Here is a 72,089-nt window from a genome sequence, read left to right on the forward strand (position 1 = left end):
CTCCATCAAAGAACAAGGTAAAAGCATTAGGAATACTTTTTGGTGGTGGCAATGGTAGGGTCTTTACTTCAGGCACCTTAATCTCCTTTTCATGCACCCCATAAGTGAGAATCCCTGCCAATTGTGCACGCACACTATCTTCTACCTTGAAAGAGTATTGAAACTCTTTCAACTCCATAATCCACTTTGAGATCCTAGTACTAAGATTCATTTGATATGACACCCAAGGGAACAAACTCTCTGCGGTGAGGATTACAAAAGGTTTTGGGAGCAAGTAGGATCTAAACTTCCTTATCGCAAACATGAGAGAAAGCATCATGAGTTCTGCCTCCGTGTAGCCTCTCTCTAAAGCATTCATGACTCTACTAGCAAAGTAGATGGGCCGCATCCTGGTACTATGGGGATCTTGTTGTAGCAACACAGCACCAATTGTTTCCCTTCCAACACTAGAGCTAACAAAGAATGTGTACTCCCAACAAGGAGGCATGAGTGTTGGTAGCTCTGACAAAATGACTTTAATTTTACAAAAATACTCTTCAAGCTCATTAGACCATGCAAATTCTACTTGTTGTGTCAACTTTTGCAAAGGATGAAGCAACTCTGAAGCTAAGTGAATAAAGCGTGACATATACTTCACTTTTTGAATGAATGATATGACCTCTTTGAGATTCTTGGGTGAGGGGAGCTCAATAAGAGCCTTTTCCTTTGAAGGATCCACCTCAATGCCTTTATAGGAAACCTTGTGACCAAGCAAGATCACTTCATCCTCAGCTATGTGACACTTGTCGGGGTTGAGTTGACCTCCCATGTCATAGAGCTTCTTTAAACCTTCTTCTACCCTTTGTAGATGCAATGATTTTGAGCTATAAATGCAAAAATCATCAATAAAAACCCTAATGGACTTTCCAAAGAATGCTTGAAACACCATGTTCATGAAGCGTTGGAAAGTTGCAGGAGCATTTGTCAGGCCAAATGGCATGAATCTAAAAGCATAACAACCCCAAGGAGTGATAAAGGTTGTTTTCAATTGATCCTCCAATGCGATACCTATTTGAAAGTAACCCAAGTAGCCATCACACACAGTGTACTTCTCATGACCAGCTACTTCATTTAGTATCTCATCCTGAAATGGGAGGGGAAAGTGATCTCTTTTTGTTGCCTCATTAAGTGGACGATAATCCACACACACACTCCACTTGCCGTTTTTCTTAGGAGTGACAACAACGGGAGAGACCCACTCTGAATTCTCCACTGGATAAATGAAACCTGCTGCTAGAAGCTTTCTTACCTCCTTGAGTAGAGCCTGCTCCTTAATGACTCCTAGCCTTTGTAGCTTTTGAGCCTTAGGTGTGGCCTCTGGCTTCAACTCAATCTTGTGTTGAACAACATCTACTCCACGCACATCGGTGTAGTCTTTAGCAAAAAGCCTCGAAAATTTCCTTAGCACACATTTGAACTCCTCTCTTTCATCCTTTGTAAGTGTTGTAGACAACATACCTTCTAACATTCCTTCATCTTCCACCTTTTGGTTCTCTTGGGAACCTACCTCTTCCAAACCTCGAGAAGAGGTCTCCTGGTTGTTTGGCTTAAACCTTACCCCCATGACTTCAATGGAGGACTCCTCTTCAGTAATGCTACCGCTACTTTCTTCTTCTGAAGTGTTTTCAGTCCAATCTTCTTCCGTCTCACTTCGAGATGATTCTTCATGGAGCTCCTCTTGGTGTTGCTCCTTCATGTCAAAGACAACCTTCTTGTGATTGTCATTCCTGCAAATTAGCTTTCCACTCTCCCAATCCTGCAAAGCTCGCATTTTCATTAGCCATGGTCTTCCTAGGATAAATGGGTAACCATTTCCCTTGGTAGACATGACATAGAAATCCACTGCCTTCTTAATGCCAAAGGCCTCCACAAAAACATTTTTACAAATGCCTACGCACCTAGCCTTGCTATTGTTTGCCATTTTCACTTTGATTTCAGGTGTCTCATGGATGTGCATGCCTAGTCTTTGCATGAGCCCTTCTGTCATGATGCAAATTTGTGCACCCCCATCCACTAGACCTTTCCTAACCAATCTTCCTTTTATGTAACAATCTAGCACAGGTGTAATATCCTCGTTCATTTCAGCATGTGCAATTTTTACAACAGGAAAACTCTCTTTTACCTTTCTCCTAGTGCTAGCTGCCTTTGTTAAATCCCTCCTAACTTGTGGGCATAATGCAAGAAACTGAGGCCATGAGATATCAGGACCCTTACCTCGCATGTCTTCCAACAGGTTGTATGGAGCCATACCATGTCCAAGAGGGAAGTCTTGGAGATTGATACGACGTCGAGTCCTCTTAGCTTCCTTGGTCTCCTTTGCCTTCTTGCCTTGTCCATGGTCACTCTGTGATGGGACACCCTCTTTCTCTTTACCTTTTCCTCGGCCACGCTTAATGCCATTGGCTTCCATGTCAACCTCATTTGAATTTGTCACCTCTACCACATGCACATTTGGATCTGGCAAAGGTGGAACTCCTTCTACCCCTTGTGGAGGTGGTCTTGGTCCATTTGGCCTTTGTAGAAGCCTTGGTTGTTGACCAGCTCCTTCTCCTGCATTCATCACTGGGTAATTCATGTTAGGTCTCCCTGGCTCTCCACGGGGCCAAGGACAATTATACATCCCATGTCCAGACTCTCCGCAATTCCAACATTGCAAGACTCTCCTAGGTCGTGGATCTCGCTCTTCAGACTTCTTTGCTTGTCCCTTTGGACCTACAGCTTGTGCAAGGTGAATTGACAGGCTGCTTAAAGATTCGTTTAACTTCTCAATTACTTCCCCCGTTACCTCAGGAAGATCTATCGATGTTGATGCTTGTGACTTACCTTCGGGTCTAAGACCTTCTATTGGAACCTCTCCCCTTAAGCACTTGAATTTCCTATATTTCTCAGCAGCCCTAGTTTCAGCTGCATCAAAGGTAGCAGGTGCACCCGCCTCAACTTTTACCTTAAGGTTAGGAAAGAGTCCGGCTATGAACCTCTCCTTCTTTAGAAATTCTGCACCATCACCAGGGTTAGCAACATTTCGTATCCATAGAGCCCAACGACGTAGAAACTCTTGCTTGTACAAGTAGTATTCATCTAAGTCTTTTTGCTTATGAGAAACAATGTCTTGCCATAATTTTTGAGTGTTTTGGGGATCAAAGAAGTATTTCTTGAAACGATTCAAAAATTCTGTGTAATTCCCCTTAACTTCCTCAGGCAAAGAGTCAAACCAAGTGCTAGAATCTTTCCTAAGGACCACCTCAAACATTTCTACACGTTCTTGATCAGTTATTATCCTCTTGATACGGCAAGACATCTTGAAATTCGCTAAAAATAATTCTGCATCCTCTCCAGGCTCTCCAAAGAAAAGAGGATACCCAGACATTTGGCGTTGGCTTTCCATTGAATTGATTTCAAAGTGACACCCGTTTTTGTTTTTCTTTCTTAAAAAGATTTACACAATAATGTATCTAGCTTGCAATCTATTCTACAACAAAATAAAGATATTCACATCAAATGACCTATGATAATCAATAAGAGGTAGGATGACAGGGTTTGGTGATGGGAGAATTTCTCCTACTCTTTGGGCACCAAACATGAACACCATACGTTGTTGAAAATGGATTTTCCTACTAATTGCAATGTTTACTCTAGTGTGTGGAGTGAAATGAAAGGGAAAAACCTGTACTCCTGGGCCATTATCCATGGCCTATGCATGTCCTAATGCTTAAAATAACACAAAAATATAGACGTCCAAGCTAATATCGTACCTAATGAGAGGCAAAATAAAAGGATTTACCGAAGTGTTTATCTCGGCTAACCTAAGAGGACCTAAAATCCTACGAATTACTCGCTAAAATTGCAACTTAGTACTAACAATTATGTGTACCTTTTGCCTTGCAATGGGAATGAAGGGATCATACAAATTCTCGTGATTCATGCAAGCTACTTGATTATGCTAAAGGTTGAGCCTTCACAAAACATACACAAGCCGGTCCTCAGTGGGGGCACCAATTTGAGGCGGTCCGGGGCGGGCAACAAGAAGAGCAACTTCTAGACACCCTTCAAGGCTCCCGTGCTGCTCAATGGGGCTGGGGCACAACACAACACAACCCAAAACAACAAACCCCCAGCCAAATCCCAACTACACAAGGGGCACCACCTAGTTTAAGAGCGAACTAGGACGCAAAAGAGGAGAATCGTTAAAGCAACCCACAAACAAGCAAGGAATTTACACTAACCCTAACACCAATGGAACACTCTCACACACTAAAACACGAGAGAGAGAGAGAGAGAGAGAGAGAGAGAGAGAGAGAGAGAGAGAGAGAGAGAGAGAGATATGAGAGAGAGATGGTGCTCGGGCTGCTTTGAAGTGTATCGTTAATGATCAAGCAAACATAAATATATATATGTAAGAAAGGGAGAGAAAGGGGGAGGGGTGCTTGTTGCATTAATACCTTCTTACAAATCTGTCATGACAAATCAAAGTGAGATTAGTATTTGTTCAACATAGCTTGCGTAAATTTCACCACAACACATCACAAGAAAAGCCACCCCAATCACTGTCTTAAGGCCAGGGGAGTCCTCTCCACCCTGTCGCCCTCTTACAGTATGTGGGATTTATGGCTAGATTGATGACAACACCAGAGACAAGCTATCAAGAACTTAACAAAAAACACCAAGATACTTACGCATCATTGTTGCCCATTACTTCACGTTGGAAGGGAGACAAAGTATCCAAGCTTAGTCCAAATCCACCCTCCTTGATTCAGCAAATGTTGGGCTTACACTAGTAGGAGAAATGATAGATTTCCTACTCTCAATTGAATGATCACTCTCTCTCTTACAATGGCATAGAGTTCCCTTGCTAATCCCCTATTACAACACATGCACATGCATAAGACAATGAGCTTCCACTCAAGAGCTCCTTCTAGAGAGGTTGAAGCTATAGCATAGTGCTCTTGCTTATCCCCTTTTGTGCTAGCTACACCCTCCTTTTATAGCAATTTTGAAGGATAGGGTTACTCCTCTACCCATGGTTGGGTTATATTTTCAGCAATTTATCTAATTTCTTTTGCTTGGAATTATCAAGAAGTTGGTGGGGAAAGAGAGAGGAGAGAAATGGAGGTGATAGGACTTTTCATAGTGGGTTAGTGTTAGTAGAGTTAGTATTAATTTACAAATGGAATTGGATATTTACAATGGGAGTATCCATGTAGGATACAAATAAGGAAGAAAAACTCTTAAGAGGTAAGAAAAGGTGGATTTCTTACAAGGTTGATGCTCCAAGTGTCTCGAGTAGGGCCAATTTTGACGCTTTTTGACGGTCCACTAGCTTTGATGGTACATTTTTTCTCCACTCTTGACCTTCCTTGAGAGACAAGGTAATTGAAGCTGAGTAATCAACCACCATGATGCTGTCTTTTAAGAGAAGAGGCTGAATTTTGTGGTTTTTTTGATAGATATGGGTAATTTGGAGGAGGAAAAATGAGACTAGGTGGTCAATTTTGAAATGGAATTGTGTGTGGGAGGTATGAGTTCACCATGGTTTCTCTTATTCTTCAAGGTTGAGGAGAAGGTGAGTAGGGTGCAGAGAGGAGTGGTGAGAGAGGTGGGGATGATGAGTGGAGAAGTGTGTGTGAAAGAGGAAAATGATAAAGTGGAAGAGAGAGTGTGGCTGCATAGCATGGGAAAACTGGGGTTCCACTAATAAAATCATAGCTCACAGCTCGTAGCTCAAAAAAATATGAAAACATTTGAGGCAAAAGTTCAGCCCACGAGCTACAACTTTTGTTTGTATCACCTTTTCAAATTCGAAGAGCAAGTGAACTTTAAAAATTCAGCAAAACCGACCGTTGTTTTCCACTGCACAAGGTCCTTGTGGGGTCCTTCTTTGGATGATTCTTTTGAATACCTCCAAGAGTGAGCCCTCCATAGTGCATGTATGCATGCCACCTACCCTTGACCTTATTTGGTAGGTCTATAATTGAAGATATTGTTGAGATTGCGATATAAGTGAATAGTACAACTAAGAAAATCAAATATTGAGGGGTCTAAAAAATATGTACATGTCAAATATAAATAATATAAGTGGAAAAAATATAAAGGGGTCAAAAGAAATCTCTCTCATTATGAGGCTACCATAAAAAGATAAATATTTTTGGTGTTCTAATTTTTTAGAAAAAAAACAAAATAGATGTAGGAAGGGAAAAATCACAATAGTGAAAAAATATACACATAAATAAAACTAGTTTTTTTGGATTTTTGTTGGGGTGGAGTTACACCAATTATAAGAGAAGCTTACATGAAAATATTTCTATATGGAATAAAGAGTATGAAAAATGGTAAGAAAAAATTGTGGTAATGGTGAGGCAATGTACAGAGCATAATTAACACACACCTAGGTAGAAATATTTAAATAAATACCAAAATAATTATGAAAAAATCTTTTATTTAGGCCCTATATACAAAGAAATATTTACATACGCATGCGCCATAATATACTTATATTTTTTATTATTTTTTATTTTTTTGGCTCAACTAGCCCAATGACTAGCTAATTGAGGGTTTTTTAAGAAGATATGGGAAAAGTCCCGTGACTCACGCACGCCTATGTACAGTGAAATGGTAGGGATAGCCACAGTGTTTGGGTGATTTTGGTAGGGTGAGGTAACTCACTGTGGCAATTACAAAGAGCCGAAAAACGGCTATCACTATCTGATAAGGCCCTACATATCTCAACTTGAGTTTCCATGGTCTTGGCCCCAACTTACTGTTATATACCATGACCCAATCTCCTTTTTTAAAAAATTTGAACTTAATGTGTCGAGACACCCATGCTTTCCTTCTGTTCTGCACTGCTTCTGCCAAATAAGCACTCAGAATCCTATCCTCCTCCAATTTCAACAAGGATTCCTCCCTGAAAGGTATAGACTCTTCTGGAGACAGTCTATGCTCAGCTGCAATTCTCAGACTAGGAACTACAAATTCCATTGGTACTACTGCTTCTAGTCCATATCCTAGCCTGAAAGGTGTCTGACCTGTTGTCACCTTGAAAGCTGTCCTGAAAGCCTGCAAAGCAGAATCAGGCTTTGTATCCCAATCCTTCGTATTGTCCTCCACAATCTTCTTCAAAATTCTGATCAGGATCTTATTAGTACTCTCTGCCTGTCCATTTGCTTGTGGATAATACACTGTAGACTTCTTGTGTATTATCAGGTGTGACTCAGTCAACTTCTTGATCACTTTGTTGAGGAAATGTACTCCTTGATCTGAAACCAATTCCACACGACACCCAAATCTGGTCATCTCAAGTAATACCTTACTACATTGGAGAGGAGGATAAAAGAAGGATAAAAGAGATACATTGGAGAGATACCTTACTATTGCCTCAGGGACTTCCTGAGTTTCCCTTCTTTTATCCTCCTGTCGCTTGTTCACTTTATTTATCTCCTTCAATACTCCCATTCTAATTTGGTCCTGAACCTTCCAGTCGATTGGTTGTTGTTCTTCTTTTTTCTGAACCTTATCCCCCTTTACCTTTCCTGACGACCTGGTTACCACCATAGCTCCAGGAACATTATCCCCCTCTTTAACTCCTTCAATCAAGACACACTCTGTACAATCACATTGGAACAGGTTGCTTGATTCCCCTCTTCCACAGCAGCGCTCATTAGGCATCCGGGCCCTATCAGGCTCCACTTTGGCATTCATCAGGAACTCTTCAGATTCCTGTTCTTCTTCTTCCAACATGACCACATTTAACTGTGCAGGAGGCCTTTGTTGAGGCTGGCCGCCTTTATTATTATATTGTACTATAGGGATCCCCCTCTCACTCCTGTGTTTGCACCACAGGGTGCATTCAGGTCCCTGTCTGTGCCCTTGTGTTCCACAATAGGTACACGGTAAATTTCCTCACATTCTGTCGTGATTCCTTTGATTACCCCACCCTTCTTGGGCTTGAAGTCTCTGAATAGGACCTGAATTTCCCCAGTTTCTAAAATTCTGTGGCCTTCCCTGAGGCCCTCCTGCAATCATGACATTCGCTGCAGGTGGATTCATTCTTTGCTGCACCCTTTCTGGAATGCGTCCCCGATAATTTGGATTGTACCAACATCTTTCATCACTATGGCCAAACACTTGACATGTTTGACAATAAGGCCTCCCTGGCATACCCAGTTTTGTAAGACCCAAATTCTTCAATTGACTGACAATCATCTGACTGATGTCTTCTTTTCCAGGAACTGTCTGCTCCCTGCTTTTACCCTTTTTCTCTTTGTCCTTCTCCTGCCTGGAGGATTTCTTCTTTTTCTTCTTACTTTTCTTCTTCTTTTTCTTTTTCTCTGACCAATCATCATCTTCCTCATCAGAATCCTTTTCAGACTCTGAGTCTTCCTCATCTGAGGAGTCATCTGTTTCTTCATCATCTTCTTCATCCTCTGAATCTGATTCTTCCCTTTTGGAAGATTTCTTTCTCTTCTCAAGGCTTCCATACCTTCTTTCTGCCCTTGTGGCTGCTTCCACCAACTCATTGAAATCTGCTTCATTGTTGATCACTCCTCTTCCTGCTACTGAACTTCGCAGCTCCAGATTCAATCCTCTACAAAAATAATCGCCCAACTGTTCAAATGATGGCCTCTGTGCTACCAACAATCTGTTATTGAGGTTTCTAATTTCTGAGCATAGTCTTCCACTAGCAATTTTCTTTGCTTCATCTTTCTCATTTTGATCAAGATATCCTCAGGGGTCTTTTCCTCCCTGAATCTTGCCAAAAATCTGTTTCTTAATGCTTCATATGTTGGAAAAGCTGCAATACCATACTGCATAAACCAAGCCATTGCCTTCCCCTGCAATGTGGCAGCAAAATGCTCCTTCTTGGTAGCATCATTATGGATCACATTGTATCCACTTGCCATCCACCTGGTCTCAAACTGCCCCACATGACTGTCAGCATCCTCCTTGGATTTCCCGCTGAACTTAGCCACCCCCACTTTCGGGTTGGGTACTGGTTGAGCCATCACTACAGGTTGTGGTTGGAGTTGATTCACTGGTACTGGTACCGGTACTTGTCCTTGATTTATTTGTCTCAAAGGGTCAAATGGTAATGGTGGTGTGTGTGTTTGAAACTGCAGCCTTCTTGGTCTAAAAACCTGATTGACTGCTAATGCTCCCACAAACCTTTGCAGGTTCAGATTAGAAATCTCCTCATTCTGTTGCTGAAAATCTTAGGTATTGCCAGAAGAAGTACTACTTTGCCTTTCAGGAGTTGACGGTTGACTGCCTTCCTCCTCTTCTTCTATTGCTGCGGATGAACCTACTCCTTGCCTGCTACGAAAACGTGTCCAATAAGGATGTTGTGCAGACTGGCGACCATCCTCCTCTTCACTCATACATTAAGTCGGCTTGCCAATTGCTTGTCGCCTGAGAGCGTACTTCCTCCGAAGTTCCAAGTATCTCCTGAGTTGCCGGATGTTCACAAACGACCAACTTACAGGGAGATCATATATGCTAACCGGATGAATGCACCGGAAGAGGATCACCACTTTGATTCTAATACACTTCTGCACATCCCTAGGCAATTGTGGAAAGTACTCCACAGAAAAATTCTGTCGTACTCCTGCTTTTCTTCTTCCTCTGTTACCCAATTGCGAAATCTGATTAGCAAATCATTTCCTTCTTCCTCTTCTGACTCCCAATGTCGAAATTCATATAGCAGGTCTGTAACATCCTCCTCTGTCATCAGAAACACTTCAATCCTCTACGCCACAGGTAAGGAACAGATCCGAAACATTTTGCAGGATCGCCAAAGTGTAATGGGGTTGATCAGGAAAGGCTTAGACAGATTCTGCATATTCTCTGATAATTGCCTAACACTTAACCAACCACCAATACATGACTACACAGTATGTATGCACTTCAAACCTTCAGATACTTCATCGACAAGATCAAAGGGAATACATATATCTCATATTTATACTCAGGATTTCATCAGTTATTCATCAGACATAGATCAGAATCAGAACAGACAATAGACAGATAGATATAACTGCCGCCTTCCATTTCCCATCATCATCACGGCCAAGACCCGTAGTGGATGCCAGCTCAAGGTGTAGAGCTCGACATCTCAACACGCCGCTTCCCCCCCCCTTCCCCACATTATTCCAGTATGCGTATGCATGCCGCAGCTCTTGGCCTTGCCATTGATAACTGCAAGCACGAAGTAGGAAAACCCCTGCAGCCAGCCCCGCACGCGCGCGCGCAAGAGAGAGAGAGAGAGAGAGAGAGAGAGAGAGAGAGAGAGAGAGAGAGAGAGAGAGAGAGAGAGAGAGAGAGAGAGAGAGAGAGAGAGAGAGAGAGAGAGAGAGAGAGAGAGAGAGAGAGAGAGAGAGAGAGAGAGAGAGAGAGAGAGAGAGAGAGAGAGAGAGAGAGAGAGAGAGAGAGAGAGAGAGAGAGAGAGAGAGAGAGATTCGTTGCTTCTCAGCCGCCGTCATGTGCTATGGCCCTGCCTTCCTCTCCCTCGATATTGCCTATGGCCGGCATCTTCCTCCCTTGCCCAGCCTCACGTACCTGCAACCGCGGCCCTGTCTTCCCCTCCCTCAACATCGTCTCTGCACTCCCTTTCCCAGCCTCGCATAGAGGCAATGGGGGCGACCCCAGGGCATTGAAAGAGACAACATGATGCCCCTTGATTTTAGTCAAACATTGAGTAGCCTAGGTGCACACAAAATATCCCCAACCCACAAAACGAGAGAGAAATCACATAAGCGCGTCCACCCCGCCTCTCTCTCTCTCCTCCACGTGACACTTGCGCCTTTTTCCCCTCCAAGCTGTTTAAAAATCTTAGTAGAGACCCTCTAATTTGACATGCTTGCAAAATTAGAGTCACATACTTGGCTTAATGTCATCATCATCACTTTCCATAAGTCTCCTCTTATATTTTTTGAGTCTTTGATAGAGGATTCAAATGTCTTCCATGGGTGTCTCCATAGGTTCTTTTGATGTCTTGGATTTGTAAAGAACCTAGGATGATATGTTAATTAGCAGCCTCACAAACTATATATTGTTCACCATGGTAAGTCCCACAATTACAAAATGTGGAGATTGTTGCCCTCTAGGTAAGAGAGAGAGAGAGAGAGAGAGAGAGAGAGAGAGAGAGAGAGAGAGAGAGAGAGAGAGAGAGAGAGAGAGAGAGAGAGAGAGACTATGATTACTCGTCAGGTGAACAAAAGGAAAGAGAGAGATCGTGCGATTACAATTGGTGGAGGTCCCCACTCATTTGGTGAAGACAGAAAAAGAATGTGGTTACGACGGTCACCAAATGTTGCTTGTATTGTAGCTCTCTCTCTCTCTCTCTCTCTCTCTCTCCATATATATATATATATATATATATATATATATATATATACACACACACACACAAACACACACAAGAAAGAATTTACCTCAAATTAGATTTTCTAAGACTCTCTAAGAGATATTACCATTATCTTATTCCTCTTTAACCAACCTACTAATATTTCTATCTTGCAAATTTCTTCACCCTCTCGGTTTAGAATGTTTCAGAGCGCATTTGTTGTAGACCTTTTATTTTATAGCAGCACTTCTCCAGAAAGCTACCAGGTTGCATATGTCTTAGACCTTGGGTTTGTTGCTTGTCGTACCATCCGTGGGCTCGTCCATCATATACCTTCCGTGCACGGGTTTGTCCATCATGTAACTATCATTGCCTTTGAATGTAACTATCATGGCTTGCAAAGTTGCAAGAACGCTTGTCAAATAACCAGCACTAGAACGGGTCCATGCTGGAATTTTAGTGTTTTGGCATGTGTGTGTGTGTGTGAGCGAGAGAGAGAGAGAGAGAGAGAGGAGAGAGAGAGAGATGATGTTCAGCTCCCGCATGTGTGCGACTGTGTGTGTGTGTGTGTGAAGGGGGGGGGGAGAGAATATGTTTAGCCCTTGACAATTTCGGCTTCCACTCCACCTCCAACACTCGCTTGTAGGTAACGGCACGTGGGGATCCTAAATTCGCTCTCACATTTATAGGATCTACAGATGTCGCACATAATTACGAAAGATCCAACTAAAGATAACATGAATGCATCGACGAAATGAATGCCTTTATCCCTTCTTCTGTAAGGCCCCTTTTAAAAGCGGCCAAAAAGAGCTCAAGTTGTTTGAATTGTGGCAAGAAGGTGGTGAAAGAATGTACAGAAATGCGCGTGGGATTTCTTCAGTGGGAATAACTCTCAATCGCGATTGGAGTTTGTTTTTGAAGTCAAAATGTCCCCACTAGGCGAAGTTTTCACTACAAGTCAAGCCTATGAGCACGACCTTACCCAGAGCAACTTTTTTGACGAGTTTTCACACAAAGTCTCGTGACTCCCGTAAAAGTAAAAGGAAATGTAGCATACCTTTTTCCATAAAAGACTATGCTACCAAATTTTAAAATACTAGACATTCTTGATTGTGTGCTTAGATACTAGACATTCTAAAATACTTGATTGTGTGCTTGTGTATCTAGAAAGCAAATCGCCATGTGTTGTTAAACAAATACATGCCTTGCAGCAAGGCAACGACAGACAACAACTTTGTTGCATATGTGAAAATGTATAAACCTTGACATGTGTTTTCAATACTTCCTTCTTTAACAAGTGTTATTTTAAGTCGTATGATAACAGTTACTTTGGAATAAAGTTGAGCAATCTATACTATTAATAAAAGGGGAAGGGATTTCGGCTCCCTTCCCCGGCCACATGGTGACACCTACTTGCTCCGGTGAGTGCACTCTGCAGTCGATCACACATACACCCACCCACACACACACACACACACACACACACACACACACACACACACACACACACACACACACACACACACACACACACACACAGAGGTGCTCCTGAGTTGGTGAGTCCAGCTACTAGTACCACCTTCGCACAGTCACACACTCTCTTCACCTATCACAAATTACAATGCTTTCATTGCACCGTGCATAGCTGGTGTTCCTGGTTCCTTAGCCGTTGTCAGTCTTTCAATGCTCCTAGGTTGCGGCTCTTCCTCCTCTTTGTGGCCGCCTCCCAGACTGCAGTGCTTCTCTCTCCGTGTTGAGCTGGCCATTGGCCATATGGGACTTCATCCTCACCACCTCTCCCCACCCTGCCAACCCTCTTGGCCACCGTATGATGCTTCCCCCCTGGCAACATAGTTGCAGCTACTTCACGGGTCCTTTGAAACTCTCTGCACTCCCCAGCTCTACAACACGCTCCTAACCAACTCATGAAGTGTTGCTGCAACGGATATGTGCAGGAGGCAGGTCCCCACTCACCTTGCTTTCCTCTGCCTAAGGCGGCCTTCCCCTCATATTATACCCCTTCTTCTGGTCTTTGGTGGGGGCTACTCGACATCAATATCCAGCACCTAATAACTAGTCTAGGTTGTTCATACACAGGCTTATAATTCACCCCGCAACGTCCATGCACCTATGTTTGCAATGTGAGGTGGAGGGGGCGGTAGTGTGGACAGGTTCTTGACAAGGCCGACAGTGGTGAGTGAGGCGCGCAGGAAAGACATCAGGTGGGGGGTGTGTGTGTGTGTGTGTGGGGGGGGGGGGGGGGGGGGGGGGGGGGACGGTCACATAAGGCAATGGCTCGGGCAGTAGCGAGAAGGAAGTGTACAAAGACTGGGGGATGCCTCCATCAGGGCTAGATGAGACGAGTAGTGTGCCTCGATTGCAGGCCGCGAAAGTGCAGTTTTGCAACGCAAGGCACATGCGCTCGGAGGGGGCCAGGAAGCGCCTCTTCTGTGGACTATGTAGCATGCTCAAACAAGCATCTAGTAGCAGTTCTCTGGACACGTTCTAGAGGTGAGGTGGCACATGTAAGGCATCAAGTGTAAAACCATGGGACTGCCTAGCCTTGATCCTTCGCCCAACCTCCCTTTATAGGCCTTGCCCCTAGGATCCCATCTCCTTTAGCAGCCGGCCCCTTGGCCTCTAGGGTGGCCCTTGGCCTGACATTACTCCCCCCTTGGAGAAGAAGAGTTTTCATCCTCGAAAACAAGAGTGATGATACACTAATGTTTTCCACAGTGGCCTCCTTCATGGATCCAGCTGTTTGCTTAACCGACCACGGTTCAGTAGGAGGTTCAATGAAACCAAGAGTAACATCTTGATTTTCCACATTGTTGTCCATTTGCAACCATCTGATTGTATCAGTTCCTATCTAATCATAGTGTGTAGACTCCATATATAACGCACATGAGCATGCTAAACGAGTTATTACAACAAACATGTATCCAAAAGAGTACCTTTTTCCATGAAAAGTAGCTTGCCGACTTAACTCATCAACCATGTTTAAGTCCTTGACTTGTTCTCAAATTTCATCAGTAAACAACCCCACCATAACTAGTGTTCAAGGTTGAGAACCAAACTTAAACATGAAGGGACTAATCTGAGTCACAAACATGCTTTATGTTATTGTAAGCAAAACCAACTAGAGCGATACATTCTTGCTAATTGGATTGCTTGGTGATAACATATGCGCTTTGCATATCCTTCAGCAGAAGAGTACACTTGTAAGTTGTAATCTGCCTATCCTCTTTGGATTCCTAGTATTGAGATGTGTTTTCCCCCACGGTTTACAAATAGTCATCACAGAGGACTAGTAAACGGGGATCACAATATTGTACAACATTGCTGAGGAATCAGCAATGTCTTGTGTAACCATCGTAGTTAACTAGAAAGACCCACAAACACCCAAACCAAGACATGACCTCTATTGGTGATTACTAGATCACAAAATAAGCTCATAGAGATTCTGCCTACATAGCATGCGAAATGCTTCATAAGCAACAACTTGATGAATACACATGTCGTTCCAAATCAGCCTTTGCTAAACACTAGGGCCCATAACACCTAGTGTGCATGCATTTAGCAAAAATCAGATCCGAACCTGTATATCCATAATCGTTCTTGCCAATACTTATGGCAAATATGATGCTCCTAGCACTCATTGAAGAAGAGTGTAAATGGTTGATGACAGAAACTAAATACTTTCTATTGCGATCGTTTGCAAGCCTTGCTGAAACGTTTGAACCGTAATAGAAGGTGAAACCGTAATCACTTCTAGGTACAAACAATGAAACCTGTTCATTAATAACTCATAGCCTTGCTATATGCATAAACAACCATCTGTAATGTTGTTTAGCTGCACTTGTACCATAACAAGTCATTCTAAGTATCCAACAATTTCTAACCACTGTCAGTGCTCCTGATACGTCATGATGAAAATGGTCTATAAAACAGATTTGATCAGCACCTAGGGACATTGTCGTGACACATACTTGAAATAGTGGGCGCCAGTGTCAGTCCCAGAGGCTCATATTCACCACATGTGGAATATGTCTCAACTAAGGATGTCTGAAAAAAGAATATCCTACAAGTACAAAATGTACTTGTGTGTGGAGGTAACTGCAAACACTCTACGACAGGAGTGAGAGGGACCCTCATTAGCCTTGCTCCACACTCACTAAACTGAACTCCTTGAGTCCCTAGACCATGTTGTATCCCATGTGAGAACATGTGCCAAATAAACCCTACAAGTGGGTCTATAACTGCATAATGCAGAAACTTATTTTGGACACTATAGGCCAAATGTCTTTGGCTCTTACATGACCTTGTCATTTCTGTGAAGAGAAAAAATGGATACGCATCCTACGTAGAAAAAGAAAACCAAACATATGCGTACCTGTAGCGGAGTAAAAAGCACCTACCCAAATTTCCCGCCGGCAAGGCCTAGGAACACCTATTTGAAAATCAGTAAAATGCAAGTAATATTGCACATGTAACCTTGGGTGTTGCCATTGCAATCCAAACCCCTCGGTCATTGCCAAACCGCTTGGTTAGACTTTTGTATAAAACCTGCTCAACTAGCAGTCAACAACATCTTAATTCAATTTTGGAAGTTGAAAGTATCCACGGACCCTTGGCAACTTATGGACTTCTTTCCTTGAAAGTGCAAGTGTGAACATTCCAAGAATTGACCATCACACGTAATAAGGAATTTAGTAATCATTAGTTGGGTCTTATCCCCAAAACTGGACACATATAGACACTCTTAGTGCTATAGATAAAATAGGAGATCCACTGAATTTGGAATCGTATTCACAAAGAGCTTTTTAGACCCAAAAATCCATAAGCTTGGATGTTTATGAACAACCGTGCTGTCTCAAATACTGGCTTCAGCTATACACCTTGGTAGACATAAGCCCTGATGAGTTTAAAACGTTCAAAAACTCAACTTGATTTTCACACTCAAAGTGTGTAGAATAAAATAAAATAAAATAAAACCACTAATGGCAAGACTCTTGCTTGTCCATTAGAATTGAGTGCTACTCAAATATAATTGTTCGATCTTGAAATCAATCACTAATGGATTACAAACAGATGCCTCGTAGCCATTTCAAAATAGGTGGCTCTTAGCCCTTCAAAAACAGATGGCTCTTAGCCCTGCCTGTTGCTGTATCGACATAGAAAGATTTTAGAAAAATCATGCCTAATTTCACCTTTCCCGCATAGAAGTTGGAGAGAGAGAGAGAGAGAGAGAGAGAGAGAGAGAGAGAGAGAGAGAGAGAGAGAGAGAGAGAGAGAGAGAGAGAGAGAGAGAGAGAGAGAGAGAGAGAGAGAGAGAGAGAGAGAGAGAGAGAATGCTAGGCTGATGAAATCCCTTGAGGTGATTGTTGTGTGCCCCGTGCAGACCATGGTTGTGTCATAGCTTATCGTATAAGCGTACAGCTACACTCTCTTGTTGAGAGATTCATAGCGTATCCTATAAGCGTACACCTGTACTTGTACCACGCCCTCATAGAGAGAGGTACTGTAGTTATCTTGACATAGTAGTTAGTGTTATAGCGGAAGCGTATGCAATGATGATGTTGTGTGACCATCATACTAGTATGCCATGCATACAAAGCAAAAAATATAATAACAAACCCTTGGATTCAATGACAGTCTCAACCATGTGAGCTTTTGTTATACGGGCCTTGCACGATTACACTGGTATGGATACATCACAATTGAACGTTGCGTAAAGTGTGAGCTTATATCCATGTAGTGCTAAAGATGTGTGCCATTATCATGGATCTGAAGTCAATCAATAATACCTTTGCACAATAAAGAAGCCTTGTTGTGTATGAAATTTGGCAAAGCACTTTGCTTTGTACAACGGCTTTGTATGGAGGCTGCCCAAGCACTTTGCTTTGCGGAGTAGAGAGATCTTTTGCAAACCGTATTGAAAAACAACCATAACGTGACATTTACTAAACTTGTCGCCCACTTGTGGCCCGGTTTGTGATAATGCACTCAAATCTGGCTCATAGCCATATGTACTGTTCGAGTGAGTTAGCGAATGTATCATATACACCCGCATGGAATGTAAAAATTTGCAAACATCTTGGCATACAAACTTGGGAAATCGTGATGCCAAAATGGCGAAAGGATAATCTTGTTGCACGTAAGGTTGCATGGAGTGCTGGTGCTCATAGCGAATGCATACTCTTGCCAATGTACATGTCATAACCAAAGAAAGTTGTTGAGCATTTATTGATAAGCGACCTTGTTGAATTGTAGGTAATGATTGTTCTTACTGAGGTACGTGTGCCTCCTTCACCTAAGCTAGCAATAGGATGTGCCAATCTCCATGAGATTCTTAAACACTACCATGCCCTGACACTTTCCATGTAGGAAATAAGCCAAAGAAGCCTTGCTTGTAAACGAGATCATGTCTCAGCAAGCCTTGCTTGATTGTGAATGGTTGTTGCAAACCATGTGTGCAAAAACAAAAATGTCATGCTTTTGATAATGTTGACAAGCCGTGCTATAGCTTTAACACAAGCCATGCGTGGCTGATATGATGTTGCAACAACAGATCATATATGCATAAGTCATTTGTTTGTGCAATTCTAGAAATGAACAATCAAGCATGCGTGCCAATCCATGCAGAGAAACGGAATTGACCAGGCTAGTAACAATCTTGTCGGAATGGTAGTCAAGCCATGCTTGACAATTTCCAACCAACCCCTTGGGCGACAACTAGTGCCTGAGTTGTAATTTGATTGCCCAATGTACGAATAATTCAAATGCACCAAAGATAGCGACATTGAATTTAATTGAGGTTACTGAGGAGCCAACACAAAGTACACCTATGGTACCAGTAAATGTACTCACACGATCGATGCTCCAAAACCAAAATTATATTCTTGAAGAAAGAGACACAACATCAATTGCCCAATCTCAGAAGAAGAAAACACGAAGTAAGAGATCGCAAAAAGCAACGAAGGCAGACCCCAATTCAAAGACCAACATAGGGACTAGTGACGACCCCGTATATATGAACGATGATGACGAGGATTTTGATTCAGGTAAAACCATGGAGATTAAAACGACCACTAGGAAAGATAAAAAACAAGGAAGGTTGTCATGAGCCACAATGGCCAGGGCCCAAGAAGAAGATAGGAACTTACCCAAACCCTATAGAGGAGATCGAGCGAGTCAAGTAATTAATGGGTTTGGTAGAAGAGACCCAAAGGGATCAAGAGTCAGCACCTAGGCAGATCCAGATTACAGACACAATGTTCCCTATGAAAAAGCAACCTCACAAAGTCCATAGACCACTAGCCATACCAAGTGTTATCCAAGAAGAAAGTGACTTTAAGTCATGGGAAAGTGGGCATAATCCCTTCTTGTTGGAGAGAATGTTTATAGAGGGACTACCCGATCCTACCGAATACATGGAGATCCCATCTTCCCCATGTAAAGGGACTGAAGCCCAAAAGGTGCCGTTAAATATTGCCAAATTAATGGATTTCATGGATTCAGAAGTAAGAACCACCATCATGTCCAAACTATATGGAGACCCTGAGCTATTCTTAGCTCTTTGAGCTTTCCTCAATGGAGAAGTGAAAGTCGGGCTACCTCAATTTGCACAGATGGATGGAGCTATGGAGGTGCCAATAGAGGAGGAACAATTAGAACTACAACCCAACCTAGATGAGGACTTTGTTGTTGAAATACATGTTAACAAGTTGGGACAATACTTTGAAGGCGATGAATCCAATGTGACCATACCAATCAATACTAAGGGGTTAACTGTGAAGGAAATACTTTGATGGTGGCATTGGGGTTGGCATTGTACTAAAAATTGATGAGAAACTATGGGAAGACCTCACCTTGGGACTACAAACATAGTAGTAAAGATGGCCAATGGGACTATTGTTAAACCTATTAGGATGCTAGAAGATCTCAAGCTCAAGATCTTTGGACACAAAATAAGGAATACCTTCATTGTTACGGATTTTTCCAAGCACACTATGTCATCCGAGATGATCTTAGGACGTCCTTCCATGAGGGAAGCAAAAATGGTGTATGACTGTCTAAAAACCATGTCTATGTGCAATTCCAAGATTCTGTCATTCGAGTTGATCTTGTAACTGTTTGGGCTCATCCTCTAGGAGACATATTTATAATTGATCATAGATCTGACACCACAGTTCACTATTCCCCATTGCAGTATTGTTACACATGTAAAATGGACATTGATGTTGGGAAAGATTCTCCTTATATGGATGTTCTACCTGGGATGATTGAGTCTGACAATGTGGATTGGGTCCACCTAGCAGCAGTCATACACACTTGAGGCAATAGGGGGACGGCTTGGGTAACACCTCAGGGGGATGAAATGCCACCAATCGTACCTTTAAATATGATGGAATAAATGCATATAGCTTCTGATGACCTACAAGATGAAGGCTTGATTGACATTGGAACCAATAGCATCTCAAAAGACTCTAGCCCACACAATTCAGAGTCAAAATCACTAACTGAAATTGACTCCGAGGACAAAGAATTTGAGTTAAATCTTGGTGAAAATGTGGGGAAAAACCATTCAGAGCACAGTGCTACCCAAGATGACAATCTATTCGAAAGAGAAGAAGACACGAGTAGTGATTCATCTAGTGACTCTTCACTAGAAATCGGCCGTAATTTTGAAAATTATAAAAAACGATTAAGAGATATCAGAGGCAACGATATTGAGCAAAAGTGCATTCTAGAATAAATGAAAAGAAATGTACAGTAGAATGGATTAATTATATAGGGGCATTTGTGCTCATCGAAAGTTGGTAGATAATTGGGGTGAATACCTTCAAAGCGTTATGTGATACAGTCCACAAACCATTGATATTGCATAGCTAGCGGCTACAGAGGAGCCAAAGTTGAGCCATAGCGTAAGGAGACAACAAAATTGAGAGTTAGCTCAACAATAAAAGAAAGGGGAAGAGAAATCACAGTCCACAAAGCAACAAGACCCCACAAAGTCACACTCTGCACCTGATCATTTCAAATCCTACACCACAAAGGAACATAACGTTGTGTATACAAAAGCATGGAGAACACCTATCGATGGAATGAATGGAGTCTATGATGGACAACGATAGTTAAGGAAATAGATTTAGCAGACCCAGGTGAGGAGTCCAAACCTGTTTTCATTGCCCGATAGAGACTGGGAAGTATGTACTTAAAGAACTTCTCAAGGAATTCAAGGATATATTTGCTTGGATATATCATGATATGAAAGGTGTTCCACCTTTTGTGGTGACAAAATTTTCATGAATAGAATGGCTAAACCAATCTAGCAACGACTCTACCCAATGAATCCGAAGTATGCAAATATTGTTCAAGAAGAGATTAAAGAGCTTGTCAAGTGTAGATTTATACAGCCTATTGAGCACTCAAAATGGGTGTCTCCAATAGTTATTGTGCCAAAAAAGAATAGAAAACTCAGAGTGTGTGTGGATATCAAGAAGGTCAATGCTGCCCCTAGGAGGGACCATTACCCCTTGCCATATTCAGAACGTGTGCTTGAAAGAGTCGCAGAGGGAAGGAAGATTATAGCTTTTTAGATGGGTACTCTGGATACAATCAAATCACAAATTGCACTAGAGGACCAACCGAAACTGATTTTATAATGGAATTTGGAGTGTTCACATTTCATTTTATGGCTTTTGGCTTAACCAATGCCCCTGCTAGCTTCCAAAGATTAATAAACACTACTTTTAGGGAATATTTGAGGGAGTTTTACGAAGCTTTCTTAGATGACCTTTGTGTTTATTCCTCTTGGAAAGAACATCTATTATGTTTACAAAAAGTGTTTGAGACGTGCAGATTGTATCATATCTCCTTAAACCCTTTCAAATGCCAATTTTGGGTTAAACATGGAGTCATTTTAGGGCATATAGTGTCCAAAAATGGGATTTCCATAGATGAGAGAAAAATTCAACCCATTTCCAATTTGCCAACACCTACAAACTATAAAGAAGTTCAAAGGTTCATGGGTCATGTCGATCATTACAGGCGGTTTATTTTAAACTTTACCAAGATAGCTCGCCCTTTGTACAAGCTTCTTGTTGAGTACCACTGGACCACAGAGTGTGACCATGCTTATGAGTCATTTAAAAAGACCTTGACAAGTGCTCCCATTCTATGAGTGCCCGATTGGAATGTAATTTTTCATGTGTATATTGATGCATCGAACTTTGCTATTGGGTGTGTTCTAGCTCAACCAGGAGAACCTAAATTGGACTACCTCATTAGCTTTTCAAGTCGTCAATTAAATGATTCTAAGAGGAACTACACCACTACAGAGCGGGAAGGTTTAGCTATGATTTATGCAGTGAAGAAATTTTGCTACTACCTTCTTGCTAACAAGTTTGTTTTCTATGTTGATCATCAAGCATTGTTGTATCTAGTAAATAAACCTTGTTCTACGAGAAGAATTACACGATGGTTGCTAATTCTTCTTGAATTTCATTTACCATTGTGGTGAGACCCGATAAAAGACATGTCATGGCAGATAATTTGTCTTGCATACCCAACAGTGAATTTAAAGTTCATGGTATCCATAACACCCCTCTCCTCTCTAAAAACACCTTCAAAAAACACACTTTACACTAGTAGACCACCGTCTACTCTTTTTTAAATGCTTTCACACTCCACAAGTCCACCACAAAATGTACACCTACTGCCATGATCGATCTCCGCCCTTACACATGCACACGGCCGCTCAATCTCACTCTCTCACACAAAATACCGTCGGTCTATGTTAACCCTCGTGGCTCACGGACACCCTATCGCCTACGACGGACACCGTAATCGTATTATTTATTTAAGTAGAGTCAGGCACCGGGCTTGTCGGTCCAATAGGGAAAGGTAGAGTGATCGCCGATGAGAGGCGCACTCTAACACGAACATGCTAGGGTTAGTTGGCTAAGCATGGGCGCCCAAGTGTGAATGGGGTGAGCTCACATAAAAGCGAATTAAACCTAAAATTGAGTCATTCTCTCATTGTGCAATAGAAGCTGCTCTTACTCCATCTCCACCTTCTCCTTCACCATCTCCTTGTGTGTGTGCGTGAGAGAGAGAGAGAGAGAGAGAGAGAGAGAGAGAGAGAGAGAGAGAGAGAGAGAGAGAGAGAGAGAGAGAGAGAGAGAGAGTGAGAGTGTGTGTGCGATCGAGCGTTGCGGCGGCACGACGGCGGCGAGGCGCTTGAGCGCGGCGTAGCGGCGTCTCCCTCTTCTTCGCGGCGCGGGAATCCTTCATTCGCAACTACGCAGGAAGGTGAGTGACACACCGTTCTTCCTTGTGAGCTTGTCTGTTGTATGACTGTGTGCTAGGAGCCTTTGTGGCTCGCACACGGCGCGTAGCAAGTCCCTAGCCTTGACATTTTTGGTGCCGCTCCAATGGCGACCTGTAAATTGTATTGAAGCTATTTTTTATGTAGGAAAGGCGCGGCTTAAGTTTGATTATTGTTGTCATGCAAAAACAGTAGAGAAAGACAGAATGTTGTTGACTGCATTCAAGTTTTCTGTGTTCTGTTAAGCTCTGTTTTGCTAGTTCTATTAAGCTCAGATTTCAGCTTACACAGTTAGCATTTCTTGCGTTTTCTGCATTTTCTGGTTTGCACTGCACAGTTCTGTCAAGTTTCAATTTCTGCATTTTCTGTGTTTTCTATGTTTTCTGGTTTGTGCATAGTTAAGCGCACAGTTAGTTAATTAAGCAGGTTAGTAATTAGGTGAACCACTGATTAGCAGGTCAGTAGGTAGGTGGGACAGTAAATAGTTAGGTGAGGTCAACGCGCACCAAAACGCGTACCAAATAATATCCCAAAAAAGAAAAAAAAAATTGAAAAAAAAAAGAAGATTTTTTTTCGAAAAAAAAAATCAAAAAATAAAAACGTGAGTGAGGGGGAGGTTAGATTTTCGAAAATAAAAAACGTGAGTTATAAAAACGGACGGGTTGGTCTGTATAAAAGTTAGATCGGGATCATTTCCCCAAGCCCAAGCCCAAGCCCAGGCCTCAATCCTCAGTCTTATGATATATACTAGACTCACTCTTATATATATACCCTACCACTCAAGAGGGAATGAGAGCATGTGGGACAAGTCCTCCACTCTCCTCCCTTCTCTTCCCACTTGCACCCTTAGACTTGCTATTTGGAGCCTAGTTCCCCAGCTAGGAAAAGACTGTTTCGGGCTTTTCTGGAGCAAAATAGAACCAAACGGTGGGCTGTAAAGCACAGCGCATCCCTCCTAGCGATACGCTCATTTCGAGCTATCACACGGACCATTCCACGACACGCTCTAAAAAATCTAGCAAAAAAACAAACAAAAAACACGCAAAAAACTAGTCACAAGGCCTCCTAGAGCATCTTTTTGACACCTTAGGGTATCAAAAGCACATGCACTTACGCTCTGGGAGGGTGCTAGAACACAAGCATATTGAGGGTGCCTCTGTTCATACGGACACCCATTACCCATCCACGATAGGCTCTAGACCCTCAGCGGGGAAACAAGGTAGCACCACCCAAGACCCTAAAATAGCCGCTAGTGATTCCTCCTCCGACTCAGAAATCATGGAAGCATACCCTACCCAAAACACTGAGAGAGAAGGCCATGCACCTCCTGAAGCTCCACAGCCTAGTACTAGGATGTTTAGCCGTTTCATGGAAACATTAGGTAGAGCTACTCGCTCGGAACCTGATGCAAATGAAGCACACGAAGGGGGTGGGGAAGTGGACTCTCCTTTCACATTGCACGTGGACCCCACACCCCCAAAGAGTGTCCATGTGGATATCCTGCCAACTTCTTACCAAGAAGGCCCTGTTGAGCTGCCTCCTTCAGAAGTCCCTCTAGAGTACCGTTGGTGACAAGTAAAACCACGGGGAGCAACATTGCTTCTACCTCACAAGAAACCGTTAACACGTCGACTCTAGAAGGATTGTTCATTAATGATCATTGGACATACGACCTCCACACTGAGGTGTTGACGGATCTACACTCTGGCCACGCCTACCATGTAGGATGGATAGAGATTGTACAATCCACCTCTAGTGCCACGAGCATCGAAGATCAACAGAAAATGATCTGTAATGTTATCCATGGAATTATTCAATCAGAAAGGCAAAACCGAGGGTTAAATATACTCTCAACTGGCCCCATGAGATTTTTGGATACGAGCAAGGCTCAACAGCCTACTCTATCACAAATGGAGACTCCTCTAATGAGCCCCATGGACCCATCTTACGTCATTTCACCTGGGGTCTCTATGCAATCTGAGCCTCCGAGCGAAAACTTTAGCTTCCCTAACTTGGCTCAACCCTCTATTGAGGAAAACACAATGCTCACTCCAGGGATAGGCCTGACAGAGAATGTACCGATGACATCTACGGTTAGCGCAGTGCCACTACCTAGTGTCGTAGTACCTAACATGGGGCCTCGACCGTATGTTCCTCTAGCCCCTTATGCACACATGCCCCCACACCTCCAATTGTACCACTTGCTTATGCTCCTCGAGTGCCGCTCCCTAGCCCTTATCCGAGTGGACCTATGCCCGGTTATGTTCCATATCCTGCATCATCCACACATATGCCAAGACCGGTACCCGTCCTCTCCCACATATGATTCCAAGAGTACCTCCACCGGCCCTGCCTCCTCACATAGGTGACTTGGCAGCGTTTGCTCAAACCATAGGTCGATCTATCGTGGAAAATATGCGTCATGCATCTGATAGAGAGCCTAGAAGTAAGGCAGTACAAATTGCCAAACTCACGCAAAGATTCAATGGGGACGAAGATGCTAGAAAACACATTGAAGTGTTTGAACAAGTATGTGATTCCTTAGGGGAACGCAACGAACTACATAAGTGCAATGCCTTAAGCTTGACATTAAGTGGGAAGGCTGGAGATTGGTATAGAACCCTAAGGGTGGACGAGAAAACAATCTACCCTTCCCTTCGAAGGTTGTTTCTAAAGGAGTACATACGAGAAGGTGTGCTTTGGGGTGTAGCATCTCAGCTACAGAAGGCCGAACGTAAGGAAGGAGAGTCAATAAGGGACTTCATTAGTCGTCTAAAGCACTTAAACTCTCGCTGCCCTGTAAATGAGCGCTTCAACAATAACCAACTGCTTGATCGATTTATCCGAGGGTTGAGGAATGAAGGAATCTATAATGGACTAGTGATTAGAGGTATCACAACCTGGGAAGATGTCACTGCCAATGCAATCCAATTAGAGGACAACTTGATGATAGCAGGCATGAGGGTGTCTACTGACACGAGATCCACTAGCTCACAAGCCATTGAGTATGAACCCATGACTGCAAAGCCCATTGCCAATGAGCCAAAGGTATTTGAGACCTTCTTGACAGACCTCACCAAGGCAATCCAAGAGTCTCTTAAGGATAATCGACCCCCTCAAAATAGTCACATGTATCCAAGAAGGGAGCAACAATGGTGTTCCATTTGCTTGGGTCCACATAGCACTAGTGAGTGCCCTACGTTTAGAGTAAAATTTAATGGAACTTGCAACGCATGTGGTAGGTATGGTCACCAAGATAAGGATTGTTTAATGATCGAACGTATGATGGCAAATAGACCACCTGTAGCCTGGACGGATGCGCCTCGAGCTCCTATATTGATGCCTACTCCACCTGTTGAGAAACTACCGCAACACATGGTCCCTAGATCTCAAAATGTTGTACAAGCTACACCGCTACCACCTCCTGTGCTAGGACCGCAGCCCCCGCATCCAAGAGTCGCCCCTATGAACCAAGTGGGTTGCGAGCCATCAAATGCTTATGCAGATGGCTGTGAGGAGGAAATAGACACTAGTATTGCCTACGAACTTGATACATTGGAAGAGTGCCCTATATACTACATGGAAGATTGTTGGGGGCAAGTCAAGCCGGTTTATCAAGCTGCTGCTCTCGCATCCAGAGGTCAAAATATCAACACCCAGGCTAGGAGGCCACCTCTTCAATGCTACGAGTGTGGTGGACCACATCGGGCAGCGGAGTGCCCTATTAGGCTGCAAAAGAATGCTGCACAGATGCAAATGAATCAAGGGAGCACGTCTGCAATGCCAATACTCACATGTAATCGTTGTGGCATAGATCACTTGATTGCCCAATGCCCCTATAACCCAAATGCGCCTAAAATCACACCCCTAAATTTGGTCAAAATTGCTAGTGTGACGTCGCCAATACCACCCGTCGCACCCGCTTATGCGATTACACGGTCCATGCTTCAAGGGCCAGGCCATATCCTCGAAGAGAGAGATACCGCGTCAGTTATCCAAGCAAAGAAAAAGAAGACACGAAGGAAGAGGTCGCAGAATACGGGAAATTCAAAGCCAAGTTCCAAAACAAACATAGGAACATGAGATGACCCCGTGTATATGAATGACCTCGAGGATGATTCAGATTCAATCGAGAAAATGGAGACTAGAACCAATACCACAAAGGGAAAGACCGACAAAGAAAACCGTAACATGGAACCAAATGAAAACCGAATAAGAGAAAACCATAAAGAGCGTCTGAAAACACCACAAGTTTCTCCAAATCCAATCCAAGACCCCCAAGATAAACCGCAGGGGCAAAAAGGGAAGAATCGTAACAAGAAGATTGGGATGTACCCAAACCCAGTAGACGAGATTGAGCAGGTGAAACATCTAAGAGGTTTAGTGGAGGAGACTCAAAGGAAACTAGAACCAGAACCCATGCATGTCAAAATTCATGACACAATGTTTCCCACGCAAGTTCATCCACCCCACATGAACCATAGACCGTTAGCCATATCTAGTATCATCCAAGAAGGGAGTGAGGACGGGACATCAGAAAGTGAGCATACACCCTTCTTGTTGAAAAGGATGTTTAACGAAGGAATACCTGACCCCATTGAGGAATATGAGATTCCATCCTCACCAGTTCCTAGTCAAGGACCTACACCCTGAAAAATGCCAATGAATGTTGCCAAACTAGTGGACTTCATGTCTTCTGAGGTCCGAACCACGATCATAGCAAAGTTGTATGGAGATCCTGAGTTATTCCTTGCACTTCGAGCATTCCTTAACGGAGAGCTACGAACGGGATTACCGTAGTTTGCGCAACCAAATAGGCTTGACTCGATTGATTGATGAGGAAAATCATGTGCAATCACTTGACTTAGATGGACACGAGTCTGTGATCGAGGTACCCATTAACGAATTAGGGCAGTATTTTGAAGGCGACGAGTCTAATGCGACCCTACCCATCACTACCAAGGAATTAACTATAAAGGGAATTCTTGATGGTGGTGCAGGAGTTAGCATCGTTACAAAAGATTGTTGGGAATCCATGGGAAAACCCCGCCTCAGTGTTACTAACATTGTGGTAAAGATGGAAAATGGTACCATAGCCAAACCTATGGGGATGCTCAAGGATCTTAAGATCAAAGTTCTAGGACACAAGGTACGACATATGTTCATTGTAATGGATTTCTCTAAACACCTTATTTCATATGAAATGATTTTAGGACGACCATTCATGAGGGAAGCACAAATGGTTCATGATTGGTCTAAAAATCATGTCTATTTGCAATTCCAAGACTCTGTCCTTAGAGTGGATTTGGTGACTGGTAAGGTACACCCCTTAGGGAGTAAAACCATTATTGATCATTGCTCTGACACCACAGTTCACTCGGCCCCACTACAATATTGTTACACTTGTAAGAAGGATACAGAAATTGGCCAAGATTCTTCTTACATGGATGTGTTACCGGGTATGACGGAATCAGACAACGTAGACTGGGTACACCTAGCTGCAACCATAGATACCTGGGGAAATAGAGGAACCACTTGGGTCACACCAGAGGGGGAAGAGGTACCACAAATTTCACCTCTGAACATGATAAGTGCCATACATGCATCTTCTAAGGGCAAGGCAATTGTGGACCAATCTGACAGTGACACCGATAGCTCAATAGAAGACTTTAACCAACACGACTCAGACACTGACTTCCAGAGTGAAACGGATTCTGAATCTCATGAATTAAAGAGTGGAGCAAGTTCAGAGTCAAAACATTCGGAAGGACCGAGCACATCAACCCATGATAGCTCCTCCGAGAGTGAAGAGGACACCAAAGAGGACTCCTTTAGTGAACCAGATCTAAATGCAAATCAAAAGAAGGTCTCAAATAAGAAAAAGAAAAACTTTAAGAGGCGTCGATATCGAGCCAATGTACGTGCTAGGATAAAAAAGAAGAGATCCTCAGCAGAATGGCTCAGTTATATAGGAGCATGTGATGCTCATCAAAAATTGGTAGACGATTGGGGTGAATATCTCCAAAATGTTATGTGGTGTAGACCACGACCCCATGACATAGCCCAATTAGAGATCATAGACAAGCCAAAGTTGAGCCGCACTGCAAGGAGGCGTCAAAACCAAGAGTTAGCTCGACCACACAAGAAAGCAGAAATAGAAGCACAGACCAAAGCACAACCAGAATCCACAGACTTGCATCCTGCACCAGAAAATTTCAAATCTTACACCACAGGGGAAGCAAAGGTTGTGTACACAAAAGCCCAAAGAATACCTATCGATGGGAATAATGGAATCTATGATGGTCCGGCAATAGTTAAAGAAATAGAATTAGCCGACCTCGGTGAAGAATCAAAACCTGTTTTTATTGCCCAAGACCTCACAGAAGTTGAAGAGGCGGTCCTCAAAGAGCTTCTCAAGGAATTCAAGGACATATTCGCTCGGACATACCATGATATGAAAGGTGTTCCACCTTCTGTGGTCCAACATACAATCCCTATGATTAGCACTACGAAGCTCGTACAACAAAGACCCTACCCGATGAATCCTAAGTATGCAAAGATCATTCAAGAAGAACTAGAAAAGCTTATCAAATGTGGGTTCATATATCCTATTGAACACTCTGAATGGGTGTCTCCAATAGTTATCGTGCGAAAAAAGAATGGGAAACTCAGGGTGTGCGTGGACCTCAAAAAAGTTAATGCAGCTACTAGAAGAGACCATTACCCCCTACCATATTCCGAACATGTACTCGAAAGAGTTGCAGGCAAGGAAGCTTATAGCTTTCTAGATGGGTACTCAGGCTACAACCAAATCACGATAGCGCTAGAGGACCAAGCTAAAACTGCCTTCATCACGGAATTTGGCGTGTTTGCATTTCGTGTGATGGCTTTTGGCTTAACAAATGCCCCTGCTACATTCCAACGATTAATAAACACTGCTTTTAAAGAATATTTGAGAGAGTTTTGTGAAGCTTTCTTAGACGACCTTTGTGTTTACTCTTCTTGGAAAGAACATCTATCATGTTTGCGGAAGGTGTTTGAAAAGTGTAGGTTATATCGTATCTCATTGAACCAGTTCAAATGCCAATTTTGGGTCAAGCATGGAGTTATTTTAGGGCATATAGTATCTAAGAATGGTATCTCAACCGATGAGAGCAAAATTAAAGTGATTCTAGAGTTACCACCACCAACCAATTACAAGGGAGTTCAAAGGTTCATGGGACACGTGGGTTATTATCGACGGTTTATTTTATTTTTCGCTGAGATAGCATGTCCTTTGTACAAGCTTCTCATTGAATTTAAATGGACTGAAGAGTGTGACCAGGCCTATGAACAATTGAAGAAAACACTAGCAAGTGCTCTGATTTTAAGGACACCTAACTGGGATGTCATTTTCCATGTGCATATTGATGCATCAAACTTTGCTATTGGGTGTGTTCTCACTCAACCAGGAGAACATAAATTGTACTATCCCATTAGCTTTGCAATCCATCAATTGAACGATGCTGAAAGGAACTACACCACTACAGAGCGAGAAGGTTTGGAAATGGTTTATGCAGCAAAGAAATTTCGCTACTACCTTCTGGCAAACATGTTTGTATTTTATGTGGATCATCAAGCATTGCTGTATCTGGTAAACAAGCCATGCTCCATAGGACGAATCACACGATGGTTGTTAATTCTTCTGGAGTTTGATTTCACGATTGTAGTGAGACCCGGTAAAAGGCACGTCATGGCTGATCATTTGTCTCGCATACCCAATGGTGAAGCCCCTACAGGAGTTGATGATGAATTACCCGATACTTCCCTATTCATAGTTGAGACTATGCCTGAATGGAGTGAGAACATTGTTAACTTTTTAGTTAATGGTTTTCCACCCAAGGAACTTCGTAAGGATATCGCTCGAAGGCTAGTAAAAGAATGTGAACCCTATTGTTTGATTGCCGGAACTCTGTATAGACTAGGCAAGGACGATATTCTTAGGCGTTGTGCCCGCGAGGATGAATATTTGTATATCTTGCAAGAAGCACATATGGGCATAGCAGGAGGACATTTTTTAGGAGACCTGACTGCTAGAAAGGTGCTGCAATCAGGCATTGGTGGCCAACTTTATTTAAGGATGCATCACTTTTTACAAAAGGGTGTGATGAGTGCCAACGTTACAAGATTACACAGTGCAAAGACAGAATGCCCTTACATCCTATTAAAGTAACCCAACCATTTGAAAAATGGGGCTTAGACTTTGTAGGTCCAATTAGTCTCGCAGCTCGAAACACTCAATCTCGATATATTCTAGTTGCTACGGACTATGTAACAAAGTGGTCTGAAGCTAAGGCTTCACAAAAAGCTGACGCGAGGACAACAACTAAGTTTCTTTTTGAGAACATTATCACAAGATTTGGTTGCCCTTTTGAAATTGTTAGTGATAATGGTACCCATTTCATAAATGAGGTAATAAGAGAGCTTACCACGACCTTTATGATATCCCACCATAAGTCTACACCTTATTACCCGCAAGCTAATGGACAAGCCGAGAGCACCAACAAGACTCTAATCTCTATTTGAACCAAGACGGTAGAAGCTCATCGCACTGATTGGGATTTGAAGTTGAAATCTGCTCTATGGGCTTATCGTACTGCTTATAAAGTGGCTATTAATTGTACGCCATTCAAAATGGTATACGGCCAAGAAGCGGTTATGCCTTGGGAGTTTGTCATTCCTAGTCTTAGGGTAGCTTCGCAAGAAGGATGGAATGGTAACCCCTTAACCGAGCGTTTGTATATCTTAGAAAAACTAGACGACGAGAGACAGTTGGCTGTGCAAAATGCTCTTGTGGAAAAGGATAGGAGAAAGAAGTGGTTTGATCGCCATGTGAAGGATAAGGACATCAAAGTTGGTGATAAAGTCCTTATGTATGGAGTACGTAAAGAGAAGAAAAAGTTGAAATATGCTGGTAAAGGACCATATAGAGTATGTGAAATTACCCCACAAGGTACCCTTCGTGTGGACTCTCTTGATGGAGTTGAAACCATTGGATTCCTCAATGGGAGTAAATTCAAAAGATATTATGATCCTTTAAGCCAAGAAGAACTACGGGCCATTCATCAAAAGAAGGCCTCCAAAGCACAAACCGAGTTAAACAAGATACAAGCTCAAGCTGAGGCTAAGGAGCGACAACAACGTATAAGACAAAAACGAGAGGCTAACCTTAGAGTCACAAATGCATTCCACGTGGAAATCGAAGAGGATGGGTTGGACTCTGACACACCTCTACGATACCCTATTGAGTTAAATAGTGCCTATGGAAAAGTGCTATATAACGCCTTATTGGACACGGGTGCTAAATATAATCTGCTATCCTATGGGGTGTGGTGTCAGTTAGGGAAACCACCTCTATCTGAGAGTATTATCCAAGTCAAGGGTGTCAACAAGAAAAAAACTACGGTTTTTGGAATCTAGCACACTTCTGTCAGTTATGACAACGGAATTGTAGCTCAAGACTTTTTGGTCATGCCTATTGGAACTATGGAGGGTAATATAAACCTAGGCCGCACGTGGATGACAGCCACCAAATGCACTATTGATTGGGGGACTGGGGGTGTTACAACGCAAAAATGCAACTCTTAGCCCTACCACTCAAGCCATAGTCCCTGAGATATTGCCTAAGGAAATAAAACCCAAGACATTGCATGTCCAGGAGGTTGAACCATACGTCCCCATAGCCCAACTCTCTAGAGCTTCAACTGATGTAGTTGAAAGAAAGCTTGAGACACACAAGAACCATCCTAATATAACAGAGAAAACAAACAAGTGGGTCCCTAAAGCTTCTGTAGTGAGCATGGTTGATGCAAAAAAACGGAAACCTCGTAAGAACCGTCCCACTCACTCCAAGAAATGTAAAGAAACGTTGCGTTGGATTCCTAAACGACTATTGGAAGCCCAAGGATACTATGAAGGAAATGATCAAATCTGGGTGCCCAAACGTAAAGTGTACTCTTACCTGTCACCTGGCCCATGTAAACCCAATCCTGTGGCTCCAAAACAAATTGAAAATCGCGGAAAGGAAAAAATCATGGAATGTTACACACCCGCTCTAGAGCTAGTTTGGGTACCAAAGAAAGAACGATTTGTTCCACCTAGCTCAGGAATAGGGAAATGAAATGAAGCTTCTTGCTCTTCATGTAGTTCCTATACGCAAATAGAAGCTTCGACACAACCTCCACCTACCAATGTACATATCCATACAAGCACGAATCGAAAGAGTTTGCACCTCCCGGGGTAAGTTCACCACCTACAACAATGTTGCAAATAAAATCATGGGAGAGTACCTTACCACCCTTGCAACTAGATGAAACGCATAATGTGGTCGAAAACTATTGGTTAAAGCCTTCACCAATAACAACTTGGAACAATTGGTTTCAAAAGGTGACGACCTCATTCCAAAAGGTATGATCTACCCAAGGAAGGGGGGAGTGTTTGCTAACATCAATCATTCACTCACTCCCCTCTCAACCTTCCTCCCTGACCTCTCAATTCCAATCTTAGGGAATGTATATATATAGTCTTATACTCACAAAAAACAAAAATAGTAAAGAGCAAGAGCGACTAGCAACGAGAGAGCACCCTATCAGATCTTACATATAAGTCCAAATTCACCGTGTCAATTCAAGCAACACACAAAAACAACTCTTATGTTTTAAAGGCCTAACCAAATCTATCTGTCTTGTCAAAAATGGCTACTTTACCAGAGGCATGCACTTCTATTTTTGATGAAAGGTACCCTTTGTCTTTTCCTCAAGTGTTCTACATATGCTACCCTATACTTTCTTGCGAATGGGATTTGATAGAGAGCCTTGCATGTGAGAGAAATTTTGAGGAGTTAGAATGGCTGATACGTCTATGGCTAACTAGTGATCCCTACCCAGTAGCGAATGTGTCTCCAGTGGCACATGCTTATTCTTTTGCATAAGATGAGTATCCACGCATCGCGAGGTTCTTGATTAGCATTCTTGCACAAGAGGATGATGAAGAGGAACTAATAGAGACCGAGGAAGACTATGGCCTCACGGACAACGATTTTATTTATCTAGATGATGAGGATAGAGGCCTAGCCTTAGGGTGGCCACCAGGTTTATATAATATCCTCTTTCATTGATTCTAAAAGGGGTGACAGATAAGTAGGTTAGGGGTCTAGATTGTGTTTTGAGTTTGTTTTTTAGGATTTTTAATTTTTCACACTGACATGCCTCCTAGAGGTATAGTGCCTGTTTTTGGATGTGTTAGGTAGGACTTATATGGATCTCCATCCACATGGCTGAGGACATCTGCTTCAACGAAATGAGCCACTCCATACCTCCAGGTGTACTACTTTCCATGATTCATGTTGGTGGATATGTGTAATTGCTAATAATGATTTTTCATGCTTTGTTTGAGTGCAATAGTTATGATTGTTATCTGCCATTATAGATGTATAAATTTATCTTTGCTTAAGTTGATTGAACTCCAGTTTAATCTTATGGATGAGCTTAGAGATTAGGAGACCGTGACTTTAGGTTAACTCATTTACTTGACCACTAGGCCTAGCTAATAAAATTATCCGAGTATTTGAGACCTTAGGAATGTTTTAGGCAGAGAAAGGCTTGCTCACTTAAACAACAAAAAACACTAGTGCGAATACCAAGGAAATGGAAGCAAAAAAAAACATAAGTGCCACAAATGAAAAATCTTACGCTGGAAGAGAAATCCTGGCTTGAATTGGTACTTCACTCACATGTATTGTCTATGGTACTAGAGCCCTAGAGGTTCCCACTGTGGGCGCTTTTCCTTGAGAAGCAAAAAACCCCGGACCTACAAAATAAGCACACACGTCACATGATTGTGACCCAAAGTAAAAAAGTATTAAAAATATATATATATAAAATAAAGAAAAATTAAAAGACTTCCATTGAGCTTACAGTTAACATTTCAAGCTTTTGTTTGCAGTTGTGAGAGTGAGTTGGCTAATCAAAGCTGAAAAGCATAATTAGGGAATCTTGCATTTAGATAATCTTCTTAGCTTAGCTAGTACTAGAGTAGTTGTTTTAACCTTAGTCGTAGCTAACTTATTGATAGACTCACCCATAAGCTCAAAACTCTTGATTAATTAATTTACTCAAAGTGCAATTTATTTGTCCTTAATGGCAGTCTAACATTTCATAAATCTTGCATTTACTCATTTCCACATGTACTTTACATTCCCCTCATGATTTATGGCAATATAATTCCGCTTGCTAAAACAATGACTTTGCCTTGCAAATTCAAATCTAGATGCTCTACAACATGGACATACCAAGCTTCAACTCAATAGCTTTCGAGGACGGAATCTACATCAGGAAGGGGGGCAATGTTAACCCTCGTGGCTCACGGACACCCTATCGCCTACAACGGACACCGTAACCGTATTATTTATTTAAGTAGAGTCAGGCACCGGGCTGGTCGGTCCAATAGGGAAAGGTAGAGTGATCGCCGATGAGAGGCGCACTCTAACACGAACATGCTAGGGTTAGTTGGCTAAGCATGGGCGCCCAAGTGTGAATGGGGTGAGCTCACATAAAAGCCAATTAAACCTAAAATTGAGTCATTCTCTCATTGTGCAATAGAAGCTGCTCTTGCTCCATCTCCACCTTCTCCTTCACCATCTCCTTGTGTGTGTGTGAGAGAGAGTGTGAGAGTGTGTGTGCGATCGAGCGTTGCGGCGGCACGACGCCGGCGAGGCGGTTGAGCGCAGCGTAGCGGCGTCTCCCTCTTCTTCGTGGCGCGGGAATCCTTCTTTCGCAACTACGCAGGAAGGTGAGTGACACACTGTTCTTCCTTGTGAGCTTGTCTGTTGTAGGACTATGTGCTAGGAGCCTTTGTGGCTCACACACGACGCGTAGCAAGTCCCTAGCCTTGATAGTCTAGGGGGGTGGATACATCCACATTGCCGGCACCGCGGGGAAACATGAGAGCAGGAGAAAGAGAAGGGGGGGAAGGGGAAACAACATCAAAATTGGGCAATAGTGTCTTGATTATGCTTCAAAAGGCATGTGCAGATCTTGCAATGCCATCACAATGGACATCTTCAAGAAAAATTACGAAGGGATTTAACAGGCACACTCCTTTGTCCAAAAAATCCACTCTGCAGACTTCAAACGACACAAAAAAGCCGTCATTTCATTAAAAAACTGGCTTTTATAGTGGGGGGTCTTCAACTTTGGAATTTTTTTTCTAATTGGCCCATCTGGCATCTTAATTTCCCATCTTTTGGAAGGGGTAGCCTCTTTTCATCTATCTGCTCTCTTTGGCTTGTGCTCTTGAAGGGAGGGTGCACTAGCCATGTCGCTAGTGCACTCACCCTTGGTCTTCAAAATAAGGGCTCCAAAGGGGCCGTGGGAACGGCCACTACCTTGGCCTTGCCACGTCATCAACCGACAGCTCAAGCTGCCCACGGGCGCCATTGGATTACCACTAGCTGGCTCCACCACCGCCAAAACCCATTGCACGTCGCCCTGTGCGCTACCTAGCACCACCAACGCAGCACCCTATCTTCTTGAACTTTGGCGAGATCTAGAAATGCTAGATGGCACTTTTTCCCATGCATCTAGACTCGGCCCATAACAACTAGCCCCCGAAAAAACTTCAACTAGCCATAACTTGCTATCCAGAACTCCAATCTGCAATAAAAAAAGGCAGGCATGCTCTATAACGTGAGTACTACACATGCATCCACTGACATCAGCCTGAGCCACCGTCCCCAGTTGCCTATCGATCGAGGATCTGCAACACCTTCTAGCTTTGAACTTCAGTATCTTCCACATTGGGGCTCAGTTCGATGAGCCATCTAGATCGTCTTCTAGAGAACATTGAACCCACATTCTAGAGTACAAACATGGTACTTTTGAAACCTTTACCTGCTATCCCAATTGAGCCACTTTTGAGCTTTTTTGGCCTAAAAATCCGCATTAAGCATACATTCCCACTGGCACCAGTCTACCAAGGGCCTTGGTACCTGCTCTAGCCTTTTGCACTGCACCTGTCTGCAACCTTAGCCCAACATAGCCCGACATAGACCACTTTCCAGCTTTGACCAACTTTGGCTACACCATCATTGCCCAGCCCCCTTGTGGCACATTTATGTTTGACGAAAAGCATATTTACAAAACTTTAGAAACTTGCATACCAAATTGACAATTGAAAGCACTTGTAAAACCACAACCCTATGTACAGGCTATGTACAAAAAAATCATCTTCTCTCGCACGCCACATGCTTTAGGTGGGTTTCCCACCCCCCTTGGCTACAATCTGATGCACCTCACGCACTAGACTTCTCTCAAAATACAACTTGAACCGCACACCGTTCACCCTGTTCCTAAGAAGCTTACCATTTGCCCCTTACCAGCTGATAGGTCCCATTTGGGAAGGCCTTTTGCACTTCATATGGACTTGTCCACTTCTTTTTGAACTTCTTCTCGAATGTGAAATCTAGGTAGCTCTCGTACTTCATGACTAGATCTCCCTCTTCTATCTTTTTGTCTGGCAAGTTTTGATTGAACTTGGAAACCCACTTGTCTCTTTGCTTCACATAGTAATCTATTGTTGCCTCTCTGTCCATCTGCAAAGCCTCCAGACTAGCTATTCAATCCTATAGAATTCCTTGTGGAGTGGTATTGACACGCCAAATACCCTTGAAAGCACCTAACTATGCATGCACGGGCAATACAGCCTCCTTACCATAGACTAGCTTGAATGAGTGAAATTTGTAGCCACTTTATAGGACGTCCTATATGCCCAAAGACACTTCTCTAGATTTGTTTCCCACTCAGTCTCCTGCTTATAAACATACTTTGTCAACATTATGACGATTTGCCCATTAGCACTCTTGACTAGACCATTGCATTGGGGGTGATAGGGTGAGGAAAACCGATGCTGAATCTTTAGCTTTTTCACTAATGCATGCATGACCTTGCTTCTAAACCCCTGACCCCTATCAGAAGTTAGCACCCATGGAACACAAAAATGGCAAAAAATATTTTCAAACACAAACTGAGCCACCACATTAGCATTTACTTACTTCACAGCCTTGGCCTCAACCCACCGTGTAAGGTAGTCAATGGCTACTACCACGTAATTCTTACCACTTGTAGACTTTGGGAGAGGACCTATGGCATCCATACCCCACTTCTCAAAATCACTTTGTGCGATGATGGCACCTTGTGACTCTGCTACCAGTCGTTTTTCACCTATAGTATGACAATCGTGGCACATCTTGCACCAGTAATGCACGTCCTTCACTATGGAAGGCCACCAGAAGCATGCTCTCAGTACTCGAAATAGAACTTTGTCTTTGCCCTGATGTCCACTTTCTTCATGGCATTGCTCCAACACCATACCTATCTTTGCTTTAAACACCATCCTCCTTAGCACTCTGTCACGCCCATAGTTCATTAGATCTTCACCTACTAGTGTGAATTTGTGGGCTTTCTGCACCACTCTTCTTCTCTGCAACTTGGATAAACCCTCTAGACATTGCCCTGCACTCAAAAAACCTTCAATGTCCTTGAGAGTCCCCCTGCCTGCATAAGTGGCTGGGGCGAGGAATCCCAATCCTTGAGCGAGTATTTCCGACCGGACAAGAAACCGAGCGAGCATAGGCAATGAAAAAGATTAGATCAAGATCTCAATAGTTACTCTATTGAGTATAGTGTAGCAAAGTAGCCATGCTGCATCTCAAATAGTGTCAAACAAAAGAGCCATACTCTTCCTTTAATGTGTTCACACACATTAAAATAGTCTCAAACAAAAGAGCCACTCTTCCTTTAATTTGTTCACACACACATTGATACACAGTCATATCTTGCTTCTGTACCATCTTGCTGAGCACATTCCAAAACTCTATTTGTGCAAACTTATTCTCCATGGTAAATTCACATGTTGCAATTGTCATAAGTTCGTGCACAAAAAGATCAAAAGATGGTAACTCAAATGCCACATGTCCATCATAATGTGTAGGTAGCTCTTGAACTTGAATGATATCCTTTTCTTTCTTGAGTGCCATGTGTACGTTGTGAAGGCATTGCATGTAGTATACCAACTACTCTGGAGGGACCATCGGACTATTACTAGTGTGTCCTTCATTCCAATGCCTTCTGTGCTTTCAATAGCAATGCGAACCTTCTAGAATTGACATTGGCCATGATTGAAAAGGAGGATTTGTTCACCACTAGCAAGTTCAGTGGCCTTTATCTTCACCTGCTCTCTCATTAGAGTTAACTAGTATGGCCGGCTGCCTCCGGCGGCCTCTCTCTCTCTCTCTCTCTCTCTCTCTCTCTCTCTCTCTCTCTCTCTCTCTCTCGTGCAGTGCTCAATTTCGTCATGTCCAAGCGGCCGCAAAATTGCACTATGGAGCCGTGCATGTGCATCGCAAATGGAGATGATAATGACAGGGTTGTCAATGCCAGCCTGAAGCTGATGGTCATTCGTACATGCCTGTCTCATGATGAAAGCATTGGGCACAAACACTTGCGCACACATACACGAAGAGGTAGCACACATGTTGGAACTCTCTCTCTCCCTCATATTGGAGAGAGAAAGCTGTGGAACTATAGCAAGTTGAATGAAATGGCTATGGAAGCTTTGCAAGGTGATCTGCAATAAGAGGAGCACTTGAATGAGCACGCATGAGTAGTTCTGCAAGAATTCAAAGCAAGCAACGTCCCGACCACACTTTCAAAAAAGGCCTTCGTGACTTCACCCGACCGCATTACAATAAGAACATTGTCTAGAGGAATGTGAGAAGTATCATTGTTTCTGTGCATACTTCTAGTTAAATATTTGAATCCTTTAGGAATGGTTTTGTGTGGTTATTCATGGAATATGTTTCAAAGCATTACTTGAAAGCTGCATAGGGAACTTACTTGTCAGGATCTTCTCCCCGGGGAAGGTGAGGTGACTTAGAAGACTCATCGGAAGATGGATTATGGAGAAGGTGCCAATTCAAATTGTCAGAGCTACTTCGCTTTGGCCAACAATGATGTCATGCACAAAAGGACAAAGAAAAATGTAGACAAAGCGTGTGGACTGCGGGCCAAATCCATCATCTACTTCACAACCTGCTAACTAAATTTTTTTGCGCAGCAAAAAAACGCATTCCACCATGACATCTTCCAGTTTTGCTTGAAATGAGGCACTACACGAATAAGCGACTTCATCTTTTGAAAGTCACACATTTGTCTATCAGGTGCCCCAAAATTTGGTCTTACCATAAACATTTTTTTGAGCTAACTTACATAGAGATTCAACCAAATAAATAGTTTCCATCATCCATGCAGCATGGGTGGCAACGGCGTTGGCTGCATGGTTTCAACAGTGACGGTGGGAATTGAAGTTCAGGTCAGTTGGTGGCTTCTGTCTATGGGGTTGTCGCCGCATCATCATCGTCTTCTGAGGCGGCAGGGAAGAAAACATGGTCGATTGCTGAGCAAAGGCTTCTAATGGAGCAATAAATGCTTCCATGATGGCGGTGTTAACTTCAACTTCAACTGATTTGATCGGGTTGACTGTAGGGATGCCGGGAGTCCCATCTGCAGTTGCGGCATGGGATGGTCAGCAGGAGCAGGCAGAGGCTTGCCATGGTTGGCATTGCGTGCAATAGGCTGTGCTTGAGCAGATGGGCACACCATGTTTTCGGCTGGGCACACCATGTTGCAACACACCTAATCGATGATCTTCTCACGTATCTCCTCCATCGTTGAACCTATGTTTCCTAGTGCAAGTAGGCACGCTTGATCACCTCCTGCCAGCAGTAATTACTGTCTTAATTAGTATTCATCCTCATAAGCGCTTGTTCAAGAAACTCCAATTAATAGACACAATCCAGAGCATTGCAAAGTATTATACTTCACAAAAGACACAACTCAATATGACCGCAGAGGGAAAGATCAGGTACTCTTCACGCCACTTAATAGTGGCCTTAATTACTTCCATATAAAGTCATCCTCATATAATCAAGTGCTCCCGGCTAAAATGACAATGCAGAGGGAAGGGTACTCAATATGTCGATGAACGCAGATCAGGCCAAAAGAAAGACATACAGGGGGAAATGCAGGTAGATTAACCACGTCACATCATATAATCCTGGTTGAAGAATGATGCAAATCATAGACACAATACATACTTCACAAAAGACACAACATATAATGCAGTATATTAGCCATGCATCGTCTCAATATAGAATGCATGAACTATGTGTTAGAAACTCATAACAAGCCTGAGAGATCGTGATTCGACGTGGGATAGTTTCGTTACCGTAGCATACTTCGAAGCTGATGAATTCTGGTGGAATACTTTCATTACCGTAGCATAATTCAATAACCCGAGAGCTAAACGGCCAGAAACTTCTGTAGGAAATCAGGTCGTGACCAGAGATATTGCACCTCTCATTTTCGATTCAGCGGGACTAGGTTTGCGAGACATGGCGGATGTAGGATGAACTGAATATTTCCTTTAATTACTTCTCCTGGATCAATTAAACGAAGTGGAGCCTAACTATATTGGCAGACTGTCGATAAGTTTATGGTTTTCGACGTGCAGGTCACATACGGGTTTAGTACTCATATATATTACATGGCGCTCCTGAGTCTCTTTCTGATCACTGGCTGGAGCAGCAGTTGCTCCTTCTCACTGGCTGATACAACGACGGGGCCAGGATGCATGTGGAGTTTGGGCTTGAAGACCTGGAGGGCAACAATGGAGACGTTGTGATGGCGGGTGTTGCAAGGCATGCCGCATGTGCTGCAGGGCACCTTCCATGGCCCCTTCTCACTGTCTGAGGTAGCCCTTGCTCCATTTCTACACCCCCTCAGTACACAACAACAATGATAACCCCCTCACACAGTAGAAACGCCTCGCTCTCAGTTGCTAGCTCTCGCACAATCTCTCTCTCTCTCTCTCTCTCTCTCTCTCAGTTTTAAAAAAAAACTCTCCGACGCGCGCTCTTTCAGAGAGTTTTAAAAAAAATTGAGAGACCAAACCCCCATATTCTCTCCGACCCTCTCTGCTGTAAAACTCTCTCTCTCTCTCTCTCTCTTCGTTTAATTATCCTGAGTAGGACTGAGTCGCGGAGCCAGAGTTGGCCGAGCAGGGGCTGCCTACAGAGGTTGCCTAGATGGGGCGGGTCTGCAGAACTGAGAGGGCCGAGCCTCGCATGGAAATGTGAAAAGGGACACCTGAAGGAGGCCGCTAGAGGTGGCGGGCTGCAGAGGAGAGAGAGAGAGAGAGAGAGAGAGAGAGAGAGAGAGAGAGAGAGAGAGAGCGAGAGCGCGCATATTGTTTTTTCTGCTTGACATTGGTGTGATGTGAGGGACTGTGAACGCGTTTTGAAGGTGCCCCCGCCCTTCGTTCCCGCATGAACTTGGGACCGCTCTTCCTTTGCACAGGTCATATATGATGGCACAAAATGATTCATGGATCCAAGAGTTTGAAGAATGATTCATGGATCCAAGAGTTTGAAGATGCAGTCTGGCTTACAGAGGATATAGCAGCCTGCATTGCAGAGCGCAACTCTGTAGCCCCTGTTGGCAGTGGGTCCCGTGCTGCTAACAATTCCCGCCTCGTTTTTGCCACAAGCTAGTAATACATTGCTCTCTCTTTGACCTCCTATGCTCACTCAGTCATCTCTTAGTGATATTGCATGTTTGTTCTTTTGAAACTTTATGTTGTGGTTGTCTGTGAATCAAAAATTGCCTCACTTACTAATGGATCCCTTAAAGTTGTCCATGTGCTCAATGGCACTCTGATCGTATATGATTGCTTGTTGTGTCTTGACTGCAGACGGAATATCACCATGCTTGGTACCCACCTTGACAGCCTTCAGTCCCTCTTGAGCAATCCTTCCCTCACCAAATCTTTGAATGAAAAGGACTTAAGCAAACAACAAGACAGATTTCAGAGTCTTCATTCTAGGATGAATCAGATGTCAAACAGCCTAAATTCTTCTAACAGGATTAATCTATTGGGTCAGAATGGGAGAGGGGAACCTAAAGAGAACAATAGAACAACAGGCTTAGATAACTATGGAACTTCTCGGCTTCAATGACAGTCTGACAGATCATGCGGGAGCAAGATGATGACCTTTTGAATCATGAAGAGACAGTGACAAGCACAAAAAACATTGCCTTGGCTGTAAATAAAACGATGGATTTGCACACAAAGCTTTTGGATAATTTAGATGACGACACAGATAGAACAAATACACAACTAAACGCTATGCAGAGGAGGCTAGGCGTACTGGGGCTGAAGACAAGCAGTGGGTGTTCAGTGATGTCCCTCATCTTGATGGTTCTTCTGATTGTAATACTAGCCCTTGTCATAATTGCGTTGATCTGATATTTGTGAGGTATGCTAGCCCTCGTCATAATTGTGCTGATCGGGTACTGTGTGAGGTGTCTTTGTGTGAGCAAAGGATTGATGGTGAGGTTTCAGTATGTGGCCCTTTGGAATTCACAAGCTGTTGCTGACTTCTAAAGTGACTGCTGGCAAAAAAAAAATGTTTTGACAAATAAGTAATGCATGTAATCATCATGTCTCATGATTCTATCAAAGCCTCTCTATAGCTCAGTATATCCACAACACCCCTATCCTATCAGAAAAAACCTTCAAAAACACACTTTACACTAGCAGACCACCGTCTTCTCTTTTTCCAATGCTTACACACTCCACAACTCCACCACACAATGCACACCTACTGCCACGATCGGTCTCCACCCTTACACATGCACACATCCGCTCAATATCACTCTCTCACACAAAATACCGTTGCTCCGGGGGGACACATACATCCACACTGCCGGCGCCACGGCTGGGAAACACGAGAGCAAGAGAAAGAGAAGGGGGGGAAGGGGAAAAAACAACAGATTTGGGCAATAGTGGCTTGATTATGCTTCAAAAGGCATGTACAGAGCTTGCAATGCCATCACAATGGCCATTTTCAAGGAAAATTACAAAGGGATTTGACAGGCACACCACTCTGCAGGCTTCAAACGGCACAAAAAAATCCCTCATTTCATTAAAAAAATGGCTTTTATAGTGGGGGTTCTTGAACTTTGGAACATGGTTCCTAATTGGCCTATCTAGCATCTTAATTTGCAATCTTTTGGAAGGGGTAGCCGTTTTTCTTCTATTTGCTCTCTTTTGCTCTCTTTGGCTTGTGCTCTTAAACGGGGGGGGGGGTTGTTTACACTAGTGATGTTGCTAGTGCACTCACCCTTGGTCTTAAAAATAAGGGCTCCAAAGGGGCCGCGGGAACGGCCACTGCCCTGGCCCTACCACGTCATCAATCAACAACTCAAGCCGCCCACGAGCGCCACCGGATTACCACTAGCTGGCTTCGCCCGCTGCCAAAACCCACTACACACCACCCAACGTGCTAGCTAGCACCACCAGCATAGTGCCCTATCTTCTTGAACTTTTGCAAGATCCAAAAATGCCAGATGACACTGTTCCCCATGCGTCTGGACTCGGCCCATAACTAGCCCGACAAAACTTTAACTGGCCATAACATGCTATCTAGAACTCTGATCTGCAATCAGAAAACATAGGCATGCTCTATACCTTGAGTACTACACATGCATCCACTGACATTCAGCCTGGGCCACCTGTCCCCAGCTGTCCTACCTATCAGGAATCTGCAACACCTTCTAACTTTGAACTTAGTATCTTCCACACCGTGACTCAGTTTGATGAGCCGTCTGGATCATCTTCTAGAGCACATTGAATCCCACATTGTAGAGCACAAACATGGCACTCTGGGCACCTTTACCTGCTATCCCGACTGAGTCACCTTTGAGATTTTTTGGCCCAAAAAGCCGCATTAATCATACATTTCTGCTACCCCCAGTATGCCCATGGCGTTGATACCTGCGCTAGCGTTCTGCACTGCACCTTCCTACAACCTTAGCCCAACATAAAACATTGTCCAGCTTGGACCCAACTTTGGCTGCACCAACATTGTGCTCGTGAGGATGAGTATTTATACATACTGGAAGAAGCCCACATGGGTATAGCCGGAAGACATTTCTCAGGGGAGGTAACTGCTAGAAAGGTGTTGCAATCAAGCTATTGGTGGCCTACCTTATTCAAGGATGCATTACTTTTTGCAAAAGGGTGTGATGAATGCCAACATTACTAGATCACACAACAAAAGGATAAGATGCCCTTACATTCTGTTAAAGTGACTCAACCATTTGAAAAATGGGGTTTAGACTTTGTAGGCCGCCCAATAAGTCCGACAACTCATAACACTCAATCTCGTTATATTATTGTTTCCACTTACTATGTGAGAAAGTGGGCAAAAGACAAGGCAACACAAAAGGCTGATGCAAGGTCAACTTCCAAATTTCTCTTTGAGAATGTTATTACAAGATTTGGTTGTCCCTTTGAAATTGTGAGTGACAATGGTACTCATTTTATAAATGGAGTGATAAAGGAACTCACAATAAATTAATTTCTATCTTGACAAACACAGTGGAAGCTCATTGCACAGATTGGGATTTGAAGATGACATCAGCTCTATGGGCTGATTGTACTTCTTACAAAGTGGCTATTAATTGTACACCATTCAAAATGGTACACGGACAAGAAGAAATTATGCCAACGGAGTTTTTAATTCCTAGTCTATGGGTAGCTTCACAAGAAGATTGGGATGGTGACCCTTTAGTTGAGCATTTATATATCCTTGAGAGGCTAGATGAAGAAAGGCACTTAGCTGTGAAAAATGCACTTGTGGAGAAAGATAGGAGAAAGAAGTGGTTTGACCGACATCTAAAGAACAAAGATATCAATGTTGGGGATAAAGTCCTTATGTATGGAGTGCATAATGAGAAGAAAAACGTTGAAATATGCGAGAAAAAGACCATATAGAGTATGCGAAATCACCCCACAAGGTACCATTTGTGTGGAAACTCTTGATGGAGTTGAAACCATTGGATTCTTCAATGGGAATAAATTTAAAACATATTATGATCCTTTAAGCCAAGAGGAGCTACGTGCCATCCATCAAAAAATGGCAGCCAAGTCACAAGCAGAGTTGAAGAAGATATAAGCTCAAGTTGAGGCTAAGGCGCAAGAAGAACTTATAAGACTCCAATGAGAGGCCAACATTGGAGTTACACATGCATTTCATGTTGAAATAGAGGATGATTGGTTGTAAATTGACACACCTCTACGATAACCTTTTGAGCTAAATAGCACCTATTGAAAAGTGCTATATAATGCCTTATTGGACACGGGTGCTAAATATAATCTGCTATCATATGGGGTGTGGTGTCACTTAAGAAATCCATCTCTATCTAAGAGTACTATTCAAGTCAAGGGAGTAAAAAAGAAAAAAACTACAAATTTTGGAATCTGGCACACTTTTGTCAGTTATGACAACGGAATTGTAGCTCAAGACTTTTTGATCATGCCTATTGGAACTATGGAAGGCAATATAAACCTAGGATGCACCTGGATGATAGCGATCAAATGCACTATTGATTGGGGGACTTGGAGTGTCACAATGCAGAAACCAACTCTTAGCCCTGCCACTCAAGACATAGTCCCTGAGAAATGAAACGAAATGTTATATTAAACATCTTCAAAATGAAAAAATTATTTATGAGACCAATCCGATAAACTCCTTGTGGATCTAATCTAATGTATGCGTTGTTCGCGAAAGTAGTGCATTGGTCACTGAGGAACTTCATCAATGTCTACCTTTGTAAATAGACGTATTGGGCGTCTCCCATATCGCGCTAGAGTAGTCCTGATCCTCTGATGGAGCCTCGGTCAATGCCGTGGACGTCTAGCTCTCCCAAGGTCAATGACTCTATCAACTAATATATCTTTAGTATGAGAGAGAGAGAGAGAGAGAGAGAGAGAGAGAGAGAGAGAGAGAGAGAAATATACACACGTAGACACAAACACACATACATTGAGAGAGAGGGAGAAAGAAAGAGAGAGGATGAGAGATAGACACATATATAGATAGAGAAAGATAGTCATAGGTTTAGTATTTAGTTTTTATATTTAAGTTAGAGTTTAGGTTTAGATTTAATGCTAGAGCTTTGGGTTTAGGTTTAGAATTTAACTCTACATTTAAGGTTTAGAGCATAGTAAGGGATATTTAAAGATAGCTAGTGATTAGAGCTTAGGGTTAGATTTAAGATTAGATTTTGGATCTAGTTTTTATATTTAAGTTTAGCTTCAAGATTATGGCTTAAATTTACAAATTAGGTTATGGTTATGTTCGCAGCAGTTTGCATGTAGCTCACATGAGTTTAGGTATGTAGTTGTTTGCAAGCTCACATGTGCAAACGGCTCGCAGACAAGCCGTTTGCGCATGTGAGCTTGCAAGTAAGTAAAGAGCAATGGTTGTAAGTGAAGCCACCGTTTTGTGGGGTGCGCAATGTAAGAGTGAAGAGGCTTCTGTAGAGTGCTTTTAAAAAGATCTTTTTTACATAGAAAAGATGGAGTTCAAAAATGACTTTTTACTCTCTTCTCTCTACCTTCTCTATCTTTCGCTCTCTCTTTCTCTCCTCAAATGCAGCATTAAGTTGGAAAGCTTTCAACACACAATACCTCAGAATGTATGCAGGCATGTAATGTACATAGTAATCCCTCAAACAAGGAGCTTCTGTGAAGAGATGTTGAGCGAGAATCATAATAAAGAATATCTTCTTCAAAGCACTCTAGAGAAGCGGGAGCACTCTTGCACTGTGCACACCACAAAATGGTGGCTTCACTTACAACCATAGCTCTTCAGGTAGTTTACACTAGGGAATGGCTACAACTAAACAAGAGGCAAAGGGTTTTTTTCCACTACATGCATTTGGCATGTAGACATGGGTGTGTAGATTTCTTGTAATCATAGATATAGACATTGACCAATAAAGACAAGATTATAAAGTGATGGTTTTGATCTCCATGCACCTCTAAACTGAGATGTGCAAGGATCGGGTATGACTAGAAAATTTGAGGTATTTTACATTGTAAGATCATATTAGGTAAAGAGGGAAAATCCCAATTTCCATATTGGAAAACTTTCAATATATTATGTACAAGGGGTTGACGTTTTGTGCTAGACTAAACATTTGAGAGAAACCTTGGCCAAGAAAAATTACGGTTTTGGGTGGTTGCACCATCAAGAGACTAGTACATTGATTCCATTGTCATTGTTTATACTCTATTGTCATACCTACAACTTATCTTAACATGGAGACATTGGTTTGCAGGCCCAAAACTTGTTTAAGCTAAGGTCAAATGGAGTACCTGAATTTTTAGTTCAAGGTCTACCACTTGTCCAAGATAGCACCCATTGAGAAATAAAACCACTTGCGCCTGACATCAAAGCAACACACACCTCTAATCCAGAAATTCTTCACTTAAGGTACGAGCCATTTATAAAATGTGTAGCATATGTCAATTGCAACATAGGAGGGCTAGTTTCAAGGTGCATTTGTCTAGGATAGGCTATGGAGGAATGCAAAGTCCACTTCTTATCTAAGCTGCAATTAGTGAAAGGGTAAGCAAACATGTTTACATAAAAATTCCTCTAAGTACTTCTCATTAGGAAAAGTTTGGACTCAAAAATGGGCCTTGTAAGAATTGTTGATGTGGCATAGCTTTCAAAAAGTGGGGATCGGTATTTTTTTGCAAATAAGATCTAAACTTGTCGGAGGTTGGATATTTAGAATCTACTCTTCAAATGCTATCTATTGATATATAGCATGCATGTATTGGACATTGCCTTCATGTAGATCTAGAAAAAGGTGATTTTAGATTACCGTAACTGTAACAAAACCTGGCTGATTGAAAAAAAAAGGCATAAATCTCATAGAAGTCATCCAAACTTTTCGGACCTTGGCTCTTTAGAATCCTTTTTTCAAGAATTTTCCAATGACAGGTCATATCATGGGGTTCTAAGCAATATTTAGAGGGGTCTATCGGGTTGCTTTCTTTTGTACAACTTTGATGATGTGGCACTCTTAAAAGGCCCAAAAATGAGTTCAAAATTTTCCTAATGCCATCGCAACATAGAAGTTTTAATTTGAAGTTCAAGCAATTAGGCTAAAAACATATATAATGAAATAAGTGCTACCCACAAGAAAAAACTAAATAAGTTATTTTATACCACATTGGAGAAGTTAACGTCCAGAAGCATCCAAGTATGCCTAGGCCCTAATAAAGATTACATTGACATCTCAATACATGCACTTAGACTCCATGGTTTTCCTCTCAACATATTTAGTTTCCAAAACTCTCTTACATGGAGGATGTAAAATAACCATTCTTGATTCAAACATTTTTCTCCACAAACAAGGTCTCTCACACAACTCAAAGTCCATGATTTGTTTTCTCCCAATGCAAACAACTAGACTTTATATTTTTCCTTTCAAAAACTTGTAGGTTCTAAAACTCTTTTATACAAAGGACACAAAATAAAATGTTTTAGGCAAACATGCGTGCCAAGACCAGGATATTTCTTGCACATCCATGAATTCTCCATTTCATACTTGTAAGGTTTATTTTGATATTAAACATAAGTTTCTCCTAGTTACAAATGGATGTAACCTTGAGATGGAATGATATTGAATTGCTAAAGAACAAAAATAAACTTTTGTAAATATATGATGATGAAACACAACCATAATCTATTAAAATGAGTCCCCAAAAACAAGGTGCAATTTAGAACTACATTGAAATCTCCTTAGACTTGAATACACTTTAGTAATATAGTGAAGTTCCCTTAGATTAGGGTACAATTCATCACCACATTTTTGTTCTAAAGTAGGATGCTTTGTCATTACATTGGATTTTCCTTTTAATTGGATACACTCTAGTAATACAAGGAAGTCCTCCTAGAGTAGAGTGCACTCCACTACAAGTCCCTTAGAATAGATCACGATCCATCACATAGGATTCTCCTTATAATAGCATACACTGGAGTAATACGTGGAAGTCCCCTTAGAGAAGGGTGCACTCCATGTACAAATAATTTTATTTATAATAGGATACCTTGTAGAATACATGCAAGTCCCCTTAGAGTAGAGTGCACTCCATGCAAGTGTTCATCAAATTCACAAACCTTTGTTTAAAAAAACCTTTGAATTATATAGTAATACAAATACACATCATACTAAAAGGACATCATCTGGGCATAAAAAGGATCATTGTCAACCTTCTCTAATGTTATCGCCTTGACACGTACACATGTAGGACATGATTTGTCTCAAGATCACTATACTGATTTACAATTGTGTTATGTGTATAATCTCTGTTGTTTCTTTCATACAACCATCCAAGTAACCATGGAATAATCGTTTCTTGCAAGAATCTTTGAAGCTTCTCAGGTGTTTGCCTCCACATCTTTGGAAATATAAGATATGTTCCTGGCATATTCCACATCATCCTATATGGACTATCATAAAAAATCAAGGTATTCTTTGCATCCAACTCCTCAAATATCTTCCAATATTGCTCAAGTTTTTATGATAAACCCTTCTAAATCCTAACATGGTGTTTGGATTTTGGCAGCACTTGCTACTCATAAAGATCTTGAACTTTCTATAATGCTTTGGGAAGTATTTTTGTGTGATTTGTTGCATTCTTGTTAGGTTATAGCAACTCCATATCCACAACTCAAAGTATTCACCACAGAAATCCAAAAACATTTATGCGTCTCGGTGCACCGCATGATAAACTTCATCTTTGTCCTCCACAAGACGCATGTGTTGAGCCCAAGATGGCATAGAAAATCCATGTTTTGTTTCAATTGTCTTCAAGAGTAGTCCTTGAAGGTCCAAAACAAGCGCTCTTTTGATATTCTTGACAGCAAGTGGCAGGTGACAAGGAGGTGATTGATATATACGACAAGGCCTTGGATGCGGTTGGTCGGGTGCTTCAAAACCTTCATTCAAATCATGCCTACAGATAGTCGACCCACTTTCTTGTAGTGATGACTCTGTAATTGAAAAACAAGAAATTTATTATGTTTCAAAGAATACAAATAATTTCTACATTTTCTACACTATGGTATTATTAGATGCCAAAGTCCATCTTCAAATTATTCATTCCTATAAACAAATCCATATTGAAAACCTTACAAAGCTTCACCATTTCTCCAAGATATGGTTCTTTGAAGCATGGAGAAAAGTAAGGTCTACCACCTGGCTAGGCTCCACTCTGAATGGGAGAAAAGTAAGATCTACCATAGGTCAAAACTAGGCTTGATGATGAGGGGTCTCTTGTTTCAAAGTCTACCACTTGTCAAAGCTACACTTCACAATATAGTGATGGATAGCTAGACTCAATTGGGAATGGGAGAAAAGGTGCAAGGTCCACCACCTGTCCAACCTCTTAGTCTCTTTCTTAAATGTTTTCCTTCTCACTGCATGGAGGACTTGTGATATGTTTCCCATGAGGGGCTTTACCAGAAGGTCCACCACCTATCCAAGCTTGCTCCATGGAATATCTATAAATGTTTTTTTTGAGATCTGCAAGAAGAAACAAAAAGAAAAATTTGATACCATGCACACGTATATTCAAGTATGTGAAACAAGGTTTAAGTCATAAAAGGTACCTTAGGGGTGTGTTTTATTTAGCCTTAGAAGATTTTTCTTAGCTTTGACCTTGTTTATATAAGCCTTTGCAGTGGTTGCCTTCAATGGCCCCTTTGTAGTACATCCCAATTGCCTATCTAGATTGATCAATTGTGGTGTCTTCATGCTTTCAACAGTTGTACCTTCTGATGGGGGCTTTTCACAAGCCAAGCTCCCATACCCCTCTTCTCTCGTCCCCACCCCATGAAAACCCCCTCTTAGGGAGGGAGTGATAAAAAGCATTGGAAAAAAGTAAGAAAAAATAAAGTATGATTATGTAAATATATAAGAAAGGTAAAATAGGCCACCCATGCCTGCGGGGTAGCCCATCCCCACCTTGCCTCCTTTTTCTTCACTGTTGCCCCGCCGTGTGTCCCTTTTCCTCTCCTCCACTCAAAAGGTCAACCCCCTCTCTCTTCCCCTTGTCCTTTCTCCTTTCTCTCTCCCCTCAAGCTACCCCACCTCTCACCAATAATGCATTATAACTCACCAATAATGCACCAACTCACATGCAACTTACCCTATCTTCCAAAATAGTATACCCCACCCCCTCTTTCTCTCTCCTATCATATCCCATGACCCAAATATCCCCCTCTCTCTCTCTAAAGGGCGCCATGTCTCTTGTCTTGTAGCTAAATAACCTCCCCCACACTCACACACACTCAGTTTCACTGAAAAAGGTGCCCACAGACCCATCCCCACCCGATGGTTACCTGATTTTTCTCGTGTTCACACACATCTGCACACAGATTCACCTCTGAACACACTCCTCTCTCTCCCCTCTTGTAATTACTTTATTCTCCATGTCACCTCTCACTTTTTTTCATCAACCCATCTCTCTCTCTTAGTCTCTCTCTCATGAGACTGCTATTCTGGCACATATACACACAGCCAGACAAGTGGGGCCCACAGTCACATGGCCGATGTAGATAATGATTTCTTCATTTCTAAATTCTAGAATTTCTCCCCCCCCCTCCTCCCCTATATAAAGAGGGGTCACCATCACACAAAAACACACAACATCACCAAAGAACACACTATGCACTGTGTGTGCCTAGTGCACACACACACACCCACACCATCACCATCACCGCAATCACCATGCTTGTCTTGAGCATGACCTCTACACCCTTGGCTATGGAAGATGAAGGGCAACTAAATGAAGGATGATGGCCATAATCCTCGTGCGAGTCTTCGCCATCAACTCCCACCTATCCGCCATGTGCTCTACCACTCTCTCCCTTCTCATTCCCCTACCCTATGCTCCCCATTTCATCGCCTAATTCTCTAAATAAAGCTTGAGGTTTTGTGAGTATGTTTTCTTGCAATGTTTTGCCCATGTGAGGTGTGCGGAATCGCCACCTAGTCTTGTGTTTTGGAGTGAGCTTGTGTATATGTGAAGGGTGTGCGGATTCGCCATCCTTTTGTGATGCCTAAGTACTAAGCCGATATACCCCCTCCTTCACTCTCTCTCTCTTTCTCTCTCTCTCTCTCACTTGATCTCATTCCCTTTCCTTTTCATCATTACTCCCAAGCATCCATCTCTCTTGGATGAAAACTTTGTTATGGTGGTGTGTTGTTTGCGTCCTAGCCGTTGAAGCTAGGTGGTGCCTCCTGTTTGCTTTACCATGACAGGCTCGAGGCGCGCCATTCGGTCCCCGGTGATTTAGAGGCCGTCGGGGTTCGGGGTTCGCTTTGCTCCCGTCATTTGGTGCCCCCACGGAGGATCTTTTCATGAAACCCTTCAGTTTACAAGACTGAAACCCCTAAACTATTGTGAATGGGTGAATGGCTAGCAGGATTTGCTAATTGGACGACAGAAGAAGAAGAGCTCGAAGCACAACTAGACGAACTCCGCATCTCCATCGAAGCTCGAGTGCCAGGCGTAACGGTAATCGATTTGCAGTGGGAGAGGCAACCAACACGCCAAACCCAGTTGATATACATAGGCCAAGTGCCAAGAAGAAGAAGGAGAAGGTCGAAACCATGTCCGCAACCTACAACCAACCCACAACAACAAAATGGAAGGAGCTCTACACAATAGAGAATCAACACTATTCTACTTTGAGAATCGGGTAACTCAAGTCACCGAGGTAATTATCACAGTCAATTTTCAAGTCGCACCTGATGCTGCAGCACAGATAACGGAGGAATTGACTCACACTCTCACTAGAGAAACTAGGGATCTACTGAGTTTGTTTCAGGAAAGAACACCACCCTCTCCCACAAGCTTGGATAGTGACTAAGCACCTCTAAGCTTCACATGAATCAATACAACCTACCTCGAGACAGATCACACATACCAACACGTGTACGCTCAATCAAGGTAATACTGGATTTGAAGGCTCGCTACCAGCACGTCATTGACACCATGCTGGGTGGGGAGCGATTTTTTGAGGTTCTGGCATCAGATCAACCATTTGTCCTACCTTTGGTACAAGGCAATGTACCGTTTGAAGTTTTAATCTATGTCCTAGTATAAGAGGGTATACACGCCTCCTTGTAAAGAAGAAAAAAACTTTTGCAAGTTAAGCAGTGTGTCTTTCTAGCTCTCTCTCAGTAATCATGGCAAGTGTAGCATTTCCAACATTTAAAGGAAAGAAGGGGGAGGATTTGGTAACAGACTTCCTAGATGACTTTGAAGTAGCATGTGTAGTGAGCAACAAAGATACGGATGAATCCCGGGTTAGAATCTTTAAGCATCTCATGAAGCTAGAAGCTAGATCATGGTACAATGCACTTCCACAAGCAACCAAGGATGACTGGGAACCCTTAAAAACCGCTTTTAAGAGGCGCTTTGGGGGAGGTACCACTTCAGAAAAGTTGTGGGACAAGTTGAGAGACTTGAAGCAGGAGGGTCTTTTAGAATATGCCACCTATGAGTCCAAATTTGTGGATTTGTGGGAACGGTGGGTTGAGTCACTAGCAAGGGGGGAAGCTGCACCCGATTTCCTAAAAAAAGATCGGTTCACGCATGGCTTATGGCTGCTTCTCAAGGAGAAGGTGAAAGGTAGATTCCCGGCTACGTACGAGTTAGCCGTTGAGATTGCTCGCCTTAAAGACAAGAAGCTGAGAATGAAAGCCAAAGAAACCGAGTCAACAGAATCAGGAACATCGCATCGACCAGCAACTACGACAACCACCATTCCACCACCACCACCGGCTCTTGGGGTAAGAGATGACCAACAAGATATGTTGGCCCATATTACTGACCAACTGCAGAATTTGTCTGTCCACTTAATACAACAAAGGAGGAGTCAAGAAAGAGATCAAGACCCTGGAAGAGCACGACGACAAAACAGGGAGTATCATTGCTACAACTGCGGAGAAGACGGTCACGGTATGTACTACTGTCCCAAACCACGACAAAACTATAATAGAGGAGGTAGGAGGAACCAATTGTCACCCCCTAGAGAAAGAACACCCCCACCCCGAGCACCACCCCTACCAACACAAATTCTATGTCCACCCCAAACACCACTACAAGCATCCATCCCACCTCTTCCACCAGCCCCACCACCTGATCGCCCTGTAAACATCATAAGGCTAGAAGAGAAAGGAAAAGCCATAGTAGTGGATCCACCCAGAGCAAAGGAGAGGGACAAGGGTAAGGAGAAGGTAACCTTTTTAGAACCACTTGAAGCCATGACTGTGAAAAGAGCTAGGAGGGAGAAAGCTACACAATCAGATGATGAGAGAAGCATGAGAGGAGAAACTAGCAAGAGGCCATCCAGGACACGAAGGAAATTGGGCATCACCGACTTCCAGCTAGGGGAAAGTTCTACGCCCTATGATCTAACATTGGATGTGGCAGAGCAAGGACCGAAGATTACATGGCCACAGCTGCTACATCTTGCACCAAAAGTAAGGCGACAATGGTCTAAAATGGTAAGTACAAGACGCTCCAAAACAAAGGTAGCCGGAGGAATTTCGGGCTGCAACATGGATGACATCCTTCCAATTGTCGACGTAAACATAAAAGGAAAGAGGGTTGGAAACACCTACATTGATGGAGGTGCACAAATCTGTGTAATGAGCGAAGCTATGATGCTTCGATTGGGGCTCGAGGTTGACAAGCCTTCTCCATGCAAGGCAAAGATGGCAAACAACGCAAAAGTAAAGTGTGTGGGTGTGGTAAGTGCCTTGAAAATCAAAGCTTTCAACACTGAGGTAGAGGTAGATGTTTTTGTAATGCCTACTAAGGGGGAGGGCTATCTACTAATTTTGGGAAGGCCATGGTTGATGGCCATGAAGGCAAAACAGGACTGGGGTACTGGCCTTCTACGCATGACCGTTAAGAAAGGGGAGACAATCTACTACGACATGAGGATTGGCAAGCAGAAGCAAATGAATCTGGAAACATCGGCAGATGAAACCACTAGCGAATCTTCCAGTTCTGAGGAGGAGACCACATCCACCGACGAAAGTGACAGTTCCATTGATGTGATGGGTATCATTATGAAGGATCCACAAAGGGTAAGCACAACTGGTGATCCATCACCAAAAGGGAAACCCAATGAAGAGGAGAGAAAATCACCTGGCCTAGGAGGAAGTAGGTTGAAGGGTATGTTGTCTACGTAATTAACACTTGAGGAGAAAGATAGTTTTTTGCAAATGTTGATGGGATTTCCTAACCTGCTCATTGACAACTATGAAAGAATCACAGGCATTACAGTGGTGGAACATCATATTAAGCTGAAGGAAGGGGTAAAACCAGTTGTGCAAAAGCTACGACGATTGGGGGTCATACAAGAAAAGGCACTCTTGGCCGAGGTAAGGAAACTCCTGGAGGCGGGATTCATCTATCCTGTAGAAAACTCAGAATGGGTGTCACCCGTAGTGGTGATGCCTAAAAAGAATGGTAAGTGGAGGGTCTGTGTTGACTACAAACCACTAAATGCAGCTACAAAGAGAGACCACTTTCCTCTCCCTTTCTTGGATGAAATTCTGAATGAAGTAGCGGGTTTTGAATGCTATACCGTCTGTGATGGTTATTCTGGATACTTTCAAATACGCATAGCCTTGGAAGATCAGCTAAAAACCACTTTTATCACTCCATGGGGTTGTTTTGCATACACGGTTATGCCATTTGGTCTCACAAATGCACCTGCCACATTCCAAAGATATGTCACATATGTTTTTCAACCGTTATTTGGAACATCCATAAGAGTGTTCATTGATGATTTTTGTATATATAGCTCCCGTATTTCACATTTAGAAAAGGTAACTCAAGGTTTGGCCAGGTTGCAGAGCCTAGGCGGGCAATTAAAGGTGGATAAATGTCACATTGGGGAGAGTAAAGTCATTCTACTAGGCCATGAAATTTCAGCAAGAGGTATCAACGCCGACCCAAGTAAGGTGTCCGCACTCATAGCCCTACCTTCACCAACGACCGCACGTCAACTGGTCTCTTTTCTACAGAGGGTGAGGTACTTAAGTAGATTCATACATCTACTATCACAACTTGTTCTACCACTGCAACAACTCACTCAAAGATCAACTTTCACTTGGGATGAGGAAAGTGAACATCACTACAACAAGGTAAAGGAGGTCTTAGCCACTCTGCCAACTATCTCACCACCTAAGTGGGATGAAAAATTCTATGTCACCTCAAGTGTTGGTGATGACTCATTGGGGGCTGTGCTACTCCAAAAGGATACGACGACATCTTTCATGAGGCCAATCTACTTCTCTAGTCGAATGATGACAACAGGAGAGAAAGGTTTCACCCATGTGGAACACTTAGTCCTAGCTCTTAGATTTGCAACTACAAAGTTTAGGTCATATTTGCTGCCTAAACAATTTGTGATTCTAACCACGGATGAAATATTTCCCTATGTTGTACAACACATGGATGTGTCTGCTAGAATTACTAAATGGCTAGTTCGTCTACAAGAGTTTGACTACACGGTACAGGTAGAAAGCACGACAAGGGCAAGTTTGGGGGGACTCATGACCTACCAAGTCTTTGAAAGGAAGGAGAAGCAATCTAAGGAAGGAGAAGTCCGATTACCTCCAGTACCACCGATGGTAGAAGGAGCATACTCTCTCTACTTTGATGGAGCCTACAGGCGAGCGTCCGACAAAGCAGCTGCAGGCATAGTGGTCTTTGATGACAAAGGGACAAAGGTATTTTCGTTGGGCCAATTGTTAGATTCACATTCTAACAATGAAGCTGAGTATGCAGCACTAACCAAGGGTCTACAATGGTGCGTTTCGCAAGGTGTACAACGCCTTAATGTATTTGGGGATGCTCTACTTCTGGTAAGGCAAGTAAATGGAGCATGGACATGCAAGAATCCTAGTTTAAGGACTCATTTACGTGGTGTAAAAACCTTGTTGGGTAAGTTTGAAGAAGTTCAAATACACCATATCCCAAGGGCTCAAAACCAAGAAGCAGATGCCCTAGCAAGTGAAAGACTACAGGAAGTGGTGGTTGGAGCAATAAAACTAAAGCTCCCTCTATTTCAAGGAAGTGATGCCTTGCCTGACATCATGCATTTTTTGGAAACAGGGGAATGCCCATCAGATTTAACAAAAGGACAGAAGCAATGGCTGACGCGGAAGGCCACAAGGTATCGACTCATCAATGACGGTTTGTACTGTAAGGGTAAGGACCAAATACTCAGGAAGGTCCCTCTCTCTCAGGAAATCACGGGAGTAATTGCTAGCTGTCACGACGGGGTTTGTGGTGGTCACTTTGCCCTAGACATAACAAGTAGGAAAATCTTGCAGGCAGGCTTCATATGGCCTAGCCTCAACTGTGATGTACACCACTGGTGCAAAACATGTAAGTTGTGTCAAAAGGCCGGCACTAGGTCACTTATGCCTGAACCACAGACACCTATTCTCTCATATGGCCCATTTGAAAAATGGGGTATCGATGCCATTGGGCCATTACCTAGGGCCAACTCAGGAAAATTCTACATTATCATGGGGGTCGACTACATGACTAGATGGGCAGAGGCTACAGTCACCACTAGAATCACAGCGGTAGAGGTAGCTAAATTTATCTACGAGCACATATGCTGTAGGTTTGGCACACCTTTAGAGATCATCTCTGATAGAGGGCCAGGTTTCAGAGCAGACTTGGTAGGAGAATTAATGCAGAAACTGGGCATTACAAGGAGGCACTCTTCACCATATTACCCTCAATGTAATGGCCTAGTTGAAAAGGTAAATGGAATGGTTTCTAAAATTATTACCAAGAAGGTAAACAATCATCCTGGAGACTAGGATAAGTATCTACTACCAGCTTTATGGGCCTACAAAACTTCATTTCGTACATCCTTGGGATTCACACCGTATCATCTAGTATTTGGTAAGAAAGCAATCTTGCCCATTGAAGTGCAACTACAAAGTCTCAGAGTAATGGCAAGCCAGCTTCAACAGCCCAACATGCATTTGAGAGATCACATCATCAACTTGGAAAGACTGCAGCTAGACAGAGAAGAAGCAATAAATTATTATGCAGCACAAGCAGAGCATAGACGGCTTAGCTTTAACGAGCATCTCCGAAAAAAAGAATTGAAGAAAGGAATGTTGGTGCTCCGCTACAACAATCGCTTTGACACGCGCAAGGATAAGAAACTCCTACTCCGATGGGAAGGCCCTTTCATCATCAGGAAAAAGTATGCTAATGGAAGCTACCAGCTTATGGAGGCTGATGGAAAACTTCATAAAACCAGGGTAAATGGTTGGCGACTTAAACCTTATTTTCTTCGATTTGACCAGGCTCCACCAATTGACATTCCAGATGAGAACACACCATCAGCCACCACCTCCGACGATAATGATCAAACAGATGAGCTAGAGACATGAATGCCTCTAGCCAAAAGGGGAGGGCTAATGATGGGGGCTTTTCACAAGCCAAGCTCCCATACCCCTCTTCTCTCGTCCCCACCCCATGAAAACCTCCTCTTAAGGAGGGAGTGATAAAAAGCATTGGAAAAAAGTAAGAAAAAATAAAGTATGATTATGTAAATATATAAGAAAGGTAAAATAGGCCACCTCATGCCTGCGGGGTAGCCCATCCCCACCTTGCCTCCTTTTTCTTCAGTGTTGCCCCGCCATGTGTCCCTTTTCCTCTCCTCCACTCAAAAGGTCAACCCCCTCTCTCTTCCCCTTGTCCTTTCTCCTTTCTCTCTCCCCTCAAGCTACCCCACCTCTCACCAATAATGCATTATAACTCACCAATAATGCACCAACTCACATGCAACTTACCCTATCTTCCAAAATAGTATACCCCACCCCCTCTTTCTCTCTCCTATCATATCCCATGACCCAAATACCCCCCTCTCTCTCTAAAGGGCGCCATGTCTCTTGTTTTGTAGCTAAATAACCTCCCCCACACTCACACACACTCAGTTTCACTGAAAAAGGTGCCCACAGACCCATCCCCCCCCGGTGGTTACCTGATTTTTCTCGTGTTCACACACATCTGCACACAGATTCACCTCTGAACACACTCCTCTCTCTCCCCTCTTATAATTACTTTATTCTCAAGGTCACCTCTCACTTTTTTTCATCAACCCATCTCTCTCTCTTAGTCTCTCTCTCATGAGACTGCTATTCTGGCACATATACACACAGCCAGACAAGTGGGGCCCACAGTCACATGGCCGATGTAGATAATGATTTCTTCATTTCTAAATTCTAGAATTTCTCCCCCCCCTCCTCCCCTATATAAAGAGGGGTCACCATCACACAAAAACACACAACATCACCAAAGAACACACTATGCACTGTGTGTGCCTAGTGCACACACACACACCCACACCATCACCATCACCGCAATCACCATGCTTGTCTTGAGCATGACCTCTACACCCTTGGCTATGGAAGATGAAGGGCAACTAAATGAAGGATGATGGCCATAATCCTCGTGCGAGTCTTCGCCATCAACTCCCACCTATCCGCCATGTGCTCTACCACTCTCTCCCTTCTCATTCCCCTACCCTATGCTCCCCATTTCATCGCCTAATTCTCTAAATAAAGCTTGAGGTTTTGTGAGTATGTTTTCTTGCAATGTTTTGCCCATGTGAGGTGTGCGGAATCGCCACCTAGTCTTGTGTTTTGGAGTGAGCTTGTATATATTTGAAGGGTGTGCGGATTCGCCATCCTTTTGTGATGCCTAAGTACTAAGCCGCTATACCCCCTCCCTCACTCTCTCTCTCTCTCTCTCTCTCTCTCACTTGATCTCATTCCCTTTCCTTTTCATCATTACTCCCAAGCATCCATCTCTCTTGGATGAAAACTTTGTTATGGTGGTGTGTTGTTTGCGTCCTAGCCGTTGAAGCTAGGTGGTGCCCCCTGTTTGCTTTACCATGACAGGCTCGAGGCGCGCCATTCAGTCCCCGGTGATTTAGAGGCCGTCGGGGTTCGTGGTTCGCTTTGCTCCCGTCACTTTCTTTTCCAGTATCTCTTGTATTTGGCATTGTCTGATGTCATTGTTGTCAATTTTGTCACTTTCTCGATTGTGTTTGCCTTCAAGGATAGCTTCACCTTTGTCATCTTTTGCACGAGTTATCCTTCTTGTAAAGAACACCTTGGCTAACAAAGCATCATTTTTTTGCTTCCAATACTCTTTGATTTCTTTATATTCACTCTCACTTGTCAATGCTAGCTGTCTGTAACGATTAGAGGCAATGAAATTTTGCACATACCTTGTCTCATCCAGCTCAAACAAGTAGGGAAGCAACTCCTCCAAGAGCGTATTGTCAACCAATTTTTCACCATCAAATTGGGATGGAAAAATACAATTGTTTGCAGGGGAAATGCATCCCTTGTAAGGAGAGTCATCAATAAGCACTGTTCTTCATGGGTCACATTCATACCCCATGGCAATTTTAGCTAGAGGCTTGAACATTGCCTCAAAGGTTGGATTGTCAGGTCTAAATAATTTATTGCTTTGACAAGTGTAGCAACCTTCTTGATTCCAAATTGCAAAGAAAGGCAATGTACCTTTTGCTAAGCTCTCTAGTGCTTTAAGAATTTGAAGCACATTGTTCCTAGTAGCCGTCAACCAAATTGCAACATTAAACCTATGTAATATAGTCTTCAAGAATTGGATGCAACGTGGCCTAAGTATAATATATCTTTTTGGATCTAGTTGCACTAACTAGTGGTGTGAGGACGACTGAGGGGAACGTTTCAATAGCAGACCATTCACGTCGAAAATAATTGTGAGTATGATCTCCACATTTGCACTAGATGAAGTAGCAACAATTGGAAATGGCTCTTGAGCAGACGTTTAAGTCTCTTTTGAAGTAGGTTGTGTTCTTGGAGTAAGCATTTTGTTTTCTCACTGTTGCAAGCTTGCTCAAGGTGCACATCACCAGACTTTGTTATAGACATATCATCCACCTTGGGCATGTTAGAAATAAAAGAATCAAGGGTTCCAACAATTGCGGACTCAACCACAGGGGCTTTGTCTATCCCAAATTGTGAATCTAAAAAACACAAATAACATTGGTTTCTAAAAAATCATTAGAATTTAAATCACCAATTGTAAACATGTGGAAGTCGAACTTAGGAGTTTATTCAAGGTAAAATCAATATTATAAACCTTGCAACTATTGGTACACGAGGCAACACTAGTTTAGACTACAATCTTTTGTGACAAACCTATACACCCTATACTTTAACAAAAATTAGTACTTAAGTAAATACTGGAGGCCACATAAAGTTAACAACAACCATAACTTACTTGATTGAGATTTGATCCATTAAAAGTCATATTAACACATGTAATTAAGACTTCTATCCATATAAATAATTGAAAACATTAAATAAAGTCATAGTCAACAAACTATGTGTCTCCTTATTCAAGTCGACCAATAGTCTCAACACATGCATAGCCATACACGCTTGATTTAATGTCTAAAGGTAAGCCTTGATCCAAAAATGTTAATTTTGGATGAAATATATAGCTACATTTTTAACACTCGTACAATGAGAGGTATTTTTGTAATCCAACACGTTTCTCTTTTCTACAAATTTACAAATCCATGCCTAGTTAATCTCTCTCTTCTTCTATATTCAATTCTTCTCTCAATAGAGACCTTAATAGAAGCAAGGTCTACCACTTGTCCAAGCTAGTGGAAGGAAATGGCTATTGTTTTAAGTCTACCAGAAATAGACTCCACAGAAGGCTCACCATCACACTTGTTTGAATTAGCCCCCATGGAAGGTCCACCACTTGTCCAAGCTATATGGGGTTGTTTGAAGGTCTAACACACTTCTTGATATTGGGATCTATGTATGGTTCACCTACCCATGCTAGGCTTGAAAGTATAAAATAAAGGGGATAGTACGAGGTCTAAAACCCATCAATTCAAGCTCTTAAGTCTAGGTTAGTGTTTTTTTAAAATCTAAGGGTTTATCACTAAAAAATAATAAGATTATTCTCTACATTTAAACCTTTAATTCTTAAAGATGAAAAAGATGGACTCAAAAAATACTACATAAAATAAAACCTAACATTAAGAGTTTCAAATCAACAAAAATAGATGTTAACATATTCAAGAAGTTCAAAACATACGTCCTTCCATTTCCAAGTAGGCCTTCATTGACAAAGGAGGTTGGTCTTCTTGTCCTTCTTCTTCTTGTGGAGAAATCTCTTCTCTGATGGGCACATAGTCAGCTAACTGCAAAGTAGGTTGTTGATCTTGAAGGACAACCCACTTTTCTATATCAGCATGGGCCTTAGCAAATTTGAGAAGCTTGGTTGCTAAGGTTCCTTGATCTTGCACGCTCTCAACTAAGCAGATGACATTCTTTTTTTGTTGTAATCCTTCTTGTGCAACCAGAGAGCCATCACTAAAGATATCTACAAGCTTGCGATCTTCAAAACAGTATATATGAATGTAGTGCTTGATGAAAACTCTTTTTTTTTGGCTTCCAAATATTGCAAAACTGACATGCCTTCATTTTCTACTTGAAGCAAACAACAATCAATTGGCATGGGATGTTGTTCTGATCTCCTTCTCAGGTCTTCAAATGCATTACCTTATCCTATGAAGGCAATAGCCACAAGGAATTGAATTGCTCCTTTGCAAGGTGCTAATGGAAAGTGATGCAAGGCAACATGACAATGGTAGCTCACATTATCTCCCATGCTCTAGAATGCACATTACAATTTTGTGAGTTTAGAGAAATCTATAAATGCAAGAAACAAAAATCCATCATCAATTGAGCCTCAAGAAATAGCCAGCATCCCATCCAAAGCATTGCTAAATATCTCCTCACTCCACTGCAAGTTGTCTCCATAGTGTTTTGTCAAGTCTAAAATTCATAAGCCAATAGGAATTTGGTTGTTGAAGTGGCGCTTCAAGTAGATATTTCCTTCCATCTATAGGTTCACCACATAGATGGACCATGGAAAATCAAGAGACTCAATTTTCTCCTTGTGAAGGTGAATTACCCATTCCATGTATTTTATAGCTTCATTTAGAAAATCCATTTTCTTTGTTCCACGCTTTAAGCTATTTTTGAGCCATTGCTCACATAGCATTAGAATGGTTTAATAAAATGCATCATTGATTTTGTACATGCTGACTATTTTGTCCCAATCTTTACACGGTGATGACTCATTCAAAGCATTGAAGCCTTCAAGAAGTGCGTCTTGAATGAGTTTGTCTTGTTTGAGTTGCTTGATTCAATCATAAATATCAATTACATCACCATCTTTTGCACTCTTTGACAATAAAATTTTCTCCTCTTAAATGATCTTTACCTCTGATTCCTCAAGATCTCAAAGAAATCTGAATACTATTGTTGGGGGTTTCTTGTTCTCCTGCTCAAGCCTTCTAATAATTTCTACCCAACAATTATAAACTCGATTGGAATATGTAACCATGTGTGCCTGTTTAGCAATCCAACTTGCTCCTGCACTCATTCTTGCCAATCAAAGAAAAGTTTAGAAAGAAATATAACACCAATGAGAAGATTGAACTCACGTGCTCATTTGAAGACAATATGAAAGAAGAAGAAAGACACTTACATCCCATCCAACACGAGATATATGTCCCTCTGCAACTCCAGTTGCTGCCCTTGATGGTCATCCTGAATAGATCCATTGACTTTGCAAATGCCGCAATATTTGACTGTAAGGTTGCTTGACATACGATGCTTTAGCCTCATCTTTGCAATGGTAGATATAGCAGTTGCAGCCATTGGAGGAGCATTTACAACAATACGAGCCTTTCAAAATGTATACACGCCAATCAATCTTTGAAATATCTCATTGTTTTTTTGTTCATTGTGAAGCAAAACTTTTGCGGCATAAACTGAATGTTGGCCATCAAGCATCCAATACTGATAATCTTGTAGTTTGCCTTCTTGTACCTCTTCTGCTGCGAAAGGTGTACCCTGCTTTTCCTTTGCATTTTGAATAGGCATTAAATATGCACACGCTGCAGGCTTAGTTGTACTTCGGGAAAATCCAAATAGCATGCTTTCAACATGTTTTCCATCAATAGTACGTACATTATAGTGATAAGGAGCCAACCAACAATTTTGAATAGGGATATCAAATTCCTTATATTGGAAAGAGAAATAGCTTATATGCTTATTCATTCCACCTGTATCTTTTCTTGTCCTTTCATGGCTTCTGCCTAGAGCTTCTAGATCCACGATTGTCATCTTGGATGTTGAACCTTGTGTTGAGGATGCTAGAGATGCATTGTCTACATCCAAAATAGAACTAGTCTCCTTAGGTGATACTTTTTGCACTTTGAATTTCTTGTTTATAGGTGGTCATGAAGCTTTCACCTTCTTTCCCTATGTGTGGCTATGATGGAGCTTTGAAGTTGATCTATTGTGATACCTTGAGTTGACTCTTCAATCTTCCATCCTCGAGAAAAGATTCTCTCATCTTTATTTTGAGACATGCGTGAAAATTCATATGCTCCTGGAGATAATTGGGATTCTTGATTCATTGGGACTACAATATCAATGCATTCCATGTGTGGATGACCATCAACTGTAGAGATAGAGGCTTCCACTACTTGGCCAACGTCTTCAAATAGACTATCATTCTCTTTCTTTGCAATAAATAGATGCACCTTATGAAATTGTGCAACCTCCACACCATGTATATCCATATACCAATTCCTTTGATCATTACAAGTATAGTCAATTGAGACAACCACCCTTGTAACATTTCTTTTTGGTGCCATATCTGCCTTGAAAAAAAATAATTCAGTTGTTACTAAATAATATAGTCCACCACTTGTCCAACCTACTTCCAAGGTGGTTTGTAGGTCCACCACTTGTCCAAGCTAGCTCTACTGAAACAATCTATCTCTATTGTTTCAAGGTCAATGTGTGAATGGAGTGTAGCTACTATGTCTATAAGCATGAATAGTTTGTGGCAAAGGTCCACCACTTGTCCAACCTACTATCCATTGTGTTATGAAGGCTTTAGCCCAAGGTGGCTTAAAGGTCCACCACCTATCCAAGCTAGCTCTATTGAAACAAGCTATCTCTATTGTTTCAAGGTCAACATGTGAATTGAGTGTAGCTACTATGTTTACGACCATGGATGGTTTGGGGCATAGGTACACCCCTTGTCCAACCTACTATCCATCGTGTTATGGAGGTTTTAGCCCAAGGTGGTTTAAAGGTCCACCACCTGTCCAAGATAGTTCTATTGAAACAAGCTTTCTATGTTGTTTCAAGGTCAATGTGTAAATAGAGTGTATGTCTATTAGCATGGATGGTTTGGGGAAGAGATCCACCACTTTTCCAACCTACTATACATTGTGTTATGGAGATTTTTTCCCTAGATGGTTTGAAGGCCCACCACCTGTCCAAGCTAGATCTATTGAAAGAAGCTATCTCTATTGTTTCATGGTCAATGTGTGAAAAACATGTAGCTACTATGTTTACTACCATGGATGGATTGGTACAAAGGTCCACCCCTTGTCCAACCTACTAATCATTGTGTTATGGAGGTTTTAGCCCAAGGTGCGTGTGCGCTCCTTGTCGCACTGTCGAAGCAAGGGACTTGCCAATACACCGTATGCGAGCCACAAACGGCTCCAAGCACACAACAAGCCTAAACTAGCAAGCTCAAGAAAACAAAGGGTGTGTCACTCACCGCTCTACGCTCGCCTTCGTGGTGGATTCCTCGCCGCGATGAAGAAGAAGCTGCAGTCGTGCCGCGCTCAACCGCTTCGCCAATACACCGTATGCGAGCCACAAACGGCTCCAAGCACACAACAAGCCTAAACTAGCAAGCTCAAGAAAACAAAGGGTGTGTCACTCACCGCTCTACGCTCGCCTTCGTGGTGGATTCCTCGCCGCGATGAAGAAGAAGCTGCAGTCGTGCCGCGCTCAACCGCTTCACCGCCGTCGTGCCTTCGTAATGCTCGATCGCACACACACTCTCCCTCTCTCTCTCTCTCTCACACACACACACACAAGGAGGTGAAGAAGAAGAAGATGGAGATGGAGCAAGAGCACTCTTCAATTGCACAAATGAGAGAATGAGTAAAAATTAGGTTTAGTTGGCTTTTATAGGAGCTCACCCCATTCACACTTGGGCGCCCATGCTTAACCAACTAATCCCTTGAATGTCCAAGTTAAAGTGCGCCTCTCATCGGCGATCACTCTACCTTTCCCTATTGGTCCGACAAGCCCGGTACCTGACTCTACCAAATACATAATACGCGTCCATCGTAGGTGATGGGGTGTCCATGAGCCGTGAGGGTTAACATGCCCCCCTTCGTGATGTAGATTCCGTCCTCGAAAGCTATTGAGTTGAAGCTGGGTCGTCGAGGTGGAAGAGCATTTGAGATGAATGTCCTTAGCCTTCTTCAGTCACTGCAAAATCAAACAACATTGGCACAGTAATTGCATTCTCTTAAAAAGCATATGCAGTTTTAGGTAGACACATTGATTGGAAAAAGAATTTCAAACAATTTGTCAGCAATGAACATTAAATTGCAATGTAATCAAATGCATAAACAGATGTAAAGGTAGAAAATTAAACAAGTCCGGGGTCGCTAATTTGACGGTCGAAAACCACTAGAGATCGAATATTAATACCATGGGTAAGCTTCTTAATTTTCACTGGTCAATTAAGTTGTTTAATCGCGAGAGCCAAGTATTCATGTTCGAGGGCTGACTAGAGGCTATATCTAGAAAACCTTGTAGTTAAGCTACCATAAAAGGAATTTCTCATGAAATCATCGCCTGACTGATTACTTTTTCTTTGACCCCCCAAAGTCTTTTCACAGTGATTCAATTATGATGTGTGTGCTTATTTTGTATGCCTTGGGTTTTTTGCTTCTCAAGGAAAAGCGCCCACGCTGGGAACCTCTAGGGCTCTAGTACAATAGGCAATACATGTGAGTGAAGTACCAAATCAAGCTGAGATTTCTCTTCCAGCTTAAAATTTTACATTGTGGCACTTTGATTTTTTGTTTGTTCATTTTCATCATTTAAATTTTGTAACTTTGGGGGGTCATATAACACTGATACACTCCCCAGGCTCATCACATTAGTAAAATCCCTTTATAATACTTAAGCTAAAGGTCAATAGGGTTAAGCCCACTAGAAAGCCCTAGTACATTTCATACAATGCTGCCGAAATCGGATTAAGAACCTAAGTATCCATTGCTTATTAGGAAGGCATTCCCCATGGTATTAAGAGAAGATTTCTAATACCTAGCTTGGTCAAACTAGCTTAGTCGGACTGCTTGATTTTTAAACCTAGACAAGTGATTATGACAAAACATTACATTGAATTAAATGTTTGATACTAAGCAAATGCACTGAATATTATGCTACCAATCACAATCAAGGCAGACAAACATGGATGCAAAAAGATAACGGCAATGCTAATGGACAAGAAACACCTGTTTGTGTTGATGGTCGCGCTTGATTTGAAGGTTCCATGAAGGTCCAAATCCTATCAATAGCAACACACTCTTGTACACACTATGAAACACAAACAATACCTCTAGGAGGCACATTAGTGGGAAAAGAGAACTTCGCTAATCACTCAACTCTAAAACAGAAACACTCCTATCGTACTAATCTTACCTACCCTCCATCACTCAAGTGATGAGGATCAAAGGTGTTTTATGGCATAGGTTTCTGTTTCACTGTACCAAATGTGACATGTGTAGGTCTGAGTCAATGTTTTGACTTTAATGTGCATACTCGTTTGCTAATTGCTCTTGCTCTTTATTTTTTTCTTTTTTGTGAGTATAAAGCTTTATATGTACATTCCCTAAGATCGGAGATTAAGAGGTCAGGGAAAAAGGTTGAGAGGGAAACAAATGAATGATGACTGTCAGCAAACACTCCCCCCTTCCTTGGGTAGATCATACCGTTTGAAATGAGCTTGTCACCCTTTGAAACCAATTGTTCCAGTTGGTAATAGGTGAGGATTTTTGCCAGTAGTTTTCTATTACCCTAGGTGCCTCGTCAAGTTGCAAGGGTGGTAAGGTACTCTCCCAGGATCGAACTTGAAGTGGTTCATCAGGTGATTCTTGAACACTGGGAGGTGTGGATTCTTTTGTAGCTTCATGGAGGTCCACTACTATAGATGGAGGCTGTGTAGAAGCTTCTACCTCTATGGATGTATTACATGATGAGCTAGAATCTTCATGGGACTCCCCCCTTCCTGAGCTAGGTGGAACAAATCGTTCTTTCTTTGGTACCGAAACTAGCTCGGGAGCGGGTGTGTAGCATTCTGTGATTTTTTTCTTTCCATGATCATTGATTCGTTTTGGAGCTACGGGATTGGGCTCACTTGGGTCAGGTGATAGGTAAGAGCACAATCTACGTTTTGGCACCCAGATTTGATCATTTCCTTGATAGTAGCCTTGGGCTTCCAATAGTCGTTTAGGGATCCATCGCAACATTTTCTTACTTTTCTTGGAGCGAGTGGTACGTTTCTTACAAGGCTTCTGTTTTTTAGCACTAGCTATGGTCACTAAAGAAGCTTTAGGGACCCACTTGTATGTTTTCTTCGTTACATTAGGATGAGTCTTGTCGGAAGCGATATGCATTGCTTGTAGCATATTTAAGGGTATAGGCATTTCATCCCCCTCAGGTGTTACCCAGGTCGTCCCCCTATTTCCCCAAGTGTCTATGGTTGATGCTAGGTGGACCCAATCCACATTGTCCGACTCACTCATCCCAGGTAGGACATCCATATAAGGAGAATCTTTGCAAATGTCTGTATCCTTCTTACAAGTGTAACAATATTGTAGTGGGGCCGAGTGAACTGTGGTGTCAGAGCGATGATCAATAATGGTTTTACTCCCTAAAGGGTGTACCTTACCAGTCACCAAATCCACTCTAAGGACAGAGTTTTGGAATTGCAAATAGACATGATTTTTAGACCAATCGTGAACCATTTGTGCTTCCCTCATGAATGGTCGTCCTAAAATCATTTCATATGACATAAGGTGTTTAGAGAAATCCATTACAATGAACGTATGTCGTACCTTGTGTCCTAGAACTTTGATCTTAAGATCCTTGAGCATCCCCATAGGTTTGGCTATGGTACCATTTGCCATCTTTACCACAATGTTAGTAACACTGAGGCGGGGTTTTCCCATGGATTCCCAACAATCTTTTGTAACGATGCTAACTCCCGCACCACCATCAAGAATTCCCTTTATAGTTAATCCCTTGGTAGTGATAGGTAGGGTCGCATTAGACTCGTCGCCTTCAAAATACTGCCCTAATTCGTTAATGGGTACCTCGATCACAGACTCGTGTCCATCTAAGTCAAGTGATTGCACATGATTTTCCTCATCAATCATAATCGAGTCAGGCCTATTTGGTTGCGCAAACTGCGGTAATCCCGTTCGTAGCTCTCCGTTAAGGAATGCTCGAAGTGCAAGGAATAACTCAGGATCTCCATACAGCTTTGCTATGATCGTGGTTCGGACCTCAGAAGACATGAAGTCCACTAGTTTGGCAACATTCATTGGCGTTTTGCAGGGTGTAGGTCCTTGACTAGGAACTGGTGAGGATGGAATCTCATATTCCTCAATGGGATCAGGTATACCTTCGTTAAACATCCTTTCCAACAAGAAGGGTGTATGCTCACTTTCTGATGTCCCGTCCTCACTCCCTTCTTGGATGATACTAGATATGGCTAACGGTCTATGGTTCATGTGGGGTGGATGAACTTGCGTGGGAAACACTGTGTCATGAATTTTGATATGCATGGGTTCTGGTTCTAGTTTCCTTTGAGTCTCCTCCACTAAACCTCTTAGATGTTTCACCTGCTCAATCTCGTCTACTGGGTTTGGGTATGTCCCAATCTTCTTTTTACGATTCTTCCCTTTTTGCCCCTGCGGTTTATCTTGGGGGTCTTGGATTGGATTTGGAAACACTTGTGGTGTTTTCAGAGGCTCTTTATGGTTTTCTCTCATTCGGTTTTCATTTGGTTCCATGTTACGGTTTTCTTTGTCGGTCTTTCTCTTTGTGGTATTGGTTCTAGTCTCCATTGTCTCGACTGAATCTGAATCATCCTCGAGGTCATTCATATACACGGGGTCATCTCTTGTTCCTATGTTTGTTTTGGAACTTGGCTTTGAATTTTCCGTATTCTGCGACTTCTTCCTTCGTGGCTTCTTTTTCTTTGCTTGGATAATTGACGCGGTATCTCTCTCTTTGAGGATATGTCCTGGCCCTTGAAGCATGGACCGTGTAATCGCATAAGCAGGTGCGATGGGTGGTATTGGCGATGTCACACTAGCAATTTCGACCAAATTCAGGGGTGTGATTTTAGGCGCATTTGGGTTATAGGGGCATTGGGCAATCAAGTGATCTATGCCACAACGATTACATGTGAGTATTGGCATTGCAGACGTGCTCCCTTGATTCACCTGCATCTGTGCATCATTCTTTTGCAGCCTAATAGGGCACTCCGCTACTCGATGTGGTCCACCACACTCGTAGCATTGAAGAGGTGGCCTCCTAGCCTGGGTGTTGATATTTTGACCTCTGGATGCGAGAGCAGCAGCTTGATAAACCGGCTTGACTTGTCCCCAACAATCTTCCATGTAGTATATAGGACATTCTTCCAATGTATCAAGTCCGTAGGCAATACTAGTGTCTATTTCCTCCTCACAGCCATCTGGATAAGCATTTGATGGCTCGCAACCCACTTGGTTCATAGGGGCGACTCTTGGATGCGGGGGCTGCGGTCCTAGCACAGGAGGTGGTAGCGGTGTAGCTTGTACAACATTTTGAGATCTAGGGACCATGTGTTGCGGTAGTTGCTCAACAGGTGGAGTAGGCATCAATCCAGGAGGTCGAGGTGCATCCGTCCAGGCTACAGGTGGTCTATTTGCCATCATACGTTTGATCATTAAACAATCCTTAGCTTGGTGACCATACCTACCACATGCGTTGCAAGTTCCATTAAATTTTACTCTAAACGTAGGGCACTCACTAGTGCTATGTGGACCTAAGCAAATGGAACACCATTGTTGCTCCCTTCTTGGATACATGTGACTATTTTGAGGGGGTCGATTATCCTTAAGAGACTCTTGGATTGCCTTGGTGAGGTCTGTCAAGAATGTCTCAAATACCTTTGGCTCATTGGCAATGGGCTTTGCAGTCATGGGTTCATACTCAATGGCTTGTGAGCTAGTGGATCTCGTGTCAGTAGACACCCTCATGCCTGCTATCATCAAGTTGTCCTCTAATTGGATTGCATTGGCAGTGACATCTTCCCAGGTTGTGATACCTCTAA

At 42.6% G+C, this 72,089-nt stretch overlaps 2 pseudogenes; one reads left to right on the forward strand and one right to left on the reverse strand.

Annotated features, from left to right (window-relative positions):
• The first annotated feature begins 42,177 nt into the window (after positions 1-42,177).
• LOC147436795 (syntaxin-52 pseudogene) lies at positions 42,178-43,115 on the forward strand (annotated as a pseudogene).
• Positions 43,116-49,946: 6,831 nt separating this feature from the next.
• LOC147436796 (uncharacterized) lies at positions 49,947-50,515 on the reverse strand (annotated as a pseudogene).
• Positions 50,516-72,089: the final 21,574 nt, after the last annotated feature.

The sequence above is a fragment of the Adiantum capillus-veneris genome, chromosome 17 (assembly GCF_014529385.1).
Source record: "Adiantum capillus-veneris isolate H3 chromosome 17, ASM1452938v2, whole genome shotgun sequence".
In the NCBI taxonomy this organism is placed as follows: domain Eukaryota; kingdom Viridiplantae; phylum Streptophyta; class Polypodiopsida; order Polypodiales; family Pteridaceae; genus Adiantum; species Adiantum capillus-veneris.